Consider the following 72,089-nt stretch of genomic DNA (forward strand, 5'->3'; position numbering starts at 1 on the left):
TGGAATACATCATGTATCTTAGTAGTTGATGGAAGCAATAATTAGTATGCAACCTCCCCAACTCTCCTCAAGACTTTATATGGACCATAATAGCAATGAGCTAATTTGGTGTTGGTGTTGCCCTTGAGAAAACCATAATATCTTGACTTATGGATTCTTAGAAACGCATTATCCCCTTCCTTGAACTCCAATGGACTTCTATGAGCTTCTTCGTAGTACTTCATCCTGTCTTGTGACCTCTTAATGTTAGCCTTGCATTGTTGAAGCATTTCATGCAATCTATCCACCTCTTCCTTTGCACTTGGATTAATACCCTCTTGCTTGATTACCACCATTGGTATATTGATCTTATACCCATACAATGCTTCCAATGGTGACATATCAATGCTTGCATGATAAGTACTATTGTAAGCAAATTCAGCAAGAGGCAACCAATCATCCCAAGCATGTTGTGTCTCATGGCAATAGTGTAACAAATAAGTCTCCACCCACTTATTTACCCTTTTCATTTGACCATCGATTTTGGGAAAATAAGCGGTACTAGGCGAAAACTTAGTTCCCATGGTCTCAAATAGAGTCCTCCAAAATGAGCTCATGAACTTGACATCACGGTCACTAACAATTTGGTCCGACATACCATGCAATTTCAACACAAACTCCACAAATTTCTCCCCCAATCAGGTGCCGTGTACTTGAATTTTGTAGGGATGAAATGTGCCACCTTTGTCGGTCCGGCATACCATGCAATTTCAACACAAACTCCACAAATTTCTTGGCCACCATAGATGTCGTGTACTTGAATTTTGTAGGGATGAAATGTGCCACCTTTGTCGGTCCGGCATACCATGCAATTTCAACACAAACTCTGCAAATTTCTTGCCCACCATAGATGCCGTGTACTTGAATTTTGTAGGGATGAAATGTGCCACCTTTGTCAATCTATCCACGACTTGTAATAAAATCCATAGCAATGTGTGTCCACTTCCCCTCGGGAATAGGTAAGGGTTGAAGCAAATCCCAAGCTTATGTGTTGGATCTTTGTTAAGTTGACAAGGCATACACTTTGACACATCCTTCACAACATTCCTTTCCAATAAAAGCTCTTCCTTATCTCATCATAGATCTTAAAAAGACCCAAATGTCCTGCAATAGGAGAATTTTACAGTTTTTCCATCACCTTTTGCTTGTATTCAAACATAGGCACAAGGTACACAATTTGCATCTCCTTCTCACTCAACTTGCGGCTCTGATAAGCAATCACACCATGATCCTGGTTGCCCCAATTCCTTTCCCACATGCATTGGCCCTCACCGTGAATGGCGTAGTGACATGCGGACAAACCAAAATAGGGACTATTGTGAGCATATTTTTGAGCTCTTCAAAGCTCTTGTTTGCAATTGCATCCCAAAAGAAGGCTTCTTTTTTGAGCTTGTCGATGAGTGGGACTGCAATTTCTGCATACATGTTCATGAACCTCCTATAATAAGATTATAAGCCCAAAAACCCCCCTAGTTGAGTTGTATTTGTTCAACTTTCTTAGAATCCACCTTGATGCCCTCTTTGCTCACAACGTGACCAAGATACTCCACTTCTTGAGCCATAAAAGTGCACTTGCTCTCCTTTGCATACGAGTGGTTGCTCTAACACCTCAAGCACTTCTCTAACATATATCAAATGTTCATCCTCTTCCTTGCTATATATGAGGATATCATCGAAGAACACCAACATAAACTTGAAGAGAAAGGCCTGTACTATTTTGTTCATCAAAGCTTAGAAAGTAGCGGGCGCATTGTATAAACCAAGTGGTAGCGATGAAATCTTTGGAGTTGCCCTCAAATTCAAGATTACATATTTTATGGCTAATAGCAGCCAAACCAAATCATTAGCAAGATTACTCTCAAGGGTTACTCTAGTTTAGTCTTCTCATGATGTTGGTTCTACCATGCGGTTCCGTATGATGCCAACATGCTCGAGTGCAAAATGATGTACATGGCTTTTTGCTAAAAAGAAAATTTTCCGTTGTACTTCTGGAGCCTTGCTTGCACTGCTACTCTATGACCACAATGCCCAAGTTGAGCAATATACAATTTTGGTGAGTACACACAAGATTTCTTCAACAAATTAGAATGGTGTGTTTTCCACGTTGAATGGATTCTAAAGAGAATAGCATAGAGCATGGAGGGAACATTGGGAAGAAACAAATCGATGAGACACAAGGTAGTTAGAAGAGTAGAGAAACATTCAGCTGAAGAGCACCCCCTGCTCGTATGCTTACTAAAAATTCTAGAAGGTAGAAGGCACATTAATACTAGAGGTCTACGAGCCTAGTAAAAATGAATCACCCAAGAATCATTCAACTTGTAATGCTTTGGAAACATTGAATCTATGAGTTGAACTGTGGTGTGTGGAGAAATTATCACCTAAATGATATTTATGGCTCATATAAGTTTATATTAATGATGTCGATGATGATATTCTTGAGGATGGCATTGCAATGGAAGCTACTGACAAATGCATCACCACATCAAGATCTTCAAATGGTTTTATGTATAGATTTATGATTGAACTCTAAATGGTCTCTTACATTGCCTCAAGTCGGCATTTGGGATGTTAAAGCTCTAACCATATGCACCTTACAGGTAGAAAGGATTGCTTTGTGACCCGTTTTAGGACAAACAAGGACCTAGTAGTGTGTGAACATATATATGTTTTAAGGACACCAAACTAAAGCCATGCAATGAAGCATCAATGAAGCTTTTTATTTAGTAGTACCTTCTCTAAGAGAAAGCAAGTTGTTGAGAGAACACTATGGCTTCATTTTCCTAGTGGAGTTGTGAGATTTAGGGTGTAATTCCTTCCGTACAAATTCAACAGTATACAACACCCTCACCCCCTCTCTCTGGCTGTAACTTTGGTCTCATAGGTCACTTTGGCCTTTTGAAGACGTTATATAACATTTCATTTCTCTCTCTCTCTCGTATATAGACGTGATTTCGTGGTGGGTGCTGTAATTCCTTCCGTACAAATTCAACAGTATACAACACCCTCTCTCTCTCTCTCTCTCTTGTATATAGACTTGATTTCGTGGTGGGTGTTGTAATTCCTTCCGTCCAAATTCAACAGTATACAACACCCTCTCACCCCCCCCCCCCCCCTCTCTCTCTCTCTCTCTCTCTCTCTCTCTCTCTCTCTCTCTTCTCTTCTCTTCTCTGTATATAGACTTGATTTCGTGGTGGATGTGACACGTTATGAGATATTCCTTGCAAACAAATTTAACTGCCTTGCTAGCCTCTAAGCAATCTCTCTCTCTCTCTCTCATCCCCCCCCCCCCCCAAAGGCCAAGATGCAACAGCAAGTTAAGCCTTTTCCATTAGCTTTATTTCAAATCACATGCCCCACTAATCCTGCAACAGCGAGTTTGTGTTATACAACCACAGCTTCGGCAACCCAAAAAGACAAACTGAAATTTATCCAACAATGACGTCTCAACTGCACGTCACAAAACTCTACTACTCAATCATGCTATGAGTTCACTTTTTCCCCACCCATTAGACTCCATTTTTCAACTTCTTCGAAATGCCAGCAATATATTGGCCTTGATGGAAAGCTTGTTCCAACTCCAACTTGGTTGGCTGTCTGCTACCATCACCTGCATAAGTCCCAGCACCGTAAGGGGATCCACCCTTAACTTGTCCCATTTCAAACATGCCCCCACCAAATGTGTAGCCTATGGGCACAAATATCATTCCATGGTGAGCCAGTTGGGTGATGGCTGTCAACCTGTAGGAAGCATAAATATAGTTAAAACACAAAAACATTACCAGCATATATGATTGGGGAGCCTTAAACTTGTAGGAAGTATAAATCCAGTTGAAACACAAAAACAATGCCAGTCTCGATGCAAAGGGGCAATGAGTAAATCATGTCTCACACACCTACAAACCTCGTCAAAGTAACCAGAACAGAAACTGAGACACCAAAAGATTCTACTTACGCCGTCGTTTCTTGGCCACCACCCTGTGACCCTGTGCTGTAAAAGATGCCAGCGGGCTTGCCTGCCAACAGTTGAGAGCGCCAAAGGCCACCTGTTGCATCAAGGAATGCCTTGAATTGGGCCGCCATCATCCCAAAACGGGTGGGAAATCCAAAAATCAGTCCATCAGCCCCTGCTAATTGAGGTGGCTCAATGATTGGTACGTCTGACTTTGCTGGTGCACTCATCTTTTGCAGTACTTCCTCAGGCAGTGTTTCAGGAACCTATTCACACAAATCAAATATGAGCCTAACTCTTGTCAAAACTCTTCAGAAAAAAAAAGGATCCTTCCATCACATTTTCTTGTTTAAAATAAGATAGTTTACAGAAAAGAAAAAAAAATTAGCCAAAAGAAATACTTTAGCATACTCAAACTTTTGCTGCAGTTGCAAACACTGAGAACACTTGCTGCCAAAATCAGCAACACAATTTCAAACATGAGACACATTTCTCCAATAATGTCGGGGGTGTGATTGGATGTCTATGCATGAAATTACCTCACTTTTCATCTTCATAGGCAAAGCAGAGTCACCTTCAATGCTTTCTTTATTTTCAGCATACTGAATGCAACATGCTTCAGGGATGTCTTCAGGGGTGTTCATTGTTGATCACCTCCCACTGACAGTCCATCAAACCAGGTGATCAGGATCTCCCCTCCAACCTGGGTACCTGCTTGGGCTCTGTTTTGCAGTATGTGGTGGTGATCAACCCTTATTGTGAGGCCTCATTTGTCATCCTAAAAGTGATTGCTGGTGACTCGAACTATGAGTGATAGCCATGACTACCTCCACATTTGTTGCGACGCAGTTTTGAACTCCATTCGAGTAGAGCATGAAAAATGGATGGTGAATCCTTCAGGACTTTCCCCATCACTTGCTGGGCGGCTGTCTCACGTGCAGTTTGCCATAGGAACATGGACATCTTACTGGGGCGCGAACACCTCCAGAACTCACGCAACACTACTTAAGAGATACCGTCTAATTCCTAGTGATTCATGTTCACACAGAAGCACCCTGTCTGTGCAATATATTCATGTAAGGGGCTGGCTGTCTAGGTGTTCTTTCTTGTCTACTACTAGCATTCCACAACCACTCCTTAGGATCCAACTAAATATAAGCCAGGGTGCTCTACTGACTCCAAAACCAAGTTTCCTCCTCCTAAGGCCGGTGAGAAGGTAATCTGCAACCTGCAGCATTGACAAAAATGATCGGCACTATCTCCTTCAAGGAAACTGGTGCTCTGATGCAAGAAAATTCTGATGGAGAGCACAAATCTCAGAGCACTTAATGATTAAGAAGATTAATTCACACAATGAACAATAATTGAAATAGCACAAATCACCATGACCATGAACACCACGCTAGGGCTCCAAAATGGGCTGCCCCCCACCCCCCCCCCCCCCCCAAAAAAAAAAAGAAAAAGAAAAAGAAAAAAAGAAAAGGTATTTTATTACCAGAAGAGTAATGAAATTGTAGAAGATTGAGGTTATCCTAGCTCACCAGTTTGCCCCAAATACAACTTGTAAGTTTAACAAGAGTCAAACAGTGTGCCGAGTCTTCCAATCCTCCAAAGCTTCAAATCTGGAGTCTTCCAATACTACACACGACCATAGACCTCTGGGCCATTCTGCCAGTCCTCCGATGCTATGTCCAGTGGTTATTGTCAGTTGCATCTCTCATAATTGTTCCCAAGCTAAAGGAATTTCTTGAGATCTTTTGTAGACTAGCCCATAATCAGTAGTCATAGTGCTTCTCTCTTGCTCTTTGGTTGCTTTTTGTAGTCTCCTCACCTTGCTTGCTAGTGTCAACTTCTTCTTGGATATCTGATTCAACAAGCTCTTGCCAATTGACACGCTTTCCTTTGGTACTCTTGTTGTTCGTTCCTCCCTAGTTTTCTTGGTGGCTCTTGATGTGAACTTCATGGAAAACATTTTCGGCTAGTGTGTGAATTGTGTGGTTTTCGTTTGGTGTTGACTTTTCTGACAGTTTCTGCTTGAGATGACTCACTGACTTCCTCCATGAGGTAGGTTGTGTAAGAAAACACAATAGCTTGCAACATTCATTACAAACTGATGGTTGTCCACCCACCCATGTGCTCTGGGTAAGGAGCTTTGATGGCAATCTAGACAGACTCTGGACACAAGATGTCTTGCTTTACAAGAGCACTTAAGCACAATGAACTCGATGAGAAACAAAGGCTACCAAACTAGAAGATGGACCTGGCCGGTGCATTGAGATGGACCTGGCCGGTGCATTCGCTCGCTGAAGCTTTCGCCCCCCCCTGCTCGAGCTGCCTTCGCCTCTCCCCGCCTGCTCGCACCCCCCCTCCCCGCCTTCGAGCCTTCGCCTCTCCCCGCCTGCTCGCACCCCCCCTCCGCGCCCCTGTGCTTTTCACGCCCCCCGCCCTCCCTTTCGCGCCCATCGCCGCCTGCCCCCGTCTCCTTCGTGCCCCCCGCTCCCCCCGTCTCCTTCGCCTCTCCCCGCCTGCTCGCACCCCCCTCCGCGCCCCTGTGCTTTTTGCACCCCCCGCCCTCCCTTTCGCGCCCATCGCCGCCGGCCCCATCTCCTTCGCGCCCCCGTCTCCTCCGCGTCCCGCCCCCACCTGCCCCCCCCCCTTTTTTTCGCGCTTTCCCCGCCCCCCTCCCCCCCCCCCCTCCCAGTTTTTCCACCTCTGCCTTCCGCCCCTCCCCCTCTGTCTTCTACCCTCCTCTGTCTTCCGCCCCTCCCCCTTTGTCTTCCGCCCTTCCCCCTCTTCCCCTCCCCGCTCCGCTTTTTCGTGCAGCTTGGTTCTTGCAGGACCCTCCATTTTTCACTTCGCACTCGACTCAGCTTCAGACTCTGATGGAGGTTCCTCCCGCCCCACCTCAGAGGGACTCTTCCGCAGCCCCCTCGCCCGCTCCTGAGGATACCCCCATCAGGCTTTCTCTTTCGCCGGAAGAGGAAGTGAGCCTCGCCGCAGAGGTGGAACGCCTCCAAGCACACTCCACCATCTGCCGTATAGTTGGCACTCGCCCCAGCAGAGGGGAGATCCAGGATCTTCTCCAGGCCCGCCTTCTTGCAGATGTGGGCAAGATCCTTGACGTTCAGTTACTGGGCCGCGGACACGACCAGATTGAGTTCGAGACAGCCCAGAGCGTGGCCCAGGTCCTAGCCATGAGTCCCCTTGACATCAGGGGTGCTCGGGCCTTCTTCAGACATTGGCAGCATGGTTTCGACCTAGCAGCGGCCGAGCAGGGAGAGCACCTATTCCATGTCACAGTTTGCTTTCCTGGAATTCGCTGCGAGTACCTTCCGCTCCTTTCTAGGATAGGATCATTGGTGGGCTCGGTGCTTGAGACTGGCCCCACAGCTGCTTCAGTGGTGGCTAGAGCAGCTGGCTTGCCTTCGGTCAAAGTTTTGGTTCCTGACATCTCCTCCCTTCCGAAGGTCATTCAGTTACCTAGGATAGGGGAGGGATGGATCGATCAAAGAGTGGAGTTTTCGGGGCTCCCGAACCAGTGTTTTATATGCAGGCAGGTCAGCCACCTGGCCAAGGCCTGCCCTCGCAGGAGACCCCGACCTTCACCGCAGCAGTAGACCTCCGATGGCCCGCCCACAAATGCGGCTCGGCAGGCAGCCTTCGAGACACCTGCTCAGCCCACAGAGACCTCGGATTGGCAGCCTGGACAAGGGCCCCGTAGAGGGAGACCACCACAGCAGCATGCCCAGAGACCGACGCAGCAGCAGACACAGCCTCAGCATCATTGGGTTCCAGTGAGGAACAGCTTTGCTCCCTCCAGAAAGAGACCCCAGCGCAGACTGAGGATCAGGAGATGCCAGCACCCCCCCCCACCCCCCCCCTCCCCCGTCCCCCCCTCCCGCCTCGCTTCCACCTTCGCCTCCTCCCGTTCCCGCTCCCGCATTTTCAGCGGCTCCTTCCCCACCCCTTTCTCCCCCCCCTCCTCCCCCTCCGCTCGCCTCAGCTCCCCGGGAGGCACTGGCAGTGCCTTGGCACTCACTTGCAGTCCAGCGGGCACTGAGCACCGACCTTCCTCATGCACCGCAGAGCAGACCTACCATGCCGATTCATGCTTCACGGATATCCTCTATCCACAGGCGGCTGAGTAGTCTCAACACTAACAGCGCTCGGAGGCTTTCGACTACTCCTTTACACGCCTTTTTGGAGCGGAGGGCCCCTATGAGCCAGCGCCCATCAGAGTTCATGTGGTGATACCTCCGGCCCGAGGGGAGGAGGCACTTGATTCAGTTGTGGCCTTCTCCTTCCCTCTTTGCGGCACTAGCGACCGGGAGTGGACTCTGGATCTCGCTCTTAGTATTTTGAAGACTCGGGCACTTGAGTTTTCTCACCATGTGAGCGATTTGGAGATGACAGATGTGATAGGCCGACTCTGGGAGTTGGCACATTTCTTTGATAGCGGGAGTGCGGATGTCTCCGGGAATCGACATTTGGTGGTTCGCATAGTGGCAGACCTAGCACGAGACCCTGGCTATGTATGCATACATGAGGTTTCTCTCTCTGAGCGGGAGGCAGTCGCTATGGGACACAGCCACTGGCGCCTGGTCCGAGACTCTTGCAGCACACCAGGTGGGCAGATTCATAGCCGCTCGGATGGGGATTACTCTCCATCCAAGCCGCTTGCGAAGGCCTTGGCGGTGCACACTATGTACGTTATCGTGGTTGCTTGAGGCAGGAGCTTCAGAGATGCCTGGTTGGGGGCAGTATTGATATTCTAATGATACAGGAGCACCATTTGAGTGAGAGCAGGATTCGGAGATATGGTTCAGTGATGCCTGGTAGATGGGACACATTTTGGTCTGCAGGTTTTGGCCCCTTGGGTGGGCAAGGAGGAGTATGTATGGTCATTGCGGATGTATGGCGGCAGGCCATTGTGGATCGTGGGGTCATTGTGCCTGGTAGAGCGCAGTATGTTACATATAGTGCCCAAGGCCGTAATGGACGTAGGTCAGCCATGTCGACCACAGGGTCACCACGAAACACATTTCACTTCCCCTGAAACGCGAAACGTTGGTGAAACGTGACACGTGTCATGCATGGAGTGAAACGTTGAACGTTTCAGGGCAGGCAATTGTTGTAAAAAATGTGAAAAAAATTATGTTGCAATTTCTTCAGGGGTGCCTCTCTCTCTCTCTCTCTCTCTCTCTCTCTCTCTCTCTCTCTCTCTCTCTCTCTCTCTCACACACACACACACACACACACACACACACACACACACACATTGATCGTGCGATTGAGCTTGTGTGGTCCAGACGCCACGACTACGGAGGAGGGCATCCCAGCATAGACGGAGGTTGCAGCGGCGGATTCGGATTATTCTTGCGAGACATGCGGGACACCCAGTCAGGGTGCTGACCACAGAGGATATTGAGGAGATCCGCCAGCGTCCGATGCGGCACATATTATGAGATGGAGGCACCTCCATAGTGTACCCCCCGTCCCATAGTTTCATTTTCTAGCTGCCAGCAGTATCATCTTTATTTTCTTTTTCATTTTCTGGTTTTTTATCCAGACATTGTATCAGATCCACCATGATGTAACTTTTTGGTCTCATAGTTCTCTCTCTCTCTCTCTCTCTCTCTCTCTCTCTCTCTCTCTCTCTCTCTCTCTCTCTCTCTCTCTCTCTCTCTCCTCTCCCTCTCTCTCTCTCTCTCTCTCTCTCTCTCTCTCTCTCTCTCTCTCTCTCTCTCTCTCTCTCTCTCTCTCTCTCTCTCTCTCTCTCTCTCTCTCTCTCTCTCTCTCTCTCACACACATTGATCGTGCGATTGAGCTTGGGTGGTCCAGACGCCACGACTACGGAGGAGGGCATCCCAGCATAGACGGAGGTTGCAGCGGCGGATTCGGATTATTCTTGCGAGACATGCGGGACACCCAGTCAGGGTGCTGACCACAGAGGATATTGAGGAGATCCGCCAGTGTCCGATGCGGCACATATTATGAGATGGAGGCACCTCCATAGTGTACCCCCCGTCCCACAGTTTCATTTTCTAGCTGCCAGTAGTATCATCTTTATTTTTCTTTTTCATTTTCTGGTTTTTTATCCAGACATTGTATCAGATCCACCATGATGTAACTTTTTGGTCTCATAGTTATCTCTCTCTCTCTCTCTCTCTCTCTCTCTCTCTCTCCTCTTCTCTCTCTCTCTCTCATGGAGTTGTGGAGTTGTTATTCAACACGTCTTGTGTTCGAATCTCACTCCTGTTGGATAGATCTTCTTAGGTCTCTTGGGATTGTTCCTACGACATTAAAACAGCTCTCTCTCTCTTTTTTTTCTTCGTGAAATGGTGTTTTATATTATATGTAAGAAAGTACATCAACCACTTGGCTCACACAGAACCTATGGCCCAAAAAACCCCCCCACAAAAGATCCTCTAAAGGATTATGACCATGCAAACCTGTACACTAATAAGAAAGCCTCCTAACCAAATAAGCATCCCAGATAAAAGCATCAAAGATGAGCCAGCCGAGCCGCCGTAGACCATAACGAAATAACATCTGCATCCAGTAGCTGAGCTGAGAGAAGAGAAGAAAACTGCCAAAGCAGCAAACCGCGGATACGTAGAATGTGCCCATGTATTCCAGACAAGGAATCAAAGATGAACCCATTCCGTGTAGTCCAAATATGCCAAAGTCCTGTCCATCTAAGGAAATGGAATATCACAAGGTGACTGTCCGAAGTAATGACTTGAGGACAAATCCCAAATATCCACTGATGAGCCGAAATAGTAGACCTCTCTACTGCCTCCCAAACGCGAGAGACAAAAGACCAAATCTGACGGGCCACTGGACAACTCATGAACAGATGCATAACTGTTTCAGTGCATGTCGTGCAGAAGAAGCAAGAGGCCAATGTAATTTTACGACGGCTGAGCTGATCTCGTGTAGGTAACCCTCCCACCAACATCCTCCAAATGAAAACCTTACCTTGGTAAGGGAGTTTAGACTGCCAACCACGCATAAGAGTTTTCTGCCACCATGATTTAGACTTGTGCAATCCCCACACCTTATTGGCCTTGGCTGAAACCCAATCTTTCTCTGATACGAGCTTATGATAGACCTGGTTAGCAGAAAGTGATATCAAGTCACCAGATTTACATAGTGCCCAATCAAGCCAAGGCTGATCTGCAGCAGATGGCTGAGGCAATGGAGTAAAAGGCTCAACTGCATGCATGATGTCAACCCATAGTGGCTGAAATGTCCGAGGAACCCTAAAGTGCTGCCGAATACGACGAAACGAATATAGCCTGTTACGACCAGGTATCACAGCATCTCGGATTCTAACCAAGCCTAACCTGACCATGCGGTTGAGTCGTATGCGTGAAGCATCTCTGTCTGGCCAAACAATGACACGCGACTCCACAAATGTTTCGAACTGCAAAGAGTTCAAAAGTAGTCTTTCATGACCAGGATCCCACCGAGCCAATAGTAGAACTTCATGCCAAGAAAGGAGAATATGCGATAAAATGTGAGATGAGCGAATACGGACAGGATGAGCCGCATTCACAATGTCCCACCATGAAGCCTGCACACGTGTCCGTCCATGTGACAATCCCTCCAACTCAATCAAGTCACGAGCCATGAATACCCAAGGCTGCTCCTGCAAACACATATCCTGAAAAAGCGCCCACCTACGTGCCACCATATGCAAGCGGACATCCAGTAAAGCAGCCCCACCCATTCTTTTGGGCGTCGTAATGTGATTCCAAGCTATCCATGTTTGACCCATAATATTTCCTTGCCTCTTCCACAGCATAAACCGAATGGGAGCAACCAAACGGAGAAGAGATTTGTGCGTCCAAGGTAGCAAAGGCAAAAAATAGAAAATCATGCTAAGCATAATAACCTGAGCTACCTTAACCCTCACATGCATAGGCCACCCTTGAGCTTTCCAATACATAAATTTATCCGAGATCCGAGCAGAAATCCAAGCAAGAAGCGCTTGGGGGTCCACATCCACACCCACCGGATACCCAAAATGACGAACAATGTCTCCTGTATGCACCACACAGCCTTGCCACCCTAATGCCTCACGATCAAATTCCGTGCATTCAATGAGGGCTGATTTTGTTGAATTTATTTTCAGCCCAGAAGCCAATGCAAAATTATTCCAAGCTTCCATTGCTCGATCTATATTGGCTTTTTCGGCCCTGAGAAACATAAAAGTGTCATCCGCAAGGGCTTGAGCAACCAATTGCTTGCCATGAGGGAGATGCAAACCAACCACTTCACCATGCGATGCCATAGCATCTAGGCGAGATAACATAGGATGAGTGGCAATGGCAAAGAAAAGAGGGCTAAGAGGACAGCCCTGCCCGAGAGAACGGGTGAGAGAAATACCATCCAAAAGTCCTCCATTGAGCATAATCCGCGTGATAGAGCCAGAGCCAAGTAAATGCACCAAATTAGCCATTTTGGGACCAAAGCCCATGGCTGTCATTAACTGAGAAAGGAAAGACCAGCTGACATGATCAAAAGCTTTTTCAAGATCCAACTGCACCATCACAATCTCTTGCTTCTTTGCCTTGGCATAATCCACTCCAATTTGAACATTAAGAATATTATGCAAAATATTCCTGCCATGCACAAATCCATATTGATATGGATGAATAAGAGTAGGAAGCACCTTCTGCAAGCGATTGGCAAAAATCTTTGTAAAGATTTTATACATGATACCCATAAGTGAGATTGGGCGCCATTGAGCCAAAGAAGTAGACGAAGGGACTTTGGGCAACAAACGAAGTATGCCCAACTTCCAATCGGCAGGCATATATCCCTCATCCCAAACTCTTTGACAAATAAGTGTCAAAGGCTCTGCAAGCTGATCAGCATATTTTCGGAAAAACTCATTTGTCAAACCATCCCAACCAGGGCTCTTTCCCATGGGAAGTTTGGAGAGAACAGCTTCCACTTCCCCTTGAGTAACAGGAGCATCAAGCTGCACCGCCACATCAGGGTCAACTTGATATCGTACTTCAGCAAACAATGACTCCCTTGCAGCCAGGACAGCCGACGAGACATCCTCTCGAGGGGCAAGCAAATCTTCATAAAACCTGATGCAATGCTGAATTACCTCAGAAGGTTGAGTAACAAGGTTGCCTTGGGCATCCATCAGCCTAACAATATTCTCACGCATATGTTTTTGATGCAACTTATCATAGAAGCGATGAGATTGACAGTTAGCATCCCGCAAAGCATCAAGACGTGCAAGTAGTTTAAAGCGAACATATTGTGCTTCCTGCACCCTAGATAGCTCCTTTTTCAGCCATTCTATGGCATCCACAACTTCAGCATCCATAGAGTCAGTAAACATGAACGCCTGCAAGCCCTTTAAAAGCGACTCAAGAAGAGCCACATGCTGTTTTTGTATAGAGGCATTAGCAAGACCATAATGCCGCGCCAATTTCCGAGTGTTGGTAAGGAACACTGGCCAAGCATGATAATCAGCCATGGACACTCTTGTGGAGAAATGTCGTATCAACTGACGCATATAAATATCAAAAACTTCATGCTCCAAAAAAGTGTGATTTAAGCGCAAAGGCAAGCGTCCCAACAAGCCTTTATATGCATCCACAGGATGATAGACCATTTCAAATACAAGCGGCCAATGATCTGACAAAACCTGCTGATCAACCATCATAGTAAGAACCTCTGGCAAAAAGATATCTTGATGTAAAATATACATCCTATCCAATCTAGCATAAGTGCCCCGAAACTGTTGTCAGGCATAAGTGTAACCCCTTTCATCTGGATGCAACCAAGACCACATGTCTTGTTTTAGCGACCTTGCTGCAAAAGCTTCCCACGCCATTCTCTCCGGGCCATCCATTACAGAATGAGGCGACGTGGCTTGCTCCTCGGAGACACACATATTAAAGTCTCCCATCACAAAGCCAGGATGAGAGATTGAAAGAGCACACAAGTCATTCCACAGCAAACGGCGTGCACGAGCATTATTTGGAGCATACACCCCTAATAACCATAAACGCGTATCATCCCAAACAATCTGTATCACTAGAAATCTTCCATGAACATCTTGAATCACAAGAGAAGGCTGAAACTGCGAACGAGCAGCAAACATAACACCTAACTGCGAAGCAGGATGTCCACTGTAGAAAACATGAAACCCCTTATATACATAGGCTTTGCCAGCCAACTTATGCTGCTTATGTTCAACTGCACACAAAACATCCCAACCATGATAAAAAGTTGTACGCCAAAGCCTGAACTGCTTTTGGCGCGAAGAAATACCCTTTACATTCCATTGTACAATTTTCATAAGCCTTCCAAGAAAAGGAATCAACAAGGCCGTGTACTAGGCCCAGGACAATCTACCAAATCACGAACCTTTTGAAGCATTGCATTTTTAGACATGGTATTTGTGATCTCAGACTGCCCTTGGAGTTCTCGAGCACGTGCCAAAGGGTAATGACCATCCCATGGCGAGATGACCTCACCCTTCGAACCAAACATAAGAGGCAATTGTTGTTGTGCTTCTTTTGTTAGGCGACTTCTAATAGAATAGCGTTCTACTCTATCCACCCCAAGAGCCCCTGAACCCTGAGAAAGTTGGCCTCCCGGCCTCTCAATCCTGGTCTGTTGTTGGGCACCTGAACCCAAAGGGCGACGAGCATATGTATGTAAGGGCCCCTGATGAGTACGCAAAGGCCCCCGCCAAACAGCATCTGAGAAATCCCCCCGCGGGGCAACAAATCGTGTCTTTTTACCACGTACTTCCACCCATGGCTGCTCAACCTCATTATGAACATCCACATGTACATCCATGTGCTGGGCATCATGTAAAGGAGCATCATGCTCATCTTCCACGGGCAACTGCCCATCAACGATATCCTTGGTAGCAACAATTTGTTCTTTCTTAGGACATTTGATGGGGAGAAAACTGAATTAGGGTTTAGAGTTCATTCATGGGAGACATACACAGAGAAGCAAGGGAGAGAGAGAGAGAGAGAATTGTGGGGATAAGTCAACTCATGAAAAGCATGAGTGTGTGACTCCCCTATCACACATGTATATTGCACTAGTACACATAGTGCACTTAGTACATTAAAAGTACTAAGTGTACTATGTACTATAACTTATGGGCTTGTACACACTATAAGGGTGGGCATAACGCCTTTACCCCAACAACCTCCCACTTAAAGGCAAAGTGCCCTTAAGTAAAGGAAAAGAAAAAATCAGCATGTACATGATAATATACAAGGCCATATCAAGGCTGAAACTGGCCTCATCCAATGCCCATCAAGTGTCTGCAATGAGCAAACCGCTCCGGAGGCAAACTCTTCGTCAACAGATCAGCCGGGTTGTCATCCGTGTGAATCTTAACAAGCTGAATTTGCTTGTTCTCTATCACCTCTCTGATGAAGTGATACTTCACATCCACATGCTTCGTCTTTGCATGAAAGACAGGGTTCTTTGCCAACTGGATGGCACTCTGACTGTCACAATGCAACAATGGAATATCCCCTGTATAGCCCAAATCAACCACTAACCGAGATAGCCATAATGCCTCCTTGCAAGCCTCTGTGGCTGCAATATACTCGGCCTCTGTAGTAGATAAGGCAGTGCACTTCTGCATCCTGGATATCCATGACACAGCACCTCCTGTGAATGTAAACACATAACCGGTAGTAGACTTCCGGTTATCTGGATGACCGGCATAATCCGAATCCGTGTAACCATGCACTAATGCATCCTGTTTGCCAAAGCAAATGCACAAATCCTGTGTGCCCTTCAGGTATCTCATGACACCTTTCACTGCTTCCCAATGCTTCTTGCCAGGGTTGGCCATGTATCTAGAAACCACTCCCACTGCAAATGCAATGTCCGGCCTAGTAGCAACCATGGCATACATGAGACTGCCACAAGCTGAAGCATACGGAATCTTGGCCATATCAGCCCTGTCTCTATCTGACTGTGGGCTGTCCATAGCACTGAGTTTCACATATGGAGGCAAAGGAGTACTAGCTTTCTTCCCCCCGTCCATATTGAACCTCTGCAAGACCTTGCCAATGTATTCCTTCTGAGACAAATACAACACATGCTGATTTCTGTCCCGAAGTATCCGCATACCCAAGATGTGATTTGCATCACCCAAATCCTTCATATCAAAGGTTTGATGCAGCCTCTGCTTCAAGGCATCCATCTCTTTACGAGATTTCCCGGCAATCAACATATCATCAACATACAAAATGAGAATCAAGAGACTGCCATCCAAAGCTTTCTTGGTGTACAAGCAGTGATCTATGTCACTTCTCCTGAATTTCTGAGATTTCATGAATGTATCAAATTTATGATACCATTCTCTTGGTGCCTGTTTGAGCCCATAAAGACTCTTTTTCAGCTTGCATACAAGCTTTTCCTTCCCACTTATTGCATAACCCTCTGGCTGCTGCATATATATCTCCTCATGGAGATCACCGTGAAGAAAAGCAGTCTTCACATCCATCTGAATCAAGTCCAGATCATCATGCGCAACCAAAGCCAACACAGCTCTAAGTGTGGTCATTTTGACCACTGGAGAGAAGATCTCATCAAAGTCCACACCATATTCCTGCTTGAAGCCCTTAGCCACTAACCTGGCTTTGTATCTTGGCTTAGCATCTGATGCAACTTTGAGCCTGTATACCCACTTGCATGGCAAAACCTTCTTGCCTGCAGGCAAAGGCACCAACTTCCATGTTCCATTTTTATGCAGAGAATCCATCTCTGACTTCATGGCAAGCTCCCATAGAGCTTTGTCTGCCCTCTGTAAAGCCTCTTTATAACATGAGGGCTCTCCACAGTCAGTAAGCATCAAATAGTCAACCCCTGGAACAAACCTGTCAGGGGCTCTGGAGGGTCTAGTGGACCTCCGTACCCAATGACCATCATTTGCAGGTTGCTGTCCAGCCTGCATATCACCCATTGGTGGCTCCTGTTCCATGCCATAAGGCTGAAATATCATGCCCGGTATCTCCTCCAACTGTGGTATATCCATAGGGATATCTTCTGCCATATCTGGCTGTCCATTTGGACCATTTTCAGCACCATTTAAGGGCTGGTTTTCCTGCTGTAATGGCTGATTTACAGCCCTTTGTTGTTGTCCATGATGTCCATCATCATCAAAGATGACTCTGCCAGGCTCCTGTTGCCTTGCAGGCTCCTTATACATGCATGTTTCATCAAAAATGACATCATTGCTGCGTATGATCTTTCTATTCATGGGATCCCAAAGTCTATACCCCATTTCACCTCTGTCACCATATCCTAGGAATATGCATTTATGAGACTTAGGATCAAGTTTGGTGCGCATTTCCCTGCGTATGTGCACGTACGCAACGCAACCAAACACTCTCAAGTGCTTGTATGACGGAGGCTTCCCTGTCCATACTTCTTCTGGCACTTTCCCACCAAGCCTCGTGTTAGGTGACCTGTTTATAAGGTGAACGGCTGTCATAACAGCTTCAGCCCAAAAACCATGAGGTAATGCAGCATGTGACAACATAGAACGGACCTTCTCCTGAATGGTCCTGTTCATCCTCTCTGCTGTCCCGTTTTGTGGAGGATCATAAGGAGTAGAGAGCTCCCTCTTGATGCCTTTAGCATCACAAAAGTCCTGAAACTGTTTGGACATATACTCTCCACCATTGTCGGAACGCAAAGCCTTCAGTGTTTTGCCAGTTTGATTCTCAACAAGAGCAACAAACTTCTCAAACACTGAGAATGTATCACTCTTCAAACGAAGAGGATAGACCCACACCTTGCGTGTGGCATCATCAATAAAAGACACAAAGTATTTTGCCCCTCCCAAAGAAAGCTGAGGCATCTCACATACATCTGTATGCACAAGCTCTAACTGAGCATCTTTCTGTCCAAGAGCTTTCTTGTGGGGGCACTGTAGTTGCCTACCATATATACAATGCTCACAAAACTGAAAACTTGAAAACTTTAGAGAAGGCAAGTAACCCAAACGAGACAATTGCTCCATTCCCTTAACACTCATGTGTCCCAACCGGCTATGCCACATAGAAATTTCCAGCAGCTCGGTTGCATTTACATTAGCATGGTGACAAACACCTGCATGCATAAAATAAAGAGTGTCCACTTTAGAGCCTCTGGCAACAACCAGTGAGCCCTTACTAATCTTCCACTTTCCACTACCAAATGTGGTGACATAATCAACATCATCAAGCTGTCCAGTAGAAAGCAGATTCTTCTTGATCTCAGGCACATGCCTGACATCATGGAGCATAAGCTGTGAGCCATCTGAAAATACAAGCCTCACATCACCTCTGCCAAGAATTTTGCATGCATGGTTATCACCCAAATAAACCACTCCTTCATTGCCAGCAGTGTACCTGACAAACAAGTCTCTGCAACCTGTGACATGAAAGGAGGCACCTGAATCAATGATCCATGAGTGCATACCATGACCACCTGTAAGAAGTGAATGGGCATCAAGTGAAGAAGTAAATAGGACCTCATCCTCACTGCCACCTGCATGTGACACATTGATTTCTTCGATCTTGACTCCACTTTTGCCCTTTGGCTTTACATCTTTGGCTTCATCTTTCTCTTTGTCTTTGCCTTTTCCCTTTTCTTTTTGATCATTTTTCCATTTGTAGCATTGTTTTTTGATGTGTCCCTTCTTGCCACAATAATGGCATTCCAAATCCTTTTTGGAGCGAGACTTGCTCCTTCCCCTTTCTTGGCTTTTCCCCCTTTGCTGGGATCTCCCACGTGCATTCATTGCATTGGACTTTCCAACAGAGTTGTTTTTCCTGTTCATCTCTTCTTGAAGAAGAGCACCCTCAACATCTGCATATGACAGCATAGCATGCGAATTGCTAGTGGCTGTCCTGAATGTGTCCCAACTCTCTGGCAAAGTGCATAACAGAAAAGTGGCTTTGAACTCATCGTCCATTGCCAACTTTTGATTAATGACCTGGCTGACAATACCATTAAACTCATTTAGATGGGCTGTCATAGACGCCCCTTCCTTCATCTGAAGACCTATGAGTTTCTTCAACCAATACACTTTGCTTGAGGCACTTTGCTGGGCATACAAGTCCTGCAATCTCTGCCACATTCCCCAAGCTGTCTTCTCTTCACGAATGCTGAAAAGTAATGAGTCTGACACAGACAACATGATAGTAGATCTTGCCAGCTCATCCATATCTTCCCACTCTTCAGCAGTAAGAGAAGCGGGCATCACACCCCTTTCTTTGATAGGCTTGTGCTGCTTTTTCTGGAGCAACACATTGTAGCACTGGGTTTGCCAAATATCATAATTCTGCGAGCCTTCAAGCTTCTTAATGTGAAGCAATGAAGAGCTCTCACCTGTGGTTGCCATAGCAAAATGCAACCTGTCAATGCCTGACTCCCTGCAAATGTGCAAACACTGCACCAAAAGATGTGCAAACACTGCACCCAAAGCACACAAAGTGCTCACAAATGTTCTCCCAAGCTTTATCTCCCACTGCGGAAGCAAGAATGCAACTTTTCTCCCACTTTTTGTGATGAAAACACCAAAATCTGGTTGCTGCAGATTTTGGACAGCACCTTAAATGTGCTCTTTTGCCTCTCCAAAGTACTGTACAGCAGTACCAAGTGCTCACCAATGATGTACCAAACCTGTATCGGCAATTTCAGCAGCTGAATTTGAACCTTTTGATCACTCAAAACAGTGTACAGCCATGCCAAAACATGCACAAAGCTGTGCCAAATCTGTACCAGCAGGTACAATAGCAATAAATGCTTTCCTGGCTGTCCAAATGAGTGAAAATCAGACTTTTACAGTCCTGTACACTGCATAAAACAGTCCCGAACAGAAATTGGGCAAAAGCCCCTTGACTGCAAGCTGATTTTTTGAGGATTCAAGGCATAAATGTTTTGCCTGCTGCTTTGCCAAGCTCAACAAGCATACAAACTTGAAAAGCCCCTTGATTTAAGATCAATTGCTGATCATACATGGTACATTGAGACACATGAAGGCATCCAGAGTGTTCACGATGCTTCCCCCTGGCCACATATACATCAAATACATGAAAGCCCCTTGTTTTACAGGCACATTGAGTGCTTGTAAGACATCAACACATTATCCACAGCATCAAATGCGATTGCCTGCATGCAAATCAATCCAATCGGCACAAAAGCCCCTTGATTTGCACTGCAATTTGCTGCAATTTTGCCCGAATGTGCGATTTCTCACATCATACAGCATGTATGAATGCTTAATTGCACAAATACATTAAAAGCCCCAAATTTCAATGCCCAATTTACTGCCAATTGACTGCAAATGTGACCAATGTCACCGATTTCCTGCCAATTGACGTGGGATGTGACCAATGTCACCCAATTTTGCCAATTTTGCTCAAAAATTGAGCAATTATGCACCTGTACCTGCTCAATTAATTGAATTTATGAGAAATTCCCAAAATTGAAGCAAAATACCTCTGATTTTCTGATTTTCGGGCTGAATTTGAGGTTTGCAGGAGTCGATTTTGATTGATCCTGACTTGTGTGTTGATTTCTGATACTTGCAGGTGAAAAGGGGGGGGGGCTCTTCTTGCTGACTCGTTGCTGGTTGCTGGTTGTATGCTCCACAGGGCTCCGTTTCAGCAACTACAACAGACTGCTGCTGCCCACTTGCATTACGAGGATAATGTGCTGTTGAGGTTGATGCAGAGGTTACCTGGCTGTACACCCACGCTGCAGGCTGCCTACGACTAGTAGCCTTCGCTTACTTGTAGAAGACCTACGCAGCCATAGCCCAGTCAGCGCAGCCCGTCCAGGTGATGTGGCGCTGCCACGTGGCACCTGCGACTACTGCAGAGGCGGCTGATGGGCACAGGCGGCAGGCATGGCACGGGCGGGCAGACCAGCATGCGCACAAAACGGCGATTAGAAGAGCCGGCGCACAGAACAGCTGCGAACCCCAAAAGCGCTACACGTGATAGCCGTCGACCAACGCAACGCTGCCTTCGTGTTTCCGCCCACCTGCCTGCAACTTTCCTCGCTCGCTTTTTGGACCACCTGCCTGCAACTTCTTCGCTCGCTGATATGGCAGAGAAAAGGCGACCAGAATTTGATGTAGGCGCCTCACCACATTCACACGAGCAAGCCTGCTTGCACAGAGATTCGACGGGACAAAGCTCTGATACCAGTTGATGGGGAGAAAACTGAATTAGGGTTTAGAGTTCATTCATGGGAGACATACACAGAGAAGCAAGGGAGAGAGAGAGAGAGAGAGAATTGTGGGGATAAGTCAACTCATGAAAAGCATGAGTGTGTGACTCCCCTATCACACATGTATATTGCACTAGTACACATAGTGCACTTAGTACATTAAAAGTACTAAGTGTACTATGTACTATAACTTATGGGCTTGTACACACTATAAGGGTGGGCATAACGCCTTTACCCCAACAGTTGGGCACCTGAACCCAAAGGGCGACGAGCATATGTATGTAAGGGCCCCTGATGAGTACGCAAAGGCCCCCGCCAAACAGCATCTGAGAAATCCCCCCGCGGGGCAACAAATCGTGTCTTTTTACCACGTACTTCCACCCATGGCTGCTCAACCTCATTATGAACATCCACATGTACATCCATGTGCTGGGCATCATGTAAAGGAGCATCATGCTCATCTTCCACGGGCAACTGCCCATCAACGATATCCTTGGTAGCAACAATTTGTTCTTTCTTAGGACATTCGGAGACAAAGTGGCCCATCTTACCACATTTGAAACAGTGGCCAGCAAATGTATCCCACCTCAATTCATACATTAAAGGTTGCAGCCCAACCATATTGACACGCAAATGTGTCGGCCTAGGTCTCCCAGTATCCCATAACATGCATAGACGATTTCGGTTTCTAGATGTCATTCGAGGTACCACCAAGACATCACCGATACCTCGCATGAGATCTGGTAAAACACGCCAAAACATTGGTGGGAATTGTTTCACTTCAACCCAAACTGGGCAAGCCTGGCGCAACATATCTTGGTACTCTGCCATAGGCTTCCACGGAACCACATGAACCAACTGCCCATCCAAAAAGAGTGGCACCTGCTCCAAAACTGCCCTACGGGCTTCTGAAGTGCGAAAAAGTATTTCATAAAAGCCTCTTGGACCATCATAAATCTCCTCAAGTGCCTCAGGCGACACCAAGCGGCCCAACCATGCTCTAAGACGAGGCAACAACGGAATACGCCCAATAAAGAAGAAGATAGCAGCACGATCATGAAAATCTGCTAGCTGTTGTAGTAACAAAGGAGTCTCCATGCATACATCAGCCACACCATCATTATCTACTGCAGCCATTTGCACGCTATTTGCCTTCACATATTCTTGCAGAAGCTCACCAGTGATCTGCAGCAAACGTGCAAACTCTGGAGAAGGTACCTGAGAACTTTCCTCTGCATTCTCTCCAGCATTCACCAGAGTGTAACTTGCATCAACATCAAGCCTTTGACGTTTTTGTTGCTCCGAGGCATCTGAAGCATAACCCACATCCTTCTCGATCATCTCCTCAATAAGATCCATGTTAAGGCTATTGGCAGCCATGCCACCAACAGAAGCAGCCGGGTCATCCAAATCCATGTACAAAAGCAAAGAAAACCTTTTCTCTCAAACCCTAATTCAACACCTGAAAACCTAATTCAGCACCTGCAAACCCTTAAATAGTTGCTTGAACCATTGCTGCACCCTTGAGAAAACCTGCAAATCTGAAATTTTTTTTAATTATTTTTTTTATTTTTTTTATTTTTAAATTTTTTTTTCTTCCACTACTGCCTGAAACCCTAGAGCAGGAACCCTTGAGAAGATTCCATCATCTGCGTTTTCTTCTCCACGCTTACGTGCGCCTTCTCTCTTTCTCTCCCTCTCTTCGCTGCTGCCTGGAGTCGCCCCCCGTTTCCCACCCGCTCTCTCTCTCTCTGCACGCCTTCTCTCTCTCTCTCTCTCCCTCTCTTCGCTGCTGCTTGTGTCGCCCCCTCTCTCTCTCTCTCTCTCTCTCTCTCTCTCTCTCTCTCTCTCTGTGCCAAATGCGAGAGACAAAAGACCAAATCTGACGGGCCACTGCAATCCTTTGTGAGATGATTGGTTCTTCCACAAGTAGCACACTTCTTATTGTTGTTGGTGATAGCATATGCTTCTTCCAAAGTGAGATTATTGTTGAAGTTCAGCTTCTTCTCCTCATTCTGTATTGAATTGATTGTACTCTCCAAAAAAGGAATTGGTTCCTGCTCTTTGAGCACAGTGACAATATTGTTGTAATTGATAGGCATTGCTTTAAGCAAGATGGCTATAGCATCCTCATTATGCACAAGGGCTTTTACATACACAAGTTGAGTGATACTGCTTTTCAACTTGTTTATAAAAGATACAATAGATTCACTATGCTCTTTAGAAAGCCCATATAATTGCATTTTTTGACTTATTTTAGAGTGCTTTGCCCGTACTCCAAAGGTTTTCTCTAGAGTGTCCCAAGCTTTAGATGCAGTGTCACAATCATCAATGTAATGAATATAATTATCATCTAGTGCAGTGATAATGATACCTAAGACTTGTTCATCCCGTGCTTGATTTGCGGCTATGACAGCTCTAGTGGACACACTATCTTTCCCTTCTGCTGGTTTAACTAATGCCCAAAGATTTTTCTTCATGAGATATCCCTTGACTTTGCCCTGCTAAGTGTGAAAACCTTGGCCATTGAATTTGTTGAGAAACTTTACGTTGGTAGCCATGATTAAGGTAGATACCATTTAAAGTTGATCTTATCACTGAGATAAGAGGCTCATGACAGTTCTATAAACTCTTTAGAAGATATGGCACTCAAGCTTTATATATGCTTTCAATTTTTAAAAATCATGTAAAAGTTGAGATTAATGCTTCAGTTAAGCTAGATTTTTCAAAATAAAAATAAAAAGCCCAAATTTATTTGTGCCTTCTTTTTTATCTTTGCAAATACTGCCAATCTCTTCTTCTGTTCTCGATTTCTGCTCTAATGCAGGCTCAAATACAAGCTCTCCCCCTCCCTTTTTTTTGGATTTTTTCAGTAGGTTGTTGTGATGGAGACTTTTTCCAAGCCTTTTTTTAATAAGGCTTTTATTAAGCCTTATAATAAGGCTTTATCAAGCCTTACCCAAGGCTTTGAGGCTTAATACAATTGAAAGTGGTCTGCAAACTGAGTTGCATTCCAAGTGGAATCAGCGTAGACCTAGTTGTCGCATGGGTGAAAGGCGAGGTGAGCATGCAACAACTGCAGAAGAGTAGGTTTATCCCGCAGCAGGAAGCTGTGAAAGCGCAGTTGTTAGTAGATAAATCCGAAGCTATACAAACGACATATTGGTGCGCAGGTTCTCAGCTTCGAGAAGGTGATGGCGAGCTGATAGATGATCGACAATATTAGCTTGTAATAGTATTAATGATGATGATTAGCTACCATTATTGTTACGGAGGAGGAGCATAGGCACTGCAATTGACGAGGTCGGCACAAGGAAAGCAGTAGAGAGGGGCGAAGTTGCTGTTACCACCGTAGCACTTAGTCGGAGTGCCAGTGCATTATATCGGAGTGCGGGTACAACAGGTAGCACCTGGCTCTGTCTACCGGAGAGATGGCGGGGCTCTAAGCTTGCCTATGGAAGCAAATTGTGCAAAGAAGGCTTGTAGCAAGACACACAGGAGACATCCGGCAATGAAAAGCCTACGTGGAGATGAGCTGGTGCAAAAAGAAAATAAAAAAAATTAAGGTCCAAAAAGAAAAATAAATAATAAAATCCAAAAGTTGAAATGGCTAGGTACTCCAAAAGAAAAATAGAAAGAGAACTCCAAGACAAAAAATCCAAAATAGAAGTCTACTCTAGAAAGCTCCAAAATAGAAGTCTCCTATGCTCTGATACCATGTTAAAATTAAGGGGGAAAGAACAGTGAGCCATTCATAATGAAAATAGACTTGATTGCATTGATACAAATGAGCTTGTACATAGTGCTTATATAGCCATGAGAGGTACACTCTATGTGACTTGATACATTTCTGGATGACATCATTGATGAGGTAGCATAATCACAAGTGGCTAGCAAGGAGGTGATTCTAATACATTTTATCTTATGTGATATAGCTTAGGGGATATGATTGGATTATTTCTAACACATAGCCCTTTTAACATTGGCCCTCTCAGCCCTAAGGAAAATGAAAGAATCAGCCAATGCCTGGCCAACGAGCTAAGAACCATTGGGAAGACGTAGCCCCACCACTTCCCCTTTCGAAGCAAAACTATCCAATAATGAAAGAATGGGATGTGTCACAATTGCAAAAAGCAACAGACTAAGCGGACAGCCCTGCCTCAATGCTCGAGACATTGCAATACCTGGAGTGATCCCTCCATTCATCATAACTCTTGCTTTCACTCCTGTATTGATGGTATGAACAATGTTAGACATACGAGATCCAAACCCCATAACTTTCATAAGCTCCAACACAAAAGACCAACTAACGTGGTCATAGGCTTTCTTGAGATCCAACTGTATCATCACCACCTCCCGCTTAGAGGCCTTAGCATAGTCTATCCCAATTTGCACATTCAAAATATTATGCAGTATATTGCGGCCTGAAACAAACCCATACTGATGCAAATGAATCAACCTCAGAAGCACTCTTTGTATTCTATTTGCCAAGACCTTTGATTTTATACATTGATCTCATTACAGAAATAGGTCACCACTGCTTCCAAGAGTTGGGACATGGGACCTTAGGCAACAAATGCAGAATCCCAACTTTCCATTCGTCAGGCATTTGTGTCCTGTCTGCCAAATTGCCTAGCAAAGCTAAGTGATTGGCCCTTTTAAATCCTTTGCATACTTCTTAAAAAGCTCATTAGGCAACCCATCACATCCAAGACTCTTGCCTATAGGCAAATGTTGGAGCACCGTTTCCACTTCCCCTTCGGTGATATCTGCCTCTAGATCTTCTGCAGACTCAATAGAGAGAGAGACCTTGACCAAATCAAACAATACACTTCTTGCCTCATCCCTATTCAAGGAAAGAGTGCTCACACGCAGAGAACAAACCAGCAAAGTAGCTAACACAATGTTGGGGTAAAGGCGTTATGCCCACCCTTATAGTGTGTACAAGCCCATAAGTTATAGTACATAGTACACTTAGTACTTTTAATGTACTAAGTGCACTATGTGTACTAGTGCAATATACATGTGTGATAGGGGAGTCACACACTCATGCCTCATGAGTTGACTTATCCCCACAACTCTCTCTCTCTCTCTCTCTCCCTTGCTTCTCTGTGTGTGTCTCCCACAAGTGAAACCCTAATTCTGTTTTCTCCCCATCAACTGGTATCAGAGCAGAGGAAGAGCCACGGGCAGAACTGCAACGCTGGAAATTGACTGTAGAAGAGCACATTGTGTGGTCGTTGAGACAGCAGGTCTTTGAAGTGCAAAGAGTCAACGTGCTGGGCGCAGTCTGTATGTAATTTGGGCAGCGACTATGTGATGGCAGCGCAAGTGTGCAGCCAACCGCTGCCGTTGACCATCAGCCATGAGGAGTAGCCGCAGCGTCAACTGCCGTAAGCTGAGTGCGGAGCGAAGAGGTCCCGTCGGCCACTGCACAATCTGTGCAGCCCGACTACTGAAGCGTGTAGCGGTGGGTGTAGCGGTGGCCACTAGGCGGAGGCGGCATTTAATTGGCGGGCGTCCATATTCAGGCGAACACGCCTACGAGCCAGCCTCTATAGCCGCCAGCTTTGGTGAGAGCAGGCTCCTGGTGCGGTGAACGTGGAGAAGAAGCGACCACGCATCACGATTGGTTCCGCCTATTCCGCCTGGAGAAGAAGCGACCACACATCATTTTGACTCCACGCCTTGTTGCTGACCTGAGTCGAGTATGCCTGGTAGTCCTGGTTGCCTCGCTTCTTCAGCCAGTTGCTTTTCGTGCGCCTACCTCGCATGCGCCTGCATCTTAGTCTCCTTCAGCAAAGCAGCTAGGAGAAGCCTTGGCCTGCCTGCATCAATACAGCAGCAGCATATTCATCAAGCCCCCCCCCCCTCCTGCAACAGAAATCAACCTGCAAATCAGAGAAATTCGAAATTTCAGAGGTATTTGCCTTCAATATTTTGGGAATTTCTTATCAATTCAAGCAATTGAGCAGGTACAAGTGCCCAATTGCTCAATTTTTGAGCAAAATTGGCAAAATCGGGTGACATTGGTCACAATCAGGATAAATTTGCAGGAAATTGGTCAAATCAGGATCAATTTGCAGGAAATTGGATGTCGAAATTTGGGGCTTTTGATGTAATTGTGCAATTAAGCACTCATACATGCTGTATGATGTGAAAAATCGCACATTTGGGCAAAATTGCAGCAAATTGCAGTGCAAATCAAGGGGCTTTTGTGCCGATTTGGTTGATTTGCATGCAGGCAATCGCATTTGATGCTGTGGATAATGTGTTGATGCCTTACAAGCACTCAATGTGCCTGTAAATCAAGGGGCTTTCATGTATTTGATGTATATGTGGCCAGGGGGAAGCATCGTGAACACTCTGGATGCCTTCATGTGCGTCAATGTACCATGTATGATCAGAAATTGATCTTAAATCAAGGGGCTTTTCAAGTTTGTATGCTTGTTGAGCTTGGCAAAGCAGCAGGCAAGACATTTATGCCTTGAATCCTCAAAAATCAGCTTGCAATCAAGGGGCTTTTGCCCAATTCCTGTTCGGGACTGTTGTATGCAGTGTACGGGACTGTAAAAGTCTGATTTTTACTCATTTGGACAGCCAGGAGAGCATTTACTGCTACTGTACCTGCTGGTACAGATTTGGCACAGCTTTGTGCATGTTTTGGCATGGCTGTACACTGTTTTGAGTGGCCAAAAGGTTCAATTTCAGCTGCTGAACTTGCCGGTACAGGTTTGGTACATCATTGGTGAGCACTTGGTACTGCTGTACAGTACTTTGGAAGGGCAAAAGAGCACATTTGAGGTGCTGTCCAAAATCTGCAGCAACCAGATTTTGGTGTTTTCATCACAAAAAGTGGGAGAAAAGTTGCATTCTTGCTTCCGCAGTGGGAGATAAAGCTTGGGAGAATAACTGTGAGCACTTTGTGTGCTTTGGGTGCAGTGTTTGCACATTTTGCAGGGAGTCAGGCATTGACAGGTTGCATTTTGCTATGGCAACCACAGGTGAGAGCTCTTCATTGCTTCACATCAAGAAGCTTGAAGGCTCGCATAACTATGATATTTGGCAAACCCAGTGCTACAATGTGTTGCTCCAGAAAAAGCAGCACAAGCCTATCAAAGAAAGGGGTGTGATGCCCGCTTCTCTTACAGCTGAAGAGTGGGAAGATATGGATGAGCTGGCAAGATCTACTATCATGTTGTCTGTGTCAGACTCATTACTTTTCAGCATTCGTGAAGAGAAGACAGCTTGGGGAATGTGGCAGAGATTGCAGGACTTGTATGCCCAACAAAGTGCCTCAAGCAAAGTGTATTGGTTGAAGAAACTCATAGGTCTTCAGATGAAGGAAGGGGCTTCTATGACAGCCCATCTAAATGAGTTTAATGGTATTGTCAGCCAGGTCATCAATCAAAAGTTGGCAATGGACGATGAGTTCAAAGCCACTTTTTTGTTATGCACTTTGCCAGAGAGTTGGGACACATTCAGGACAGCCACTAGCAATTCGAATGCTATGCTGTCATATGCAGATGTTGAGGGTGCTCTTCTTCAAGAAGAGATGAACAGGAAAAACAACTCTGTTGGAAAGTCCAATGCAATGAATGCACGTGGGAGATCCCAGCAAAGGGGAAAAAGCCAAGAAAGGGGAAGGAGCAAGTCTCGCTCCAAAAAGGATTTGGAATGCCATTATTGTGGCAAGAAGGGACACATTAAAAAGCAATGCTACAAATACAAATGAAAAATGATCAAAAAGAAAAGGGAAAAGGCAAAGACAAAGAGAAAGATGAAGCCAAAGATGTAAAGCCAAAGGGCAAAAGTGGAGTCAAGATCGAAGAAATCAATGTGTCACATGCAGGTGGCAGTGAGGATGAGGTCCTATTTACTTCTTCACTTGATGCCCATTCACTTCTTACAGGTGGTCATGGTATGCACTCATGGATCATTGATTCAGGTGCCTCCTTTCATGTCACAGGTTGCAGAGACTTGTTTGTCAGGTACACTGCTGGCAATGAAGGAGTGGTTTATTTGGGTGATAACCATGCATGCAAGATACTTGGCAGAGGTGATGTGAGGCTTGTGTTTTCAGATGGCTCACAGCTTATGCTCCATGATGTCAGGCATGTGCCTGAGATCAAGAAGAATCTACTTTCTACTGGACAGCTTGATGATGCTGATTATGTTACCACATTTGGTAGTGGAAAGTGGAAAATTAGTAAGGGCTCACTGGTTGTTGCCAGAGGCTCTAAGGTGGACACTCTTTACTTTATGCATGCAGGTGTTTGTCACCATGCTAATGTAAATGCAACCGAGCTGCCGGAAATCTCTATGTGGCATAGCCGGTTGGGACACATGAGTGTCAAGGGAATGGAGCAATTGTCTCGTTTGGGTTACTTGCCTTCTCTAAAGTTTTCAAGTTTTCAGTTTTGTGAGCATTGTATATATGGTAGGCAACTACAGTGCCCCCACAAGAAAGCTCTTGGACAGAAAGATGCTCAGTTAGAGCTTGTGCATACAGATGTATGTGAGATGCCTCAGCTTTCTTTGGGAGGGGCAAAATATTTTGTGTCATTTATTGATGATGCCACACGCAAAGTGTGGGTTTATCCTCTTCGTTTGAAGAGTGATACATTCTCAGTGTTTCAGAAGTTTGTTGCTCTTGTTGAGAATCAAACTGGCAAAACACTGAAGGCTTTGCGTTCCGACAATGGTGGAGAGTATATGTCCAAACAGTTTCAGGACTTTTGTGATGCTAAAGGCATCAAGAGGGAGCTCTCTACTCCTTATGATCCTCCACAAAACGGGACAGCAGAGAGGATGAACAGGACCATTCAGGAGAAGGTCCCTTCTATGTTGTCACATGCTACATTACCTCATGGTTTTTGGGCTGAAGCTGTTATGACAGCCGTTCACCTTATAAACAGGTCACCTAACACGAGGCTTGGTGGGAAAGTGCCAGAAGAAGTATGGACAGGGAAGCCTCCGTCATACAAGCACTTGAGAGTGTTTGGTTGCGTTGCGTACGTGCACATACGCAGGGAAATGCGCACCAAACTTGATCCTAAGTCTCACAAATGCATATTCCTAGGATATGGTGACAGAGGTGAAATGGGGTATAGACTTTGGGATCCCATGAATAGAAAGATCATACGCAGCAATGATGTCATTTTTGATGAAACATGCATGTATAAGGAGCCTGCAAGGCAACAGGAGCCTGGCAGAGTCATCTTTGATGATGATGGACATCATGGACAACAACAAAGGGCTGTAAATCAGCCATTACAGCAGGAAAACCAGCCCTTAAATGGTGCTGAAAATGGTCCAAATGGACAGCCAGAGATGGCAGAAGATATCCCTGAGGATATACCACAGTTAGAGGAGATACCGGGCATGATTTTTCAGCCTTATGGCATGGAACAGGAGCCACCAATGGGTGATATGCAGGCTGGACAGCAACCTGCAAATGATGGTCATTGGGTACGGAGGTCCACTAGACCCTCCAGAGCCCCTGACAAATTTGTTCCAGGGGTTGACTACTTGATGCTTACTGACTGTGGGGAGCCCTCATGTTATAAAGAGGCTTTACAGAGGGCAGACAAAGCTCTATGGGAGCGTGCCATGAAGTCAGAGATGGATTCTCTGCATAAAAATGGAACTTGGAAGTTGGTGCCTTTGCCTGCAGGCAAGAAGGTTTTGCCATGCAAGTGGGTATACAGGCTCAAAGTTGCATCAGATGCTAAGCCAAGATACAAAGCCAGGTTAGTGGCTAAGGGCTTCAAGCAGGAATATGGTGTGGACTTTGATGAGATCTTCTCTCCAGTGGTCAAAATGACCACACTTAGAGCTGTGTTGGCTTTGGTTGCGCATGATGATCTGGACTTGATTCAGATGGATGTGAAGACTGCTTTTCTTCACGGTGATCTCCATGAGGAGATATATATGCAGCAGCCAGAGGGTTATGCAGTAAGTGGAAAGGAGAAGCTTGTATGCAAGCTGAAAAAGAGTCTTTATGGGCTCAAACAGGCACCAAGAGAATGGTATCATAAATTTGATACATTCATGAAATCTCAGAAATTCAGGAGAAGTGACATAGATCACTGCTTGTACACCAAGAAAGCTTTGGATGGCAGTCTATTGATCCTCATCTTGTATGTTGATGATATGTTGATTGCCGGGAAATCTCGTAAGGAGATGGATGCCTTGAAGCAGAGGCTGCATCAAACCTTTGATATGAAGGATTTGGGTGATGCAAATCACATCTTGGGTATGCGGATACTTCAGGACAGAAATCAGCATGTGTTGTATTTGTCTCAGAAGGAATACATTGGCAAAGTCTTGCAGAGGTTCAATATGGACGGGGGGAAGAAGACTAGTACTCCTTTGCCTCCATATGTGAAACTCAGTGCTATGGACAGCCCACAGTCAGATACAGACAGGGCTGATATGGCCAAGATTCCGTATGCTTCAGCTTGTGGCAGTCTCATGTATGCCATGGTTGCTACTAGGCCGGACATTGCATCAGTGGGAGTGGTTTCTAGATACATGGCCAACCCTGGCAAGAAGCATTGGGAAGCAGTGAAAGGTGTCATGAGATACCTGAAGGGCACACAGGATATGTGCATTTGCTTTGGCAAACAGGATGCATTAGTGCATGGTTACACGGATTCGGATTATGCCGGTCATCCAGATAACCGGAAGTCTACTACCGGTTATGTATTTACATTCACAGGAGGTGCTGTGTCATGGATATCCAGGATGCAGAAGTGAACTGCCTTATCTACTACAGAGGCCGAGTATATTGCAGCCACAGAGGCTTGCAAGGAGGCATTATGGCTATCTCGGTTAGTGGTTGATTTGGGCTATACAGGGGATATTCCATTGTTGCATTGTGACAGTCAGAGTGCCATTCAGTTGGCAAAGAACCCTGTCTTTCATGCAAAGACGAAGCATGTGGATGTGAAGTATCACTTCATCAGAGAGGTGATAGAGAACAAGCAAATTCAGCTTGTTAAGATTCATACGGATAACAACCCGGCTGATCTGTTGACGAAGAGTTTGCCTTTGGAGCGGTTTGCTTATTGCAGACACTTGATGGGCATTGGATGAGGCCAGTTTCAGCCTTGATATGGCCTTGTATATTATCATGTACATGCTGATTTTTTCTTTTCCTTTACTTAAGGGCACTTTGCCTTTAAGTGGGAGGTTGTTGGGGTAAAGGCGTTATGCCCACCCTTATAGTGTGTACAAGCCCATAAGTTATAGTACATAGTATACTTAGTACTTTTAATGTACTAAGTGCACTATGTGTACTAGTGCAATATACATGTGTGATAGGGGAGTCACACACTCATGCCTCATGAGTTGACTTATCCCCACAACTCTCTCTCTCTCTCTCTCCCTTGCTTCTCTGTGTGTGTCTCCCACAAGTGAAACCCTAATTCTGTTTTCTCCCCATCACACAAGACTGAATCACCAAAGGGGGATCAGAGATCATTGTCCCATCATCAGCCAGCACTCTAACCACATTCTCCCTTGCATATTTTTGATGCAATTTAGCATAAAAGTCATGGCCTTGACAATTACTGTCCAAGAAGGCCTCTTGTCTAGCCAAAAGCTTGTATCGAACATATTCTTTGTCCTCAAGGGAGTTCAAGTATTTTGCCAGCAAAATAGAAAGAGCTTCCATTTCAGGAGCTTGTATGCCACCCATTATACAAGATTGCACCCGCTCATACAGCCCCTGCGCTTCCTGAAAATGCTCGTGCCGAGCCGATGCACAACTCTTCCCATATTGACGAACAAGGGACTGTATATTTCCAGCACAAACAGCCCAAGCTTGTACCCCATGAAACTGAGTTCGGTGAGTAAAGTGTTGAATCAATTGCATCATATATTCATCAAACAAGTCATGGCCCAAAAAAGACTGATTGAAACGAAGTGGAAACAAACTTTTATACGCATCCACTGAATGAAATTGCAGTTCCAACAGCAATGGAAAGCAATCCGACAATGCAAACCTCCATAACACTTCCATGCACATAATCTCTGGTAGGAAAAGATCATGTTGCAACACAGATCCTATCCAACCTCGCACTTGTACCCATAAACTGTTGAGATTTATAAGTAAATCCCCTATCATCAGGCCGCAACCACTCCCACATATCCTACTTCAATACCTGAGCAGCAAAAGCATCCCAATACGCCCTCTCCGGGGCATTCATCACTGAATGCGGTGTAGAGGCATGGGTGAAGTGAGTACACACATTGAAATCACCCAAGCAAAATCCCAGCTTAGTCACACAACATTCGAAGCTCCTCCCATAAAATGCGCCTCTCTCTAGAAGTATTAGGAGCATAAACACCCAATAACCACAACGGATCCCCCTCAAACAAGATCTCAACTACCATGAATCTGCCCTGTGAATCTTGTAAAACCACTGATGGCTGCAGCCTAGAATGGACCAATAACATAAGTTCTGAGAGACCACAAGCTTGTTTACCACTATAGAACCCATGATAATCCTTATATACATATGACTGGCCAGCAAGGCGATGTAACTTGTGTTCCACTGCACAAAGTACATCCCACTGTCCTTCAAACAAACATCTCCACAAACAGTACATTTTCTTCTGTGAAGAGACCCCTTTGACATTCCACTGTACAATCTTTATACAAGCAATCAGTAAGCAACAACACATATAGAGAAAGGCTTATGCCTTGCCCTTCCCCTTATCCCTGCTTTGCACACGCATATCATCCATAAACTTTGCAAACAAATCATGCATTGACCCAAAGGCCTCACCACGACCACCTTGTGAGGAGCAGGGATCCTGTCCAGTCACCGAGGGGGGATATTTAACATCCCATGGAGACACTACATTACCTTGTGCATCAAACAAAAGAGGCATCTCCTTAGGGTACCTTGACCCCCCTATTTCCTTGTGACCTTAAATTACAACGGGGCTGGCAATCAGTCTCCACGTATCCAGTCCCACCATAGCCCCCTGCATTAAACCTCCTACCAGGCTGTGTAGCCATGCTGGGAGATATTCACCCGCCCATATGACGGGCAGCGGGCATAGGTATACCCCTTCCACAGCTCACTCCGAGGGCGAGGATCCTGAGGCAACTGTGGAGGGCGCCTAGCACCTCTCTTCACCACCTCCACCCAAGGACTATCCACCTCACGCTAAGGCTCGGTCGTAACATTAGCAGGTATCATCACAGGCTCCAGCGGGACCGAGTGTGCCACAAGAGTATCATGTTGAGCCACATTTCCAGGTGCCTCCAAGGGTACAACCGATGCATGAACACAAGCTTGCCCACCACTCTGCTCGTTACCATTATGCTGCCCCTCAAGACCATCTTGCACATCCAGAGGCGATTGATCTCGATTCTTAGGACATTCAGACAAGAAATGTCCCATCTCTCCACATTGGAAACAATGTCCTGCAAAAGCACCCCATTTCAATTTGTACAAGAAAGTGCGCATACTGCGAGATTTAACCCTGAGATACCCCAGTCTAGTTTTTGCACTGTCCCACAACATGCAAACTCGATTACGATTTTTTGAGACCGCTCGGGGTCCCACCAACAGTTACCCAATAGATCCCATGAGCTCAGGAAGTTTGTACCACAACATGGGTGGGAAATCCACTACACCCACCCAAATAGGCATGCTTGCCGCAAAGCATCTTTATACTCTGCCATGGGCTTCCATGGAATGACATGAACCAACTGGCCATCTAGAAACAAAGGTACCCTCTGAAGGATAGCCTCGTGGGCATCAACAGTGCGAAACAAAATCTCATAAAGCCCACGAGGACCATCAAACACATCCTCAATAGCATCAGAGCCCAACATCTCTACCAGCCAAGACTTCATTCTCCACACAAAAGGCAGCCGACCGGTAAAGAAAAGAACCGCAGCTCGGGCATGAAACATGTTGAGTTCTTGCAAAAGCTCCATGTCATCCATTTCCACATCCATAACATCCACATGATCCACTGCAGACATTTTATCTGCAATCACATCAGCATACTCTTTGAGCAACTCATTCCCCAAAAGCACTTGACACTGAATTTCTTCAGCAGAGATCTCAATGTGAACCTGTTGTTCCGGCCCTGTCTCTGGAACATGCGAAGACATCTCTCTCTCTCTCTCTCTCTCTCTCTCTCTCTCTCTCTCTCTAATGAATCATGAACCATGATTCATGATTGCAGAAATTGAAATTAAAAAAAAGAGATCTCCCTCTACCCTTTTTTTGTTTTGCAGAAATTGAAATTTTGATATAAATGAGAAAAACCCCCAAATTTGGGCAATTCGTGCCCAAATTTGGGGGTTTTTCCCATTTCTATCAAAATTTCAATTTCTGCAAGAACCCCCAAATTTGGGCATCGAATTGAATGCCCAAATTTCTGAAATGGGCATTCAATTCGATGCCCAAATTTGGGCATTTTGCAGAAATTGAAATTTTTCCTTTTGTTTTGCTGAAATTCAAATTTTGATAAAAATGAGAAAAACCCCCAATTTTGGGTATAGAATTGAATGCCCATTTCAGAAATTTCAGAAATGGGCATTCAATTCAATGCCCAAATCTGGGGGTTTTGTCCAATTTGGGACAAAAGCCCCTACTTGGTTGCCCAATTTGAGCAATCTCAATTTGGACCCCCAAATTGATCACCCAGTTCTTCCACCAATTTGAGGGTCTAGGCAAAACCCCCAAATTCTGGTTTGATGCCTAAATTTTAGGGAAAATCTCCAATTTTAGATTTGGACCCAAATTGGAAAAGGCCCAAATAAAAATTTGAGTCTTTTTAAAAAATTTCCATAATTTTCAACAACAAATTATAATTATAATTTTTGATTGATTGATAATTGAACTGTTGGTGTGTATACTTTCAACTCTTTTGGCACCATGGTTCGGAGCAGAGCAGCCTCCGACTCAACAAGAGGGAGATCTTCAGCCGCAAGGGACCCATGGCTCGATACAGTTGTCATCAACAAATACAACCGTTCGAGTTCTAGGAAGGCGGTCTGCATTTATTGTGGGCAAGTGATGTCTAGTGGTGTGACACGTGTAAAGTCACACCTTGCATGGGGAGATGGCAGCAAAGGCATCCAGGCATGTGTTGGAGTCCCTGAGCACATCTTCATAGCACATGGTGGGGATCACAATCGATAAATGGCGATGATAGGTCATCTTCAACCCCCCATTGCATAGGCTGCGCTTGATGCAATTCTTCAAAGAGAGAAGACAAAACTTCAAGACCTTGCTTCGCAGTAGATTGACCATAATGTTGGAGCACCAAGAGAGCAGGGAGAGGAGGAGGCCAGTCACAATGTTGCCCCATTGGGAGGTACAGGAGAGACTGGTGGTGCAAGCACGAGTACACCATGTGCTAGCACCACTCATATCGATGCTCATGTTTCATCTATGCATAGTGGGCCTTCCCAAGGAGAGGCTCCTGCCACACAAGACGGTCTAGCACCACGAAAGAGGTCACGTGCAGTATCACATCCCAACACATTGCATGATAGTTGGGCTCCAAGTTTGAAAAAGCAAGCTCAGATTGTTGAGAAGCATCTATTCTATCAATGGAACTTGGCATTCAACATTGCTCGTACAGGAGCAGACAAACGCTTTGTGAATGCCGTGTCCGTCGCACCAGCTACAAGAGCGCCCATTGCTCGTACAGGAGCATACAAACGCTTTGTGAATGCGGTGTCCGTCGCACCAGCTACAAGAGCGCCCATTACTCCAGCAGGTTCAGAGGCACTTCGTACCACAAGACTGACTAGACAGATTTATATGGTGCATGATCAATCGGAGGGAGTTAGGTCGACCTGGGCCTTGTATGGATGTACCATAATTTCTGATGGGTGGAAAGATGTCCATAAGCGGCATTTGTTGAACATCTTGGTCTCTTGTTGCACTGGCACGACCTTCTTGAGGTCGATTGATGTCTCTGGCCATGGAGTTCAGATCACGGTACATTGTAGCTTGTAAGTACTAGCAGCAAGTTGCTTCTTTTATGAAAGTCACAACAATCACTTTCGAGTATCATGTAAATGAGATAATATTAATAATATTCTTTTAAACTATAGGAGAAACAATATGGAGATACATACATGAGGCCATCGAGGAGGTTGGGCCACAGAATGTCGTGCAAGTGGTCACAGACATTGCAAGCAATTGCAAGTCTATGGGTGTCATGTTAGAGTCCACATATCCACATATTGTCTGGGCACCATGTGCTGCACGCTCCTTGGATTTGATGATGGAGGACATCGGCCACATCCATTGGATTGTTTCCTTGGTAAACAAAGCCAAGGAGATAATAAGCTTTGTAACTCGAAAGTCATTTGCGCTTGGCTTATTGCGATCCCGTTGCCAATGGGAGTTAGTAAAGCCAACGAAAACCAGATTTTGCTACATCTTCCTTGTCTTGTGCCGGTAAGTCTATTTGGATATCAATTCCTTGGTTTTCTTAGGGCTTAGAGTTAAGTATGATCTTAATCAATTCTTTTACATATTGCAAAGTGCAGGCTAGTGAAGTGCAAGGATGCACTATGGCATATGGTACTTGACCAGGAGTGGATCGAGTGGCCCGAGTCTACCACACTTGCTGCCATAAGCATCCAGAAATCTATCTTCGACAATGAGTTTTGGACAAAGGCTGATGGATTACAGTGTGCATTATTGCCTTGTGGTGTCTTATGCTACGACTCTCTGATGGTGAGGGAGCCACCATGGGACTCTTTTACGAGTTCATGGAGAGACTTCGACGAGCTATCACAGGGCCCACAACTATTAGCCCTAATAGGATTACTTGAAATATATTTGGACGATTCAATATTCATAATTTAATCATGTTTCATAAATAAATCGTAATGATTAAAATTTGAAATGCTCGTTTGTGACATGTCGCATGTGTAGGATTCCTTTCATGCTCAGGATTTTTGAGAGGAGATGGTCTTGGTTCCGAACGCCTATCCATTGTGTCGCACACATCCTCCATCTTACATGGAAAAGTGATAGCCAGAGGTCTGATCGTGTGCTTTTGATCGCATGGAATGAGTATATTGAGAAAGTTTATCCTTAAGTTTGAAGGCCCAAATTTGAAATTTCAGATTTGGGCCCCAAATTGGAGGGGAAAATTGCACTTCTCTCTCCAATTGAAAGGCCAAATCTGAAATTTTCAGATTTGGGCCCCCAACCTTCAGATTTTATGTATATAATCGTTTCAGTCCATCGTTTCACTGGCCACCTCCCGATGTTGAAACGTTTCATTCCAAAATGAATCGTTTCAGCAACTTTCATTTCAGCAGTGAAACGTTTCCCGGTGACCTTGGTCGACCAACCCACAACTTGGTCCAAAATGACCAACCAACCATATTATTTGACTAGAACCATATTAGACTACAACAAAGTTCCGTAGAGACAATGTTCAACTCCCACAACCATCTGAGACCGTCTAGGCTCTTAAACACGCCCTGTAACCCAAGAGCAATGTGTCCTCTATTTGGTGTCCGAGGCTCACAAATGCGACCATATAGCCCACACAAGCATGCATCCTACGTGGAAGAGCGCCAAGTCTACATAAGCCATCTTCTAAACATTTGGCCACCATACAATGTCTAAACTCGGAACTATCGGGATCCCAAGTGCTCGCCACAATTGCTGCTCCTCATATTGGGGGCCTTACAAAATAGAGCACATCCATCACTTGCACTAATAACACAAGGGTGGAGCATTGAGCAAATGCTTTTCCAACAAGTTCGTAGCTCTTCGCCTTGTAATTTCTTTACGAGTTTGCTTCTCTTTTCTACACTTAGGAAAGATCAATCTTGTTTTCTACTAGTTTTTTGGTCACCGGTCCCGACTCAGCCAGATCAAAAAGCTAAAAGCTGCTTTTCAAAAAAGCGGCTCCAGGGCCAAAAAGCAAGGCCCTAAAGCTAGAAAAGCAATAATTTGAGCCATGCACCACTATTTCTTGCAAAAACTTTGAATAAAAACAAATCAATAAAGTCGTTCCTACCCTTATGGTTTGTGAGCGCTTTTGAGCCCCCCCCCTCTTGTTGCGCGTCTCGACTCTCAACCCGCCCCCCTCCCCCTTCCGTCGCGCAACTCCCCCCCACCTTGCTGCGTGTTCCAGCACCAGCCCCCCGCTTCTTTGCACCTTTGCCACCCCCCTCCCCTCGCGTTGCTTGAGATGCCCCCCCCCCTCTCTCGCTTCTCATGCCTCCGCCTTGCCTTGTCCCCCCCCCACCTCGGTGCCTCGTCTCCTCCTGTCCCCTTTCTCTGCTTTCCTTCGCCCCCCTAGCCTATCCCACCTTCTTTTAGAGTCCCCCCACCCCCCCTCTTTTTCCGTTCTCTGCCTCTCTCCTTTTCTCCCCTCCTGTGCAGGTTGGTGTTATCAGGCTCTTTGGGGTTTTTTCTCTATTCAATAAGCTTCGGCCTATTCTGGTCTTTGCCCTCAAGAGGACTCCATGGCAACCACTCCATCATCCTCGACCAAGGCCATCATTGCTTGCATTTCCTTCTCCGAAGCGGATCTTCATATTCTCGCCACAACAATTGCCTCACTAGAGGCCTCCACCCTAGTTTGCAAAATTATTGGTAGCCGCCCTGCGCGCGGACAACTCAGGGATCTTTTACAGGCGAGCCTCCAAAGATCACTGATATTCACCGTATGGGGCACGAATACTACCAAGTGGAGTTCGACTTGCCAACGACGTTAGACCGAGTCATGCAGCTAGGTCCCCTTGCACTGCGTACGGCACAGTCCTTTGCACAGTGGCAGCACTGCTCCGATCCAACATCTAACCCTCCGGCTAGCGTATCAGGCTTTCCAGTGACAGTTTGTTTCCCAGACCTTAGGAAGGAGTACCTTCCTCTTCTCCCGGTGATTGGTGGTGCCATCGAGAGAGTAATGGAGCCCCCTCCCCCCACTGCCTCGGCCCTCGCACGGGCAGCTAGGATTCCATCCCTCCGCATCTGTATATTCTCGTCGGAGTTTGTGCCGCATTGTATATCTATTCCTAGCCTCTGGGACGACCCCATATAGCAACGCATGGAGTATTTAGGCCTTCCAAGTTAATGCTTCATTTGCACGCAAATGGGTCGTTTAGCCAGAGCTTGCCCTTGGCGGCAGTCCAGGAGACCGCCTCCGGTGGTTCCTCCCCCCGTTTCTCGTGCTGATCCTCACAAGGAGGCACAGAGAGAGGCAAGCCCCGACTACAGGCGACCCAGTTGTTGGTGAGTGGTGGACGGTTGGCCAGTGCCCGAGCTGCCCGACGACCACCAAAGCCGAGCGCTGCCGCCACACGCACCAGGCTGGAGAGGATTCGGTTCTGTCAGAGAACCATTATGAGCATTTATCCGAGCACTTTCCCGTTGGTGACGTGCCCTCTCCAGTCACGGAGCGGGCCCCTCCGACCCCACCAATATGGCGGTCGGTCCCTCGTCGAGGACGCCCCCCCCCCAACCACCCCGCGGCTTCCCCCCCCCCCCCCACCAGTATGGCAGTCGGTCCCTCGTCGAGGACGCCCCCCCCTCCCCGTAGCCTTCCTCTTCAATGGATCTCTCACAGGAGCACCCCTCCCGAGGATGCCCCCCCCCCTCCCCGGCCTCTCCGCCCCTCCCTCGCCGTGTCCCCCCCCCCTTCCTCTTCCATCCTCAACACCAACCTTACCTGCAGCAGTTCACTTTTCCCCACCCTCATCATCCGAGCCCCCCCCCCCCCCCCCCCCCCCCCCCCCCCCCCCCCCCCCAACTGCCTCTCCAAAGCACTCCCGTTGCCCCCCAGGCTCCAGCAACCCCTGAGCCAGAGCGGAGGCAGTCGATGGGTTCCGTCCGCCGCTTGATTCACTGATTTTCTGGGACAGTTGAGATTACCATTGCTGCCTCCCTGATGAGGGCCCTCCTGCCAGAGTCCGCAGGTGGGGCCCCCAAGATCTTGGGGCAGCCTGTGGACTATAGTTTCTTCCGATGTCTACCGACCGACATGTTTGAGGAGACAGTAGCCCCTATTCAGGTATGTGTGGTTTTTTACCACTCGAGACCCTCTACGCCAAATAACGGAGCGATGATCTTCTCTTTCCCCTTTAGTGCAGCCCCAGGGACGAAGTGGGATCTTGAGTTGGTGGCAGCCGCCATCCAGGGACAGGCAATCGAGCTCTCCCACCATCTCCACGATCTTTGCATCACCGACATTCTCACCCATTTTTGGCCTTTGGCTAGGATGGAGCTTGGAGGTTCAGCCCATCGAGGCCAAGACGGGGAGATGGTAGCCTCCAGCCTGGAGGTGTTGCTTTTTGTATTCATGCATACTTCTGCCGCGGTACCTCTTCCAACTTCTAACAAATACCTTCATTGTCATCGATGGAGTCCGGAGTATGCATACGCTCGCCCTTGGACAGAGTGGCAGCACATGGAGGACAGGATCAGTGCCCCCCTAGCGCGCCTTCGCCCCTACACAGCTTGTGACTATTCCCCGTCTAAACCCTCGCCCATGACTCTTCGAGTGGAGGGCCGTTCCAATAGTGCCGCATCACATAGAGATTGATATGCGGATTGTTTCTTCATGGAACATTCAGGGTTTAGGGGGGCCTCAGTGCTTTCAGAGACGAGGTGTCCTCAAAGGCGAGCTTCAAAGAGCCATAGTTGGGGGACCCATAGACATTTTATTCCTCTAGGCGCATCACCTTTCAGAGGGGCGCACCTACCAATGCAGGAAGATTCTTCCACCCAGGAGTCACACTTTCTGGTCCCCATCCTTCGGCCCCTCTAGGACGCAGGGAGGTGTGTGTATCTCTGTAAATGAGCAGCTTTTGCCGACAATGACTGCCTCAAGAGTCATAGTCACGAGGCGTGCCCAGTGGATTACCATTTTGACCGGAGAGGATAGCATTAGCTTCCTCAATGTTTATGCTCCGAACGTCGTTGCAAGTAGAGCCCTCTTTTGGAGCACAGTCCAACAGGCCCTCCCTCCCTTAGGCTGACTTTTGGTGCTTGGACAGTGACTTTAACATGATAGAGGCAGCTGAGGACAAACTTGGAGGTGGCACGGCCACAGTCTCAGGAGCAGAGTATTCAGCCTAGGAGGAGATGGTTCTCACACTCAAGGGACAAGACCCTTGGCATCTTCCAGAGTTTGGGCATAGCCCTGGGAGCATTTGCTTCTCGAGATCAGATAGGAGGAGCACCGGCCCCAACCTCTCTAGACTAGACAGGTTTTATGTTGATGTGTGGGCTTGCAGCCGAGGGGGCATGATTGGTATCCTGGTAGGCACTTCCTTTTCTGATCACGGGCCGGTTATTCTGCCCTTAGAGGACCCCTAGAGGCACGACAAGCATGCGAGCTCGAGGATTCCGGACAGCCTCATTCAGGACCCCGAGCTATGCAGCAAGATAGAGCATATACGGGCAGGATTGGACTTTATTTCAAGCGTTACTGCATGCACAATGGATGTGGGCTTAGGGGAGATCGGCAGTTTCTTGCAGGAGGCAGCCCATAGCCGATTGGAGGGCTTCTGGGAGCAATATAGGAGTCTAGCCTCTTTACAGCGGCTTCAAGAGAAGTCCCCCAATAGTCAGCTTGCTGCCGCTCGCACAAAGATTAGATCCATCGAGGAGAGGAAGGTGGAGTACAGGTATCATGCTAGGACCTCTTTATGGGCTCAGGTAGGCGATAGAGTCACAGGGGGTTTCTTTGAGATAGTCGGCCCCCACAGGAGGAGAGACGGCATTCACAGGTTGCATGGCCAGGATGGAGCTATTGTTTCAAATCCCCCCCATGTGCGAGCCATCGCCGCAGACTTTTTTCGATCTCTTCTCACATGTGCCCTATTATCTCCATAGGTGGTGGACGCACACAAGAGGGTCTGGCGGCACATGAGGGAGGTCGTTCCCCCTTCTCTTCGGTCATTCTTATTGACACCATTCACTGTTGAGCAGTTGGCGGAGGCATTGACGGCACTTCCCAAGGGAAAATGCCCGAGGGCGGATGGGCTTCCAGTCTCTCTTTCTTCGTCATTGGGACCTCATGGAAGGCGGCCTTCGAGCTGCCTTCAATGAGATTATGATCACAAGGGCCATGCCAGAGAGACTCTCAAAGGGCTTGATTCACTTGACTTTCAAGGAGGGTGGTGACAGATTGAAGATCTGATAATGGAGACGCATCACTCTTCTAGGGACCGCCGATAAGATCTTGGCCAAGGCCATCAACAAGAGACTTCAGCCTTTTCTCCCAGACTTGATCCACGACACTCAGACTAGATTTGTTCAGGATTGGAGCATTCTGAACATCTTTACCTTCTGGGGGGCAACGGATTCAGCAAGGATGGAGCTGCAGGTCCTTATTGTGCTACTCCTAGACTTTGAGAAAGCTTATGTGATAGGGTGGATTGGAGCTTTCTGGAGGGCACAATGAGCCGAATGGGATTCCCCATGGAATGGATTCGTGGAGTCTGAGCACTTTACTCAGCCTCACACAACCAGGTTCTCATTCAAGGAGCCCGTGGTGACAGATTCCCCCTTTCCCGCTCGGTTAGGCAGGGCTGTCCTTTGGCACCGTTCCTCTTCCTATTCGTCGCCTAGGCCATGAGTAGTTTTCTCTCCGCCCAGGAGACCAAACTTCAGGGATTGTGTCTTCCCCTCCGCACGCAGGAGGAGCTGTTGGACTCAAAGTTTGCAAACGACACAGAAGCTTTCCTTGCAGGAGATGGATGTGGGGAATCTCCAAAGATTCGCGAAGGCGATCGAGACTTTCTGCCGCACATCAAGAGCGCAGATCAATTGGCACAAGTCGTGTGGTTTTTGGGTAGGCTACGCATCCGCCCCGACTTGGCAACCAGTTGAGGCTTTCCAGTGGATCCCGAGGGGCACTCCAGTTCGTTATCTTGGTTGCCAAGTTGGAATTGATATCTCTCCCGAGCAACAGTTCACCCCGCTTCTTCTGAGTATTCGAAGAAGCTTTTATATTGGAGCTCAACGAGGCTCTCCTGGGCAGGCAGAGTGGTGGTGACGAACCAGGTACTTCTAGCCACCATGTGGCACATCACTTCGTGCTGGGCTTTTTCTTGGGTATGTATTGGCCAGGTAGAGCGATTGATCCGGAACTTCTTATGGGCTGGCAGTGATGGGAGGCCAGGCAGGACCAAGGTGGCATAGAGAGTGATCATTTAGCCACGTCGCAAAGGGGGGCTAGGCCTCATTGACCCAGCTATCCAGAGTCGTGCCTTGCTGCGCAAGTTGATTGTTAGAGGACTCCTTCCCGGTGGTGAGCCCTAGAAGGATTTTCTATTGGCCCGGATTTCAGCCCCCACTCCGAGTCCTAGGGGCCCTTGGCCACAGAGTACCAGATGGATCTTCACAAAGATGCGAGCCCGTGGTTTTAGTCCATCTTTTGAGGACAAATTTGCAACCAGTTTACTTCGTGCTTGGAATCATCTCAGGCCAGCCCTCAGACAGATAGCTCCAGTTGCCTCAAAGGAGCAGCTTCGGCAACCTTTGGTCCGGAACCCCCGATCCATGTACCGAGTGGCCACATGTTGGGGGCCCGACCGCATGTATCTTGGGGGGCCTTGAGCATGGGACCAGCCAAGTCTCTTGGAGATTGGATCGCACATAGGCAGTTACCCCCGGAGGTGTAGGAGAGAAGCCTGACAGGGATCCGGGGTAGAGATAGGCTCAACATCAACATTGACTCAGCTATCCCTCAAGAGTGGTTGACTCCTATCCCAAACCCAACCCTCCCAGTGTGGCTAGGCATGTTTACCAGACACGATATTCTTGTGGTGGTCCACGGAGCAAATGAGGACAATGGTCTGCTCACTTTTTCTATTGGATCCCATGGCTAGCTAGAGAGATCTGAGCTTCCCTTGGAGGATTTCAGTGGCTGCACCTTGCAAAGGGTGAGGGTGATTGGTTTTCGGGCACGGGAGCGGCACATAGACCCAACTGTCACTTCCCCTTTTGATCAATTGCTTTTCGCTCTTAAAAGAGGCGAGTTCATTTTTAGCCCTTCGTGGTTGTATCTAGCCCATTATGGCTATTTTTTCATTAACTAATAGAAGGATCTTCTTCCTGGGAAAAAAAAAACAATAATTCAAGAACTTTGGCAAAAGTTGAGTAACATTCTATTATTAAAAGAATAAAGAGGAAAGCATAGTGAAAAGTAAAAGCAAAGCATGGTAGCTTTTGGCAAAAAGCAGGAACCTCTCCCTTCTCATTCCTTGAAGCTTGGAGATTATCCTCACCTTCATCAAGATCATCGAGTTCGTGGGAGAGTGCGAGACGACCATCTTCGTCTCATCATCATCATCGTTATCAAGCTTTTGATCGAGGGGTTTTCTTCTACCACCCCTCACCGGCTATTTCAGCTCCACTCCCGCCACCGCCTGTGCTACTCCTTGTTGCCCTCAACCTCTGCCCGGCAGCGCTACGAGCAACGTCCAGCATCGCTGAAAGCGTCGCCAGCATTGCCACATGTATACTTCAACCTTTCGACAAAAGATTTGACTCTAGCTTCATAAATCCACCATCAAGGTTAAGGGTTTCATCGCCAACTTGGTGTTTACTTTCTTGAGAATTTCCTACAGATTGGGTATTGAGTTTTCTTGGACTTGAACTTGGCCTTGATCTGGACTTGGATTTGGAACTTGGATCTGGACTTGGACTTGGAACTTGGATTTAGAACTTGGATCTGGACTTGGACTTGGACTTGGAGCTTCGCTTTGTACTTGAATTTTGGACTTGGATTTGGAACACTTCGGAATTTGGATTTGGATTTGAACTTGGAATATGGACTTGGACTTTGGAATTTGGATTTGGATTTGGACTTGGATATTGGATCTAGTACTAGCCCAGTGAGAGATTCTTGTGGGTCATCCCCTTGAACTTGGACTTGATCTCGACTTGGATTTAGGACTTGGATCTAGACTTGGACTTGGAACTTGGATTTTTGGATTTGGAACACTTTGGAATTTGGATTTGGACTTGGATATGGTACTAGCCCGGTGAGAGATTCTTGTGGGTCATGCCCGTGGTGTGCTCTGCATCAGAGATCTCGTACCTCGACATCGACATCGACTTGGATATTCTACATCGGCATATTTGTTTGCTTTTGTATTCATTGTTGTATTGATGGATTGTTCCTGAATAAATTCCTGAAAGGGGGTGAGGCATGTTCCCCGCTCAGTATGGTGTCTTGTGCAAAGATCCCTAAACCCTCCTTTCTCTCCCCCTCTCTATATCTTTATCTCTTGGATACATGGTTGAGTCTGTCACGGCATGCCCCGTTGGGCTTACAACTTTCTAAGCACATGTGTTTGCCGATGTTGTGAGCTTCCACAAATCTGACATGGTTCATTTCTTTGCTCCTAAGTGCTCCCTTTCTGCATCTCAACCATATGCTTCGTAGGTGCCTCTAGCTCCTTCATGGTTCACTATTTCATTCCTTATCCCTCCCATGTTTATCTACCATCAATCTAGTCTCTATGCCTATTACTTCCATGATTCCAAAATTGTATAATACACCTTCCACCGGATGACAACAAACTCCCGAGAAACAACTTACTAAACTCACTCAAGTGTAGACAAGGCTTGTCAATTGCAAGACTGGATAACTGGTTTGTGCGAATAAGGTCAAGTAAAGCAGTTCCTAGGGCGACTAAAGTAGGTGTGTGCAATCTGTCATAAGATAACCCATCTAACAAGACCTTGACTTGTTGGATGTTACTAAAGTCTATGTACATTCCGATCAACTGCACGAAACCAACAAGATCACCAAATGTAGACAAGTAGTTTTCTACTCTCGAGTTTACCAAGGAATTATCTCTGGAAGATTCAGTATCACCGAGGTAAACTCCTACACAATCTACTTTAATACTCTGGTTGGAGTATGAAGGTCGGATCTGATACTATTCCCACTTGAAGTGGTCTAAAGGTTTGCCAAGATCCGAAGTTCATGGTGCAATTAATTCAAATGAACATTGGTGTAAACATTATCACACTTAAACATTTCGCAATAAAGACACATGAGAAAATGAAATGAAGAGAGTGGAATTAAATTTCTTGACAAAGTTGTATACCTAGATGAATCCAAGAACATGCCCAAATTCACCTTTTAAGAACGTGCATGTTATATACTCATGGTAGTCAACCCACAAGACTATATAACTATCAACTCCATTATGCATAGTATGGACTAGATACTACGACATCCCCATTAACGTCATCAGTGCCCAATAGTGGGTGTAGAACTCTGTATCAAGATATGCTCTCACACATGCACTCCACACACACACACACACACATAAGAGCATATGTTCACACAAAGCCCTTCGTACGGAGTTTCTGTCAAACCTCCGGAGATGCAGGGCAGACTCAACCATAATGAAGCCTAGCACTAAGGGAAGTAGAAAATAGAAAGAATTAGTTCAGCAAATAAGTAGTTGATAGGGCAAATGCACCGCTAAAGATAGAAAGAATTAGCAATATCAACTGGCCACAACTCGGACAAAAACTTCACAATGTGAAATCTGTATGTCCGCTAATATGGCTGAATTATATACCTAGATGAATCCAGGAACATGCCCAAATTCTTGACAAAGTTGTATACAATGTACTTGAGAAATTACAATGGAATGACTCAATGTATTGAGAAAGTATAGCTCAATGAGCTCTCAAGACTCGATGATAGGAAGATTTCAAATTATGACAAAAGGTTCCAGGAAGATTCGCTCCCAATGACACGTGTACACAACGAGTTTACACTACCACCCACTCCCCGTCCATTCCTTTGATTCAGCGCCCGTCTGCGCACAGAATTCTTGATGGGCCGGCATTGAGTCTTGCCTTGGCTACTTTGCAACAATGCTTAGTTGTCTCTATCCATCCCTCTTCCAATCTCTGGCAAGCCTCCAACCAAGATGTGAAAAGACTTTTAGCTTCTTTCCGGATGTTATCACAACCATATCACAAATATTTGGGACATCCTTTCATATCTACGCACTAAAACTTGGACTCCCTATGTTTAACATAAATATCAACTTGGAAACCTACTTCAGATTGAGACATTTCAAGATCCAAGACAAGGCCTTTCTTTGCATATGAATTGATGGAAACCTACAACAATCTCCATGACATGTATGTTCAAGCTTTCAAGATTCACAAGGACAAATTCCACCACCAAAAGAGTCAAGGCCATTCTTTGTATATATGAATCGATGGAAACCTTGAATGTCAAGGACAAATAAGTCATGCATATAACATTTCATTTGACAAAGGTTATGAATAATAATAGGATAAGTGTTAAAAGGCAATTGAGTGTTCCATAAATTCAAATTCTCATTAGTGAAAAGGTATAAGTTTGCAAGGAACACAAAGCAATTAGTGCCCATAGGGATTCCGATTGTTTGCCAAAACAAAGAGCCTCCATGGCCCAATGGATATAAATAAGTTTATTGAGCAAGAAATCTACCCAAAAAGTGACATCTTCAAGGTTTACAAACTTGGCAAATCTCCTCCTTTTTGATTCTACATAATCCTTTTGAGCCAACAAAAATCAAAAAGTAAAGCTGATGTTCCATCTCTACATCTCTAGGAAAGTAAGCAAGAGGAGATATGGCATGCATCATCCCTAGCATGAACGTTTACGTGAGTGATGACCACTTGCATGCCCTATCTGACGAAGAGTATCGTGTAGAAACTATTACGTCTCTGTTTCAGTTTCAGCCAAGCTTTTCTATCTATGTCCTCAAATCAGTAGAGGGCTTCGGAGCCCCGCCTGGAAGTCCGACCTTTTTCTTTTTATATAACTAAACTACAAGTTGTATTGTCCAAAGATGCGCGTCCCAACGATAGACTGACGCAGAAGATTGCTTGAACACACATCATGTAACCGAACGGCTACTTAAATCGAGGTGTTCAAGTTCACTTGATTTGCGAAATGCCGCTGACGGGGAGGTAGATTCGGAAAATGGCTAAGAAAATACCTGCCATAGACTGGCTTCGACTCCTTCCACGGAGTCTGCTCCCTTCTTGATCTCTTGTGCTAGCTTCTCCACATGTCCATACATGGAATAGTAGCTGCTCCCTCCACACACACACACCCACCCACCAGGACACATATACACTGACAGTCAGGGCATGTGAGATACACCAACAGAGGATACATGAAAAACCAAGAGATCAGCTGAATCTTGCATTTTGATTCTTACACGATGTAAACCTTGGTTGCCATCTTGCCCCTTGTACGGTAGTTTCAGCGTGGCCGGATCTGTGTGTGTCTGTTAGGGGGGGGGGAGAGAGAGAGAGAGAGAGAGAGAGAGAGAAGAGAAGTGGGGGAGGGAAGGGAGGCGGGGGGGGGGGGTTGAAGGGGGAGGGAGATGGTGGCAAAGATAGATCTGTTGCTGTTGCACGTGAGGGGAAAGGAGAATGGCCCTTGCGAGCCACCTAGTGCTTGGGATGATGACGTTCTCTCTCTCTCTCTCTCTCTCTCTCTGTGTGCTCCAAGGCTTAATATAATAAGATTGATCTTTTAAGTTTGAGCAAAAGGCGCGTCCCGACCACGTCTCCTCGCCTCGTCAAAATGAAAGTACACAAACCACACGTGTAGTTTGATTCCCACCTCCAAAGTTAACAAATGTTGGGCCTTTCATTTCAAAGGGCAGATATAAACACTGCTTCCCCTATGAGACCAACAGAACGGTTCTTGCACACAAGAGAGAGAGAGAGCGCTTGGAAGACCGAGAAAGAGAAACCACAAAATTAAAATACATTGAGTACTTAAACCACCGCAAGTCCTCAACCCACGCGTTGCTGCGGCACAAAAAACAAATTGTTCACTCCTTGGCTTACACATGACTGCACTCTCCCCCTATCTTGCCACGTGCCCCCCTCTCCTCGTACTTAATAGATAATATAGAATATAGATATGAAAGTCATGGACCTGCGCACGGTGTTGCTATGCCATAGAATGAATGTTCCTTCACGCATGTGTCTCCCTCTCTATGTTACGTACATCTCTCTCTCTCTTTCTATTTATTTATTTATTTATATTTAATTATTTATAACTATATTTATATATTTCACCTTGACTCTCTCTCTCTCTCTCTCTCTCTCTCTCTCTCTCTCTCTCTCTCACACACACACACACACACGTGCACACACATCTCATAAATTTAACATAAATTTTAAAATTCACTTTTATTATAATATATGATATATACATAAATATTAATACTAATTACTAAGATTAAATATTTAAATTAACATTGAATATTTAATATTAAATTTATATATTAAGTACTAAATAATCATTTAAATTTATATATTAAGTACTAAATAATCATTTAAATGATATACTATTATTATTTATTCTTTATATTAGTTTATATTAATATTTATAATATGAGCATGTATGTTTGTATATATATATATATATATATATATATATATACATACATATATATATATATATGTGTGTGAGTCGGTGAGGGCTCTCGTCCTATCGGGCGAAGCCCGGGTTCAACCCCCCTTCTGACCTCCACTAGGTGACATGGAAGAACTCACGCACATGAACACAATGACCAGAGTTGGAGGACAGAGAGAGAGAGAGAGAGAGAGAGAGAGAGAGAGAGAGAGAGAGAGAGAGAGAATTTTATATATTTTTTAATATACTTCACCATCACAACAAGAGGTGGATGGTATATTAGCTAGCTCACTTCCGAAGATGTGTAAGGATGTTTGCTCAATTCCCAATGTTACCTTCTCTTTAATTTGCTTCTTTTTTTTGCAAAGTCTATCCCTTTGTACACCCCTGCCACATGAGAGGAGATGGTTTTAGAGGAGATTAGAGGAGATGCTAGAGAGAGTGACATGTGATAGGGGGGAAACCTATTATGTTATAGAATAGATTGATTTCTATAGCATAATATGCATTGATGGAAAGGATGGAGCGTCCAAAGGCCAAGATAGCCATTCATGTTAACCATGTCCCTCAAGAAAAAGCAACGAAAGCTCGTGCTTTCTCTTCGAAGGGGTTCAAGGCCTTTAATTCTTGGAATAAAGCTTCAGATTAGAGGAGCCAAGCAAACAACAAATGTAGTTAAGACCCCAAAGAAGTGAAGAGGAAAGTAGGACATCTTAGATGAAAAAGAGGTTTTCCCTCCTAGTAGCATCCTTTAATTATGTGAACCTTTGCACCCTCTAAAATTATGTGAATCTTTGCACCCTCTAAGATTATGTGAATGTTTGCACCCTCGAAAATTTTGGATCGTAATTGTAAATGGCATTCAAGTAACATTGTTATATGTACATTATGTGTGCTATGTTATATGCACATTATGTGTGCATATACTAGGAGGCTAACCCACATTAGGCTTGTGAGCATGGGAGCATGGGAACAAGCTCTAGTGGAGCATGGGTTAGGACTAACCTTAAGGGTTAAGGTTAGGGTCAGGCATCCAAGGGTCACACATGGGAAATGGAGAGTCAAGAGTCACTTAAGGGCCCTCCTATATAATAGGGGCATGGGGCACACTCAAGGGGGCTTGAGGCTTGTGGAGGCTTAGGCTATGGTCTCTTGGGTCATATCTACTCACCTACCATTTTACTCTATAGCTACATGCTATTGGATTTGAGTCATACCTCTTGATGGTATGGGACATCAAGGTAGAGGTATGATGTATTTCATTTATAATTCATGTGTGCATCCCTTGGACTCGAGGGTGGTTGGGTGGATGAGTTTATGCCTGATTTATGCATGTTTATGCATAACAATTATATAGAGAGATCTTAGGGTTTTAACAGTGGTATCAGAGCAATCTCTAGTTAATTGTTGTTGAAGTAAATTTTAATATTTATTAATAAAAATGTTGAAGTAAATTGTTGTTGATTTTGTTTGAAGTAAATTTTAATATTTATTAATAAAAATATTATTTTTGTTGATTTGTGTTGATGATTTGCACGTGGATCGTCGATATGGCGATTGGAATGCGTGTTACTACAATTCAATGTTACGAGGGAATTCCATGAGTTTAATGCTATTTTTTTCTATTTTGTGGTTTAAAATAAGCATTAATGAAATTTTTTATGAAAATACCACAAATTTTATTGTGGATATTTTTGGTAGAATGGATTCCCTAAATTTCTAGAAATTTTAGAAAAAAATTTCTAAATTTTTAGGAAATTTTTGAGCATTTTTATGGTTAAGAATGTATTTTTTATACATTTTTGCAGGTTTTTCCGCGGGTATGCGATCAAATTTCTGCCGATTTTCTGCTGAAATTCAGTAGGGACAGCATGTTGATGCATAAAATGCTATCTCGTGTGTGTGGGATCCTCTCCGCCTCTCAATTCTGATTTTTCCTTCCTTTTTTCCTGAGAATTTCTCTTAAAAGGGATTTTTTAAATTAAACATTAATCATAATTAATGTTAATTATGATTAAGTAAATTTTAATTAAAAACTTTAATCAAAAGATTAAAATTAATCTCCCTGTTAACAGAGGAGAGAGGGGAGAGGGAGGATTCCATGTCCCTCATCTTCAACAAAGTGTAACACGAGGGGGGGGTGCAGCCAGCCGGGTGAAAATCGCCTCCCTCCCTAAAAAAATCAAAACCCACCAAAGCTTAATAAAGCTTATTAATTTTTTATTTAAAAAAAGAGTTTTAAAAAAAGCTTTTGAAAATGTTTCAAAAAAAATCTTGAAAAAGGCCTGAAATTAATGAGAAATTATGGGATTTGAGGAAAAAATCTTTGGAAATTTCTCAATTTTTTTTCTCTTCAAATTTTTTTGGCTTTGGCTTTCCTCATTCCCGGGAAACCTTTTGGCTTTCTGAATTCCGGAAAATCTTTTGACCTTCCATATTCCGGAAACTTTTAACCTTTCACATTCTGATTTTTTTTTTGTCTTTTTATTTTCCCGAAAAACCATTGGAATCCCGAAATTTTTTTGACTGTTCGTATTCTAAATGTGTTAAGGGTTAATTTAAAATTTTTAAAAATTTCTTGAAAATTAGACAAAGGTTATTTTAAATTCTGGGAAAATGTGGGGATGGTGTTTGGCATGTGGTGTGTCTATTCGGGCTCCCGTGACCATTCAAATTCCTTTAAATATATATTTTTTGACCCAAAAAATTTAAAAAAAATCATTAAAATTGTAAATTTTCATTGGATTTGAGAATTGTCAGGTTTAATTGGAAATTTCATGAACGATGGGATTCTTAGGAAAAATTACGAATATTCTAGAAATTATTTTTAGAAATCCTAAAAATTGATATTTTTAAAATATCAATGGTATTTTGGCAAATTAAAATTGCTAAAAAGTTTCTGAAAAAATATAGGTTTGGAATGCCATAAGATAGGTTCAATGGAATTCAAAATTATCATATTTTGAGGCTCTAGAAAATTAGAAAAATTTTGGAAAAAATCATGATAATTCTTTTTCTCGAGAATTTAATATTTTCGAGGATTATTTAATGTTGAAGTACATTTTCACGTCCTGACATTAGATAGATGCAAGTTATTCGCATATTATTAATATGATTATAGTAGATATTTCTCTTTGGATTAATTCTAAACGATGTTTTCATGATTTTTTACCATTGTTTATCCATTCTTTTTGGACATGTTTCTTAATTTCTTTTGATGGCTATAATTTTCGTTCAAAGTGTGTTTCACCTTTGACACTAAGATAATTTATTTTACACTTGTTTAAGTGTGATTTGTGCTTAATTTCTTAAGCCTAAGATAAATTCTATTATGGGTTAGTTAATCTGTTTATTTTGGTGGATTTTATTGAAAGTTTTCCAAGTTTTATATGGACTCATCAGGTTCTGCCTAGATCACTTGTGTCTAGGGTTTTCTTATTGAGTGCTACACACCTGTGTTTCACTTGCTTACTTTGGAGTTTTGCTTGAACGACACCACGTTCATATACTCGAGATTGATGAGTTGGTCCACCAATTTTATTGCTTCTTTTGGCATTATTAATGTCCATTAGATGGTATGCATTTATTGTTATGATCAACTATGGTTTTTCATGGATTCGAGGAGCTTCTATGCTTTTATCCATGATTTAATAAGGATCTTTTGATCTTTTAGATAATATCATGTGCTTTGAAGGTAGCATTTACCTTCGTTTTTTGCACATAATTTTGGAGTATATTGCTTGTACTCTTGTACATATTCCAACTCGGATACCTAGTTGCTTATATATCTAAGTGAGTTATTTTTCTAACCTAACTTTATTGTGTTTTGGGTAGTTATCATTAGAAAGGCGCCAATAATTCAAAATTCTTTTCTAATGATGTACTCGATAAGGATTATTCCTTGATGTAGTCTCGGGTATATAGAGACAGGTTTTAGTATGTGAAAGTCTGGATAAGGCCATCTTATTCCTTTTATACATGATTTTATTCATATTTTCCTAGACGGCATACTAGGGAGTTTCAAATTGTTAAGATATGTATGGGTGGTATCATGGTGGTATGGGATGCTAGTGATCCCTCACATTTATTATCTTATGGAATAATTTGGGCTCAAGATTGTCGCTTTGCTTACATCACTTAGCATGTTGACCTCAACGTTTAAAGACAATCTCATTTTGTAAATTCACTAGAAGTTATAGTGTGGGCATTCTCTAGATAAACTTCTTTTATCTATAGCCTGCATGTTTTGATGAGGGAAATCTTGTCGGCATATTCACTTGTTGAAATCTTTTTCTTTAGAGTTCAAGCAAGTTTATTTTGTTGTGTTCAGATAAGGAAATTTGGATTCTTCTTTTGTTAGCATTTTTTTCTCTAGTTCCATACTTTAGGTGATTTATACAGTCAACCTAATGGTTTACGGATGGAAATATGTGACTCATCGAGACGCTGATAATTCTTTATGTTGATATGGGTAACTCGGGACGTTGATTATTCCATATGCAGATGTGGGTATGTCGAGGTGCCGATGAATCCTTGGTTTCTGCTGTTATAATGCCATGTTTTCCTACTTTATTCTGAAAGGTTTACAACGAGGAAGTTACTTTGATTGTGAATTGCTCTGATCATCCGTAATGTAATGGTTAAACAAAGCGTATGAATCAGATTGTAGAGTATATACTTCGTGCATATATCTCTAGAAAATCATATTGGGAAATATTCCAATGATGAAATTTGCCCATAACAGTTTAAATATACGGCTATTGGTTTTAGTTTGTTCATGTTTATGTATGGGTATTAACCCAAGGCACCTATTGATTGTAGAGTATATACTTCGTGCATATATCTCTAGAAAATCATCATATTGGGAAATATTCCAATGATGAAATTTACCCATAACAGTTTAAATATACGGCTATTGGTTTTAGTCTGTTCATGTTTATGTATGGGTATTAACCCAATGCACCTATTGATGTCGATCTTAAGGACATCGAGCTTGATGCATCGAGGGATTTCTTGCGTGATATGTAGGAAATGCTGACCGAAGCTTGAGATTCTATCAGGAGTGCTCAAGATAGAGTACGATTTTATACTGATAAGGGACGCTCATCTCGGTCTTTTGAACCAAGAGCATTGGTTTATTTTAATATTCCTAAATATTCTCAAACTTTGTCAATAGAAAATTGCTTGAATTTATCTCCTAGATATTGTGGTCCATTTTTGAGTTATACATTGGATTGGCACGATTGCGTTTTAACTTAAAACTACCTCCACATGTTAGAGTTCATCCAGTCTTTCATATCAATAGATTGAAAGGGAAACTGCGAGGTGAGGATAATATAGTTACTCCTCAAGAACTCGTTGAAGTCGAAGATTTATCCTATGTTCCACATGAACCTGATAAGGTACTTGAATTCAGGGAAAGGAAACTTTATAGACTAATCCCTGAGGTTAAATTTAGGTGGAAAGATAGGAAAATAGAGGATTCAACTTGGGAGTCGGTTGAGATTGTTCAACGTCATTCTCCTTCTTTTCATTGCAAGAGTGCAATGTTTTGAGAGAGGGGAAGTATGTTATATGTACATTATGTGTGCTATGTTATATGCACATTATGTGTGCATATACTAGGAGGCTAACCCACAGTAGGCTTGTAAGCATGGGAGCATGCGAGATCTTAGGGTTTTAACAAACACTCCACTTCTTTTGTCTCACTATGCTCTTAAAGTTTTATCTTTTCTCTGTAGCTAAACAAAAGATCATAAGACATCCTAAATTGAACTCAAGCATAACAGCTATCCTAATTGAGCACTTGCATGTGGAAATGCATGGCATCCCTTCATTCCTTTGCTATTTTTATTGATCTATGTGAGTACCAACATGGTAATGTGTTAAGAGATGGGTGGTTGGTTTTTTGGGTAAATTCATAATCAACATTTATATGCTTGGTGTGTTTAAACGAGTTAAAAGAAAAATTTAGAAAATTTTTGGCGAGTAGAATGCTAAGAGATATAGGAATTGAATGTTTAATAAGGTTATAGGGTTGTTATTGGAATTTCATGTATATTTTGCATTTGTAGAGAAATAACTTCAATATAAAGGAGTATATTTGTAATGAAGGGTAGGGTGTAGAAAGGAGTATAAAAATTCTGAAATGAAAGGTAAGCTGTAGCAAGGAAAACATTTGTAATATCAAGAATAAAAGATAGGGTAGGTAGTATGAGTAGGGTATTAGTATTAGAATTGTGCCCATGAAACAAGGAATAGCTTCAGATGCACCTTAGAATACTGCTCAAAATTAAAAACCTCAAATATTAGCAATATGTTGGCCATGGTTTAGATAAATAACCACATTCAAGCTTGGTCACTTGTCAAAAGCTCCAATTCACCTATGTGAGGAGGTTTGTTTTTTTAAGGATCCATGTGTGTGTGTGTGTGTGTGTGTGTGTACATATATTGAGAGTATAAATAAAATATATATGACATTTTATTTATTTATTTTATTTCAAGATGAATATATTTCTACTATAAGCTATGACTTGGAACAAAGAGGGTTCAGTGTAAAGGAGTACTCACACCGGTTCCTAAAGCTTGCTTTGCATGTAGAAAAGGTGAGTGAGAAGTACCAAATGCTTAAGTACATTAAAGGGCTTGAAGGTCTAGCATTGGTGCAAATGTAAATGCTTAAAGGCCTTTGTCTCTCAAAGAAGTTATGATGTTGTCTGAGATATATGCGAAGTAGTATACTCACAATTGGCAATACAAAGGTTTTCAAAAGGGTGATCCAACTCCTAGTTCTTATGTGAAGCCTCCAAATAGTTCTACAATGGGATCTTCCATTCCAAGATATTCTACGGTTTATGGTAGGGATACAAAGCCAAATTTTATATTTGGGAATGTCTCTTCCAAAGGCCGAAGTGGAGATGGGAAGCCTTCAAGTGGTGTGACAAAGAGTAACGTAATCAAGGAGTATCACATAAATGAGCTTAAGATGCTTTAAGTGTGGAAAGAAGTGGAGCAAGGATCACTACAAAACTTGCAAGGCAAATAAGCTATCCTTGAGTATGATTCTCACGGAATAAGATGATGAGGTACTTGAGGATGATGCATAAAATTTTGTGGATTGAAATGAGCATGATGATGAGCCTAGTGGGGAGTTTCCTTTTGATCTCGATGGAGCTTATAATGAGAGTCATGGTGATGGATTGCCCACTACTTTATGTGCTATGGATTCATCAAGGTATAATGCTATTTTGTGTTCACTCTAATGATGGATATGCCGACTGCAAGGGGACAAATACCTTGAGACTCAAAGCTACAATAAATGGAAGGGTGGCACATGTGCTAGTGGATAGTGGTAGCACACATTGTTTTGTGAATTGAACATGATTGAACAGCCTCAAGTTGTATCTTATTGCCTTATCTTCTTTACATACGGTTCAAGTGGCAAATGGAGCAAGGGAAGGGTGTACAATGGTTTGTAATGAGGTTAATGCCATGTTCTCAAATGAATACACATGCCAATGGATTTACTAGTATTGGACATGGGAGCAATAGACATTGTGTTGGGGTGCAATTGGATGTCTACACTTGGCACGTTTAAATGAATTTACATCAAGGGTTCATGAGTTTTATGCATAAAGAAGGTTGTATCACATTGAGGGGATCTTGATTCCGCAAGTTGACATTGATCAATGGCACAAAACTCAAGAAAGAGTGGATTGTGTTTGTACATTACAGTTTTACAAAGATGAGGCTATTGATGGACAAGAGAAAGTAATGCATGAGAGCATGGCTAAGCTTTTAGAAGAGTACAAATAAGAGTTTCAAATGCCTAAAAGCCTACCACCAAAGAGAGATGTTGATCATGGTATTGAGCTTGAGACAAATGAAAAGGCAGTCAACAAGCCTCCATATAGACTCTCTAAAGTGGAAAAAGATGAGGTAGCAAGGCACGTTAAGGAGCTTTTGGTGGATACAGGATGGGTGTAACCCAATCACCATTTGCTTCACTCGTACTTTTGGTGAAGAAGAAAGATATGACATTCCATATGTGCATTGATTATCGTGACCTCAACAAAGTCACCACCATTAAGAATAGATTTTCCATACCTCATGTGGATGATCTTCTTGTGATGAAGTCAAGGATGCCAAGTACTTCTCTAAGATTGATTTGAGGTCGGGATACCATCAAATTAGAATGAAGGAGGGTGATGAGTTCAAAATAGCATTTAGAATAGAAAGAGGGCTATTTAATTTTATGGTGATGCCATTTGGGTTAAAAGCAATCAATTCTCTCTCTTTCTCTCTTAATATATTTTAAAAGTTTGGCAGAAATCACCGGTCTATATATTACATGGGTGCACAACATTATAGTGAGAAAGACTCAAACCTGCGTCAACTTGAACTTCAATCGTTCAACCATTGCACTACAACCGTGTTAGTAATCTCTCTCTCTCTCTCTCTCTCTCTCTCTCTCTCTCTCTCTCTCTCTCTCTCACACACACACACACACACACACACACACACACACACACACACACACACACACACACACACACACACCAACGAAAACTTTCTTACTGCTATTGCTAACTTTTACTCTCTCTTTTTCATGCACTTGTAAGCTTTGACATTTTTACCTATCGTCTAATTCAAGGCCTTTGAGGTATGACACTTATTGGACTATTTCATTTACTTTTCAATCCATTAAAAAATTTATACATCTACAATACTTTAGAAGTTTATAAGATATATATTTTCTCTCTCTACCAAATGACTTTGTTTCACGGCTTATACAAGGTCGTTGTTTTTTCCTATGTGGGGCCGTTTCTAGTAACTTCTAGCGTGATTCGAGCCTCTGACGAGGGGGAGGGGAGCAGTAGGTGAAAAACTTATATTGCATAACACTATAGATAATTTTAGAATATTTTATAATTTTCAAAGGTATTATTACTAAAACTTTCAAAACCAATAATTTTTAAACCTTCAATCTCAAATATTGAAGGTCTTTCTTTATTTTGGAAGGTATAAATGCACTATATTGAGTACTTTGTTTAAAAAAAAAAACAAATTGAGTCTTTGTCATGTAGTAGAAGGCGCTCTTATAGGAGGGCCCCACTATCATCGTCCGACTGGCACACTTTTTCACAGTGGGCTTCTCTACATTATTATTCTCACGATTCTTGCCCTTGCCACAACATTCACCCATGTGTCACTCTGTGGCTATCTCATTTTACAACGAGTAAGAAAGGAGAGTTAAAGAGTGAGAACACCCCATCATTATATGTAAGGTCCATCTATTTGAGGATATAATAATAAGTTAGCACACCTCACAACACATCTCCAAACTAATGAAAAAAAAAAGCAAAAGCAATAACCATTTCTATTTTTGAGAAGTATTTTTTAATAACAAAAATTTTACATACATGCACACATACACATACACACGTGTATCTACACACAAACACACAGATGCACACACTCTCGTGCACACACACACACACATACACTCGCTCACACACACATACATATACATGCATAGACACACGTAAGCATACACAAACATAGTTGTACACTTGTACACGCATATGCACACACACGACTGCACATGCAAACAAATTCACACGCACTCATATGCATGTACACAGAATCGACACACACCTAGTCACACCCACATGCACGTGTGTGCACATGACACACATACACACACTCACACACTTATACGCATAGACATAGATGCACACACTCTCTTGCATGTGTCCGCACATACATACTCACACGCACTCATGCACACTTACATACACATACACACATAGACAAACATAAGCATACTACATGCGCATACTCATACACTTGCATATGCACATGCACACACACACACACACGACTATGTATGCACACAGTCACACACACTCATATGCGTGCACATAGAATCGACACACACCCAATCACCCACATGCACGTTCATGCACACACACCCACACACGTGCACATGATGCATATACACACATCACACACACACTTGCACACACAAACACAACACACACACATGCATATATATATACACACACACACTTGCACACACAAACACAACACACACACATGCATATATATACACACACACACACATGCATGCACACTCGCGTGTATACACATACATACACACATGCACGTATGTATGCACATAATTACATGTTCACATGTACACACGTACACATGCACGTGCATACATCCACACACACAAGCACATAGATGTGCACACACACTTTGTTGCGTATGTGTACACATAGATACATACATGTAGATCAAACTCTTGTAGGATCTCCGCCCACCAAGCTTTTCTACCTTTTAACTCATTTTGACTAGAAAGCCATTTCATACTTGCATGGCCCGTCAAAACCTCAAAAGTAGCACCATACAAATAATGTTACCACTTTTTTAGAGCATGAATAATAGCTAGTAACTCTCGCTTATAGGCAGAGTAGTTACGTTGGGCGCGATTAAGCTTTTTGGTTTTAAATGCAACAAGGAATCTCCTTTGCATTAAAATCGCCTCTATGACCTCCCCACTCATGTCTATCTCCAATACAAATGGTTCATTAAGATCCACAATACTTAAAACAGGTGCCCCGGCTATGGCCACCTCAAGTTTTTCAAAACTTCTTTGTTGAAGATCTTCCCAACGAATAGTTCTGTCTTTTGTCCTTAACTTACGGTTAAGGGGACTGCAATCTTCATGTAGTCCTTGACATACTGTCAGTAAAACCCCTGATACACCTAGAAAAATTTACAATTCTTCTAGGTTCTTTGGCTCCGACCATTTGAGAATAGATTCCACCTTCTCAGGGTCCATTCACGTTCCTTCTGCGGATATAATATGACCCAAATATTGAATATTCTTAGCAAAAAATGTGTTGAAAAATCACATGGCTAAGGAGGATTGAAGACGATGATGGCCTTCATTATAGAGAGATAGCAATAGTAGAAGAGATTAATCTTATCACTCATCATCATCAATAACCAAGGTTTAAGACTCATAATACCATAATCTCATTACCATAATCAAGGTCCATATACCCATATTTATAGCCTTGGGAAGCGCTCCAATCCATGCTTCGTGTGCACCCTAGTGCCAACCATGTGCTCATTAATGCTCACACTACATGTGCCTCGTTGAACTTTCCATGTGTTACCTTTTTGACCTTTGGCTTCACCTTTTACAAAAGTCACCTTTTACAAAAGACCATACAAATCAACCTTTGCCAATGTACCCTTAGTCTGTTTCCTTTTCTAATGTGCATGGCCCTCCCCTTTATCTACACATGTTGCACCCTCACACATTGCATTTTTCAACACCTCCCTTCAATGTGATGAGGGTCTAACACCTAACATGCATTGACTTGACCTTCACTCCATACTCATATGGTTGGAGCGGTCAGTGTAGGTTTCTCTGTGAGCTAAAATATTGGCTTTGTCTTGATACTTTACACACCGGGATAGTGGGATTACAACCAGGGGTTAGGAGCCATTCTCCTCATATCATCTAGAAGAGATACTTAGTATTACCTCCTCCATCCTGGGAGGCCTCATATCATCTAGAAGAGATACTTAGTATTACCTCCTCCATCCTGGGAGGCCTCATATCATCTAGAAGAGATACTTAGTATTACCTCCTCCATCCTGGGAGGCCTCATCATTGTCTTCCTTCTTTGTTATTACATTGGCTTCTTCAGCTCTCTTTTAATGCCAGTAATCTTTTGCTATGTGAACAATTTTGCCACAATGATGATAGGTTATCTTTGTCCTTGGTCCTTCTTTAATCCTCGGTCTTAGTCCTCTTGAGAAGAGTGCTTTCTCCTCACTTGATGTAGCTTGAGCTGTCTTCCCTCGAATCTTCTTCTCCTCTTCTATGAGTGCCGCTTCCACTCCTACAATTGTTAGATCCGAGAGTTTCTTCAAGGTAGGACCATACTCCTCAAGTGTCATGCTTTTCAATAATATGGATATGTCATCCTCTTCTTCTAGTGGTGCCCCAATGCTAGCCAATTGTTGTGTTATACTCTTCATTTTGTTAAGGTGTGCTGAAGTAATTCATTTTCTTTAATGTCCAAGCCAAAGAATTATATTTTTAAGCTTATTTTTAAATTCCTTTATTTTGCCCCAAACAATTTCTCTAGCTCATCCTAAGCACCCTTAGATGTATCTTGTGATGTAATGTGATGAATAAAGCCATCTCCCAATACTAGTGCAATGATAGGTAATCCTTTTTCATTCCAGCTTCACCGTTTGTTCTTTTTCATTCCCTTCATCCTCTGGACATTTTTCCCTTCCATTTACAATGCCCCATAGCCCATCCTTCATTAACATAAATTGGATTTTAACTTGCCATGTGTGGAAGGATTCCCTTTTAAACTTCTCAAGCATAAATGAAGCAGTCTCATTGAGGGTTTTGAGAAGGTCTTAACACTTGAGTATTACTCAAGGTCATTGTCTAATCACAGTACAAGAGAGGTTTGAATGGAGATTTTGTTGAGGAAACCTACAAGGGTAATGCATATGCAGTATGAATTATGTTCTTGCTGTGAACACCCTCTTATTTAATCTTTTTTACACCAAACGTTTTGAACTCTAATGGATAGGGTTTCTTTTCAAACCACACAAAAAAAGGGATCTTTATGTGTCGTGAGATTCTGCAAGTCGACGAAGGAGTTGTTCAGCAAACTGATGGTGGTCGACCGCCTTCTTTTGCACGCCGCCCACAGCTATTTTTTTTACAACCACTTCTCTCTACCTACTGGGGTGGTCAGACGTCCTTTTATCTGCTGGTTCGTGCTCCTATGGGTTCGCTCTCCAATAGTATAGTCACCATCGACCTCAAGTCGCCATGGTGACACTTAAATCCTCAGCTTCTTCTTCTTACGTGCTTCGGCGTAAGAAGCTACATCTGTAGGTCAGCGCTTCCTCCTGCGCAGCCAGCTTGCTGTGTGCACCTTCTCTCGGAGAAAATGACTATATTCTACTTGCTGGCGAGAGCAAAGAACTTCAGGGCTTTATGGGCAGCATGAGGCTTCACAAAGGTCGTTGTTAGTGGTAGTTGGCTCTAGCACGGAGATGCCGTGAACATGCTCATAGAGATGGCGACTTGAGAGCTTTGTTGCAGCTTGGTGGTACTTGCTGGCAAGGTTTTCACTCTAAATAAAAACTGCCACTAAAACACAACCCACAAAAGAATAATGAAGGTGCACCTAGTATGTCAAAATGTGCCAATGATTGCAGACGAGTTGTAGCGGGATGACCCCTCTCTCACTTAGATTTGAGGATGATAATAAAAAACTAGCTTAATCTCCAAGATGGAGCAAATCTATCTCATGCCTTGCTAGCTACCTCTCTCACTTAGATTTGAGGATGATAATAAAAAACTAGCTTAATCTGCAAGATGGAGCAAATCTATCTCATGCCTTGCTAGCTAGCCCAACAAGCTTTCATACCATGTTGAAAAATCACTTGGCTAAGGAGGACTGAAGATGGTGATGGCCTTCATTGTAGAGAGATAGCAATAGTATAAGATTTAATCTGCTAATCAATAACCATATTTTAAGACTCATAACACATCAGTGAAGAGAAGGCATAGGCAACAAAACAGTTGAAGGCCAGAGCACAAAACCTGGAGTATGTTGTCTACTCGCTTGCCAAATTCAAACAGCAATACAAAGATAAAGATTGGGACTTGCCTATCAAGCCCTACAAGCTGGATGAATTCCTCCACAAATACAAACCAGCAGAGCGGTCTGCATCCCAGGCCTTAGGATCTTCATCACAGCAGATCCAAAATGATGGTGTGCAATTGGGCAAGATGAAGAAGAACCCAATATCTAGGAAGAAGATAGAGAGGCCCTAGCTGAGCTCCAACCCATAGATTTCATTCTTTAAATTACCAAGCACCACATGCTTATGCAGAAAGAATTTTTGATATGATTCAACCTCCCTAGGCTAATAGGGGGGGTTAGGATGTGATCCACAAGAAGCAAGCAGATACTAGCGATAAAATAAAGGGTCGTCTCGATCAAACCCCCATCAACCACCTCCATCCATTATTCATCAAGCTTCTAATCCGCCTCTCAAGTAGCTGACAGAGAGCCACCGAGTTTGCCATGTGTTAAGTGTCTTCTACGACAGGAGCTTATTGGTGGGATCTGATGAATTGGCTGGATGACACAAGCCGACAATAAAAGGCCAACACACTAACAATCGTGCACAGACGACATCATACACGCGCGCCCACTATAACCATATGTACTTTATTGTAACAGTTTGTTAACATAACAAGTCTTGTAATAGTAGGCAACGATGGCTAGAAGGGATACTAAAAAGGTCCTTCCAAGATAGCAAATAAGGAAGCAGTTAGCAGTTAGAAGATAGATATGTAGAGGGATAAAAGGGATCAGTAACACAACGATAGTTTGGAGCACATAGTAGTGTACAAGTTTGATAGTAATACAAAGCCCTTGAGTGTCATATTTCATTGTGTATTATCTTAGTGAGAGAGTTAACTTTGTGGTTTTGTGTGCACTTTCTATTTTAGATGATAGCCAGTGAGTTCTAAACCCGTTGGGCTTAGGCATTGACAAAATTACCTCTGACCCATGGTATTGTCTTGCATGTCGGATTGACCCCCGACATGTATAGAGTGGGCCATGATCATGAAAGCTCCTCCAAGGAGAGGGAAAAGCCATATTCATGAGCTACAGATTTTTGCCCAAAATTGCCTCAATTTTGGTCTTAAAATTTGGTCCACACCTCAAGTTACACCAAATTTGATGTCCATACTCAAAATTTGCTCAAAAATCTTAAAGAAATGAAGCAAAAAATTTGCAGCCCCACCATCTCTCTCATCAATGTTAAGAAAATTCAAGAAAATACAGGAAATAAAGTTTTCAAAAAACAAGAAAATTGCCAAAACCACATGTAGATATCTATTTTCTTGCAAATTTCTTGCCCAAATGCATAAGAAAGCTCCCAAAAATCAAAATCAAGGCTTTGACACCAATTGAAATGGAGTGACCATAAGTTGAGATTTGAGACAAATCATTATGTTGATTATAACATGCAATTAGCAACAAGAAATCATACACAATACCTAAGTGATTAGCCTTTCACCAAAGGATGCAATTAGCCTTCCATATGCCAAGGTATGGTAGCCACCATGAGGCTCCAAGAGTCAAGATAACCAACATCAAAATATGTCTAAAAGATACAATAGTGGTCCATGAGCCCCCTTTAATACTTGCACCCATGACCATGGTTCTAGACCTAATCTTAAGATGTTGCTTCATTACAAATCTTAGCTATGCTTAGGAGCATTCACACTCACTGGATGCCACCCTAGCCACGCCCATGGGTAGCACTGCTATGCAGAAATCCATGCAGAGCAGGGTACAATTCCCTTCTCAAGAGGACCTAGGGCCTCATGCGAGTAAGCAATCCACAGCGCTTCCAAAGCACTCCATAGCGTCTGCTAATTTCCTCAAGGACCTAAAGACACCGACCTTTGGGAGAGAGGAAAGCGCAACAAGGACACAATGAATATATTCTTGTAAAAGTTATTAGATATTCATAACCTCAGGTGTTTCGAATGAGGTGAGGCCCAATGATGGCCAACCTGTTGTTAACATGTAAAGCACACAAGTGGTGGATAAGCTTGGCCAATAATTCCACGCATCCTCATACTTGGGCAAAGTTCGACACTTTGTTTTGAAATGAATTCCTCCCAATGATTGAAGTTCAGAGATCGTGTGGTGAGAGTGGGATAAGTTCTCAATCCAAGGCATCTCTCTCACCCAATACATCTCTTACTATTGCGAGATCGTATTGAAGTAAAAAGGAATCGATGAATTCCAAACTTTATGTGGTTCATGAGGGGTTTATCTGCTGATACGAGGCATATGGTAAGCCTAAGCAACCCAAAGATTTCAATGAAGTAATTAAATATGCCCAGATTTATGATGACATTTTATGTCAATCCAAATCCGATCTTAGTAAGATTATAATTTTAAAAGAAAGTCATTTCAAAGTGACAAGGGGTAGGGGAGTCATAATGTTTAGAGGGGCTAAGGTGGGTGTTGGTCAAAGAAACCACACTACACTAGAGAGAAAAACCAAGCAAATATCCAAAAGCAATAGCAATACAAAAAAACAAGAAGGAAAATCTATGCATTTACTACTTTGAAGCGAGACATAACAAGGCTTCATGTCCTAAGCTAGACACTTGAGGGAGTTCGCATCAGAGTTCAGAGAGGTCACAGTTTATCATACGGATAGTGCCCACACTTGTTGCTGCATGACATAGTCTATGTGAAAACTATGATTCAGACCACATGTTTTGGTTTGATTATATGGTAGGATAGGTGGCCGTAGAGTCACTGTCATGATTGACGATGGTGTCACACACAACTTCCTTAACTACATGTTGGTTGTGTTGGTTAAGAAGTTACGATTAGCTAAGACTAAGAGTGACCATATAAGTATACAGTCTCATTCGCTAATGGTCACAATAGTACAGTTTGGGACACAGTGGTCTTAGGGTTATCACTAGCTATGCAGGACTACGAGACTTCATTAGATTTTTAGGTCATGCATTTGGCTAGAGCCGATATTTATCTAGGTAGGGAGTGGTTATATAACCTAGGACCTACCCTGTGTCATAGCTACCAAGATAATATCCTAGAGTTCATACATGAAGGGAGATTAGTGAGGCTACAAAGTGAGCTTAAGGTACCAACTATACCCCTTATTTCATCCCTTGAGTTGTGTCGTGCCATCGACGTCGTGATATTCATGAGGTATATCTTTTTACCTTTTTACATAATTTTTTTCCCATAGATGAAACATATGTTGAAGCTTGGGAGGGACCTTACAGGGTCAACAAGTGGCTTGAGACTTACTTGACGCATTATTGCTATGAAATGCAACATGCATGGGACGATTGGTTGCATTTGGCGGAGTTCCCCCTACAATAGCACCTATTATAGTAGTATTAGAATGTCGCCTTTTTAGGCTATGTATGGCTACAAGGTGCATGTACTGATGGTAGCATTCAAACAAGAGAATGCAAATCCACATGCAAGGGAGGAAGTGGAAAGAATGCAAACTCTTTTGCAAACATGCAAAGAGAACATCAAGACTCAAGAGAAGATGAAGCATTATGAAGATGCACATCGAAGGCCATTGGAATTCAAAGAAGGGGACTTTGTGTTCTTGAGGATATTTAAGACTCGATATGGAGCTCTCAAAGGTAGTACCAACACAAAGCTTGCACACCATTATCATGGGCCATGCAAAGTATTGAGAAGGGTTGGTGAAGTGGCTTCTCAATTGCTATTTCCATCTACTGCAAGGATACATGATGTCTTTCACGTATCACATTTGAAGGCATATGTTGGGCTAGAGGTGCAAGTATTGGATGAGCTTCCACCCATGAGTGAAGATGGCATGGTGGAGTACATTCCCAAGAAGGTGTTACGCAACTGCACTTTGCGCGAATACCTTGTCAAGTGGAAAGGTTTACCTAAAGATGAAGCAACATGGCAGCCCGCCTCTATGTTGGAGGGGATGGAACACATTTTTTATGCATCCGAAGTGGATTTTTGAGTCAAAAGAGTGAAAAACAACTTGCTGTAATTTACTATTATGAGGCATAAAAGAGGTTCAAATGGATGCAATTGACATATACACTTCTTAGCCATGATTGACAATGAGTTGGGGAGCATTACATGAAGTTTTGGAGGTCTCAAAGGCTCAAATCATGCTATTTTGGATAGCTTTGGCAAGGAAGTGTGAAGTGGTTCATGTTGATGCTTATGCAAAAAACCATCCATACTACTATGGTTTTACTTTGTGCATGTTTTGAGGACGAAACATATTTGGGTGGGGATGGTGTGTTATGAAGTGGTGGACACAAATTGTACACATGAGGCTAAGGGCCAAGCATAAGTTGTATTGGGCTAAGGGCCAAGTGTAAGTGAGGGGCATAGACTTATAGGCCAATGGCCAAGTAGGATGGACATATGTTTGAAAAGGGGACCATGGTATATAAGCCAATGTGAACCACTAATCACAATTAACTCATACTAATCAAAATTACAAGTTAACAAGATTTCATGGCAATCTTGCTCATGGATGGTGCTCCTACACCCACGTTATCACTCCATGCCTTGAGTGATCAATCCTAGTTCATTTGCAAGCTCCAAGGGCTCACAAGGGATATTATGAAAGCCACAAATACAGTTCTACACATAGAAGATAGCTCCCTAGATGAGAAGATGCACAATCTCCTTAATAGCATGATAGGGGATATGTAGAAATGTGCTCCAAATTTGTGTGACTCTCTCCCTCACGGAGTAAACATGCAACAGCTATAGTTTTGGGATATAAGCTAGAAAGAAGAAAAGCTAGAAGCAAAAGAGGAAAGGGAGTAGACTCCCACCACATTGTCACAAATTGCATTTGCTTAGAGCAAGCAGTCCATGGGGAGGCCCCTCATAGCAAAGAATCAAGCCGTGTCCGAATGGAAGTAGCAGTAGGTAGTATGGCGCACTTAGCACTTACATCTAGAAATGCAATTAGCACTTCTAGAAATACGCAATGCTCACTCCTAATAGGGGTGCCTCACAAGGGGAGGCCCCTCAGAGCAAAGAATCAAGCTGTGTCCGGACGGACATAGAAGTAGGTAGTACGGCACACTTAGCACTTACTTCCAGAAATGCAATTAGCACTTACTTCCAAAAATGTGCAATGCTCACTCCTAATAGGGATGCCTCACAAGGCCATCCTATACAAGAGCAAGATTGTAGAGGAGGGTGCCTTTGGGGAGTGTTGGAGAGTGTAATTTGAAGGCCTATCCTTTTTCCCTCCTCACATCACCTTTGTAGCAAAGAAATACAAAGGCTCCTATTTGTAGAAGCGTAAGTCCTTCACAAAGGAGTATGGAATGCAAGTATCACACCAAGGTCTTATAAGATGCATTGCATCTACCCATCAGCCTCCATGGGCAACAATATTTCCTTACTACAATGGTGGTATAGTGGGATCCTTTCTCATAACCCTCCCCTTCAAACGCAGGACCTTCAGGCGTATAATCACCAAGAAACAACAATGAGGCACACTAATATTCCCAAGGAAGGATCCTGTTTGAGAGATTGCATAGATGGCTCTACTAGATGCCTTTTTGGAGGGGCTACCTTATATTATTCATGCATTAGTCAAGGCCATGGGAGCTGCTCATGCAAGGGGAATCATTCATTGTGATCTCCATGCATACAATATTATGTTAGATTATATAAGGGAGCATGCATGCAGGGTGGGAGTCATTGACTGGGAGTTGCTAATGTTTACAGGGAAGAAAAGAGAATCTATAAACTACTTGCAGCATCCTATAGCCGTAGATGATGTAACATGGGAGCTTATAAAGAATGAAGCCAAAGACACAAATCGATTATGCCCTTGGCAAGCCCCGAAACTAATTGACCATGAAAATCAGGATGCTTTTTGTAAAGAGTCGGTCATATATGCACTAGGTTGGTTAATTATCCAACAATTAACCTTTTTTAAGGAGATCTTTGAGCATTACGCTAAAGGCAATCCAGAATTTCATCCTAACTAGAACGTATTCACTTTTTTGTAATGTATTATATGTTTGTAAAGGAGAAGATAGCTAGAAAAAACCTACTTGAAATTTAAAAAAGATTAATACTCAGCCTTAAGTAGCGCTTTGACCGGCCATTGAGCTGATGCCAGCATTTTATTGAGATATAGTTTTTTTAAATAAAATATACTTGATACAATCTATTGAGGATCGAGATGTATATTTTTTCTACAATCAATATTTGATATAATTTGTTGAGATGTATATGTTTTATGTTCTTGTTTGATTTTAAATTTACTATAAGTGGATAAGTTTTAATGTTTGTTGGATATTAAGTCCTTCTTATCCATTATGCTGGCAATCCCCAAAGTATCTTTTTTTTAATAGCAATTTTTAAACTTTCTTTATAGTGATACTGACATGGGTGCGTACTTTGTGTTAATAATCATGGCTAAACAACATGGAGAAACACCACACCAAGCAAGACAAGGGGAACAAGAAGACGATCCTGCAAAGACAAGCATGCAATGAGAAAGCACGAAAAGCTTATGAATGCGTTCAAGTCCTAGCCCACCAATCTAGACACCACATAGGCTACTTGAATTGCAACAAGATCTCCCAATGGGCGAATCCTACTCACATGCAGTGGAAGCAGGTCAACAAAGTAGTGACAAACTAAGTGCTTCGTAATATATGGACTATTAGGCGGGGAGATGAAGATAGGTAGATGGAAAGTGGAGAAATGTCTTAATGATGATATAAGGGCAAATGCATAAAAAATATATCTTCAAATCAAAGATCATCCCTTACATTATGTAGGTTTTCCTATTTGGTATGCAAAGATGTTGTACATGCACTTTGTAGAAGGTAATCTAGTGGACTTTAGCTCCAAAGAAACCCATTAGCAGTACATGATATGCGACAAGAAACAATTGCACTACTTGAGAGTAGCTTAAGGCTATCCATGGGGCTTCCTTGAAGGTGCATGAAAGGAGAGAAGATCTATGTATAGAAATCAAAAGCCAAGAGATACACCTTAAGAAGTGGCAAGATGCTACCACAACACCTACCAAAGTAACTCAAGACAATGCATCTTTATTTCTGTTGAGAAATGAAAATGTTATTTGTCTTTTGCCAAACCTTAATCCCTAAAAAATAATGCATGAGACCAAGATATCTCATCTCAAACTTAGTACTAAGCATCTGATGTGTTTGTAAAATCTTTTTCACTTATAAATTCAAGATATCCCCATCTCATAAGCTAGTGAAGAGTTTGAGATATGTTATCTCAAACTCTGCACTAAGCATCTACTATGTTTGTAAATCATTTTTACTTAAAGATTCAAGAAATGAAAATGTTATTTGTCTTTTGCCAAACCTCAATCCCTAAAAAATAATGCATGAGACTAAGATCTCTCATCTCAAACTTAGTACTAAGCATCTGATGTGTTTGTAAAATCTTTTTCACTTATAAATTCAAGATGTCCCCATCTCATAAGCTAGTGAAGAGTTTGAGATATGTCATCTCAAACTCTACACTAAGCATCTACTATGTTTGTAAGATCATTTTTACTTAAAGATTCAAGATGTCCCCATCTCACAAGCTAGGGATATTCCTTCAATAGCTCTTTTGGCTTTTCCTAAGTCATATCTTGAATTGGATATAACTTTTATTTGATTAAGCATTCTCGAAGGGTTCTATTTTGAAGTCAAAATCTCTGGTTGAATCCTTATTTCCAATCATTCCTTCATCGATGTATCTATGGCATTAATGGCAACCAGAAC

At 43.7% G+C, this 72,089-nt stretch overlaps 1 protein-coding gene across 1 annotated transcript; it reads right to left on the bottom strand.

Annotated features, from left to right (window-relative positions):
- Positions 1-3,346: 3,346 nt before the first annotated feature.
- LOC147640554 (putative NAD(P)H dehydrogenase (quinone) FQR1-like 1) lies at positions 3,347-49,848 on the bottom strand. The gene is made up of 4 exons (XM_086812914.1): positions 49,455-49,848; positions 49,230-49,323; positions 3,995-4,257; positions 3,347-3,780 (listed from the first exon to the last, which is right to left on the bottom strand). Exons 1-4 carry the CDS (start codon positions 49,475-49,477, stop codon positions 3,549-3,551), a joined length of 612 nt encoding a protein of 203 aa, XP_086669040.1. The 5' UTR covers positions 49,478-49,848; the 3' UTR covers positions 3,347-3,548.
- Between the last annotated feature and the right edge of the window lie 22,241 nt (positions 49,849-72,089).

The sequence above is a fragment of the Cibotium barometz genome, chromosome 2, assembly GCF_041138505.1.
Source record: "Cibotium barometz isolate CiBa-2024 chromosome 2, ASM4113850v1, whole genome shotgun sequence".
Classification (NCBI taxonomy): domain Eukaryota; kingdom Viridiplantae; phylum Streptophyta; class Polypodiopsida; order Cyatheales; family Cibotiaceae; genus Cibotium; species Cibotium barometz.

Coding starts and splice junctions, on each gene's coding strand:
- LOC147640554 (XM_086812914.1), bottom strand. CDS start 49,477: ATGGCAACCAAGGTTTACATCGT. Junction 49,324..49,454: donor GCAACCAAGGTTTACATCGT/GTAAGAATCAAA, acceptor TGGAGGGAGCAG/CTACTATTCCATGTATGGAC. Junction 3,781..3,994: donor GGTGGCCAAGAAACGACGGC/GTAAGTAGAATC, acceptor TGCTTCCTACAG/GTTGACAGCCATCACCCAAC.